Here is a 72,089-nt window from a genome sequence, read left to right on the forward strand (position 1 = left end):
ATTCTTTAATATGTCACTTAGTTTGATATCAACTATCTGTTGCTCAAGTATTCATTTTGGGGGTATAGTTTTCCTTTAAGTTTTTTTTATGGTCAAGGGTCCTACTGAAGCTGGAGTTGTAGGTGCTCTCTATATAGAGGTCAATGGAGATGCCATGGTTGCTCAGACAGCATTCTGTAACTTTCTCTGGCTACCAGAGAAATACAGTATCTTGGTTTATGTCTTACTCATCACACCAATGGAATCTTTCCTCCAAAGATAGAAGAAAACCAGGACTTTTTTTGTCTTTAACTACAAATAATATTGGGGTGGATCTAAAAATTCCTACCAGGGTACCTGTCTCTGGGTGTCTCTGTCTGTGGTGATCTATGAAATTATACCTACAAAATATTCAGATTTGATAATGTATAGCCCTCTCTGCATTATATATATATAAGAAGCAAAGCAGCGTTAAAGACATTGCTGTAGGCATATAGGAAGGTTTTATCATAAACCCTGTTAATTATAAAGGGGCCTGCAATACATCAACCCTTCTAGAATTAAAGGGCATGTAAAGGCAAAAAAATAAAATCCCATTTTTACTTTCTTTAATGAAAAAGAAACCTGTCTCCAATATACTTTAATTAAAAAATGTGTAATGTTTTTATAAGAAACCTGACTGTATGCAGTGAAATTCTCCCTTCATTTACTGCTGTGGATAGGAATTGTCAGACGGTCCCTAACTGCTGAGCAGGGAAACAATCATACTTATGAACAGCAGGGGGAGCCCCCGCCTTACTTTCCAGCCATGCAGAACTCAAGCAGCTTTGTTTATGACGATCCCTAAGCAGCCCAGACCACACTAAGCATGTGCGCAGTCTTGGTCTTGCAAAGATGTTTAACAAAGTTACAAGATGGTGACCCCTTTTGCCAACTTTGAAAGCATAAATTATTTGTTTGATTAGGCTTGTGGTGCAGTAAGTTCATGTTTATATTTAGTATACAAAATACAGCATTTCTAGCCTTATTCTATTTTAGACTTTACATGCCCTTTAAAAAAAGTTAAATGTCCTGTTGACTGAGATTTCCTTCATTGTGATCTAATAAGTTAAACAGTAAATTAGATCAGTAGTGAGAATCTGCAGCTGGTAAAGGCTTTAAATAATAGGTAATGCTTGTTTGAAATTGACTTTAATCGCATCTTTCATCTAACCATACAGTCTATGTCTTGTGCTATAAAACTGTGTGTAGTGTAGTTGTAACTATTTCCCAAGCAGTTTGTCTCTGGGGCAAAGTAGATCACGCGTTGTATTTTTTTTCAGCTGCAATGTCCTATATCTGCCTTAGGTGGAGCCTTTGCTCTTCTCTATTGACTGATGGTGTTCAGTAGGCAGAAGACACATAAGGGCTAATTTACTGTTGCAGGAGCTAACTTGCATATCACCAATTGCAAATATCAACCAATAACGTATTTAGTTTCAATTTCTTTCTTCTAGTAGACTGTTCAAAATGAACTGTTGATAAATTAATATTGGAAACTACACATGCGCAGTTTAGTTCCCATGTTCATAAATCAGCCCCTTATTCAGAAGTGTTGCATCAACAGATCAACAGACTAAGCTATTTTAGTGTGACAACAGCTTGAGCCCTGAAAACTGTGTTTACTTTATCTGGGTTCTGGTCCAGCTTAAACCATTTTAAAACAAAGCATTACATACTTTTATTTAGAAAAGTTACAGGTTATAACCACCAAGAAATTAAAAGAGCAGGGATAGCATAGTCCAGTTTAATGATAAAACAACATACAGAATGGTGCCATCTTTAGGAACTACACCCCCTACAATTTCAAGAATGGAAATCCAGGCTCCTCTTCTCTCTTTGTGCTATACAATATTACCTGCTTACCAATATTACTATTGCCTGCTTCAAAAACAGAGCTTAACCCATTTGTTTCCTAGGAGTCCTTCACAAGTATGCAGCCCTAATGACATCTCTGGAGAACTTATTAGTTATGCCTGACAGGAATCTCTAAGGATGATGGTCACTTAACACAGGACATCAAACTGTCGTTACAGCTGCAAAGCAAGAAAAATACATAGGGCAAAAGAACAAGATAACAAAAGGCTTATGCATATCCCAGACATTTCATTGAGCTGTGCAGAGATCCCACAAATCTTCACATGCAAAAGCAATGGCCAAATAGTGTAGTGGTGCACTCAGTGTTGTTTTGCTGATAAAATAGTAGTAATAACATTTATGTACTTTTATTCTAATTATTTGTTAGCTGGAAGTAGCCATCAGTTTCAGGTTACAAAATCTAAGTCCTGTCTTTTAATTGATACCATGATTAGTATATGCAACTGCATTACTTAATTTGGGGCATGCATCAATGCAAGCTGTGGCCACTAGGAAATATGCATAGTTCTATTAAGGTTTAGAAATCCATAGTAACCATTCAGCACTTCATATGTATGGGTCTACTGCAGTTAGAATTATAAAAGGTTACACTTGGTTGATGTGGAATGGAATACTTGAACCAGACTTTTCACCCATTACAAAATTATCCCTGTAGTTTGATTAGTATAGGTATGGGGCCTGTTACCTAGAATGCTTGGGGGCCAGTGTTTTCTAGTTCTTTCAGGAGTGATATTTCTTTAATTTGGATCTTCATACCTTAAGTCTACTAAACAAATAATTTAAATATTAAATAATCCCAATAGGCTGGTTTTGCTTCCAATAATGATTAATTATATCTTAGTTTGGACCAAGTACAAGCTACTGTTTTATTATTACAGAGAGAAAGGAAATCACTTTTTAAATAGAATAGAATGGAGTATATGGCCTTCCCATAATTAGGAGCTTTCTGGATAATACATTTCCAGATAACAGATCCCATACCTGTATTGCAAAGTATAGAGATAACAGAAGTGGGGTAGAAAATTGGCTTACAATAAGAAATTGCAAGGTGAACCACTCTAGTTAATTCACTTGATTTTCCACTATAGGTCACATAAACAATTCCACAAATAAAAAAATCCACAAAGAGTACTTTAAAGACTGATGGGCCATTTGGGAAGCATCATACTTTCACCATTAGTTAAATATATTTTCTATATTCATCACTCTCGCCCCAAAGACAGAGAAAAAACAGATATAATAACGTTTGCCCCCTTTCACTAGCTACTTCCTACCACAAGGAATATTTTAAACTTTCACCAACAAGGGCTATCTGGCTAAAATATTAAGAAGACACAGAGCTTTTATAACTTCGAATTGTTTCAGAACGATTAAAACAGTGCTCTGTCTGAGGATGAAAGCCTATTTCATACGGAATGCTGTGCTGGCCTGCTTTAACACAACATGCTTGAATTTACTGAGCCCTTTTGCCTGCCTTACAGAAAGGTTCCCTTCAGTATGTTTGTTTATCTTCATTGCTTGATGCTGTGATATTTGAGTTGATTCTTTTGAATTGGGACTAGGTGTTCTGGAGCAGTTTCATTAAATGTTAAACACATGATTAGAGCAGGGAATACATCTGAAAGTTATATTCCCATCAGATTATGCTTGAAGGATGTTACATTGGCCAGTTTAACTGGAAATTATACTATTGCACAAAGAACGGTGTGCTTTTTTTACACTGGCTATAGATCGAAGGTGATACTGATAACTTCAAAACAGTATTCTGTAAGGCTCTACATAAGAATAATACTGTGGCAGTACTCCAAAATGGTCAAAGTAAAGTGGTTTATTCATGCCACATACCGGGCAAAGTTTCAGGCTTAACCAGCCCTTTATCAAGCAGCTTGAGCTGGTGAAGCCCAATTTGTCACATGGTTTGTGGCACGAATAAACCACTTTACTTTCAAGATTTTGGAGTGCTGCTGGGGCATTTTTCAAGTTTTGCCCAGTCACCTATAGTTATGCTGTAAAGCGACTCATGTTATGTTTAAAAAATGATCACCTCTGCTAAGTTTGTCCTACTCTACCAGCCTTAAGGTGCTCTTTACCATTAGTATTCATGGCATCTAACTAATGTGTGTAAACCATGTCTTTATTTTTTATCTTAAGATATAGAGCAGCAATTGGAACCTTACATCATAAAAAGGTAAGTGGGGTTTACAAATGCAAACATGAGAATTAGAGGCGGAGGTTATAAATAGAGTATCCAAAAGAGAAATATCTTTCTCATAACCATTGTAGGGGGTTTCTATCAGTCAATAACAGTGCTCTGAATGATCTTGGGGTACTTTTTTGTCCAGATTAGAATATAATGCTGCAGTCACAAAGCGGCATGGCAGTCTTTTGTGTTGGATGCAAATTATTAGATTATTAATTCAATTAGATTAGGATGGGGAGGTAATATCATATTGTGTACACACATCACTTATCTGAAATGTAATAGGATCCACCATATTATCCTATATCTCATTTTAAAGAAATAAATATTTTTTTTCTGACACAAAAAGATGTTTAGATAAAAAGCAACAGAAGGCAGTGGCAGCAGATGCTAAGGATTATTATTAAATAAGGTTAAATATGTTTCAATTATTCCTCTTGGTATGATTTCACTTTAAATCTGGAAAGCCTTTGTCAGCAAGCTTTCAGCTCCCACATATACTGTCCTGCTATTTTGACTTTATTCAGTCCTATCGAACCTTTCTGTAAGCATTTCAACCCATTCCCGGAACATACATCTGACTGCAATCAAGCCATATAACCTCCCTTTACTTATCATGTGACTAAGAGCGCCATACAAAAGACCCTAAACCCAGTTTAGATAAGTAGTCCATTAAATAACATACAATGACAATCTGTGCAGGTCACCAGGGCATGTAAAAGCAGTTGTTGTCCTGTCTTTAAATCCTAGGAGATCTATAAAGTCAGTGCAATGGAAGCTAAATTTGTCATCAAAATACCAGAGCAGTAGTTCTTATTTTGCTCCAGTTAGTTTTTAGTTATTTTATAGAAGGTAGATCTGTGTTTGGTGTCTTCTTGTGAAGTCACACCAGTCATAAAATTCCAATGCTTCCAATTATACATGTTTAAAACAAATTTAATTTGGAAGTACAGAACGAGCTGGACTTTTTACAAATATCTATTCATGCTTCCTTTCAGTTTCCTTTTCCAACAGATGTAATCATACTACAAAGCCCATACAATGGGAATAAAACTCTCATGTGTAGGTCATTCTGGCATGCCAGGATCATATTCAGTACCTTGTTAGTGACAGGGTTAAATAATTAGGGATGGTAACATATACTTTGTCTCCTCAGGTGAGCACATTTGTGATGACTTTTCCCATGTCCTGTGTCGGAATGCTGTTGTACATACTGTAGTAAGGAGTTTCCTTCCCTGAAGACTAACTATATTCTCCACTGTTACAAGATAGTGGGCAACGCTTAACTTTCTCAGCTTCTCTTAATATCTCATCATCTCTAGAGTGATAATCTATTCATGTTCTTGAAAGTATTATACATTAAAATAAATCAATATGCCCTAGTTAAGATCTGTCTGACTCTGGGATAGGTTTGGGTGAAAACAGTTTGGGATGTAATATCTCAGCACTGATGGACTCCCATCTGGTACACATCACTGAAGTGGTTAGACGTGATATATGTGGGGCTACATATATTTCTTCTTATTACATTATGGAGGACACTTTAACTATAAAATCAAACAAAAAAAGCACACATTGGCCAAAGCAGATGCATTAGGAAAATGCCAGCTAACCAGTGTCTGGGACTCAAGGAGTGCTGAGGATCCACTGCACAGCTCCATCATGCCACTACTTTATTAGCTCCTGATAGAATTCAGAGCGCACAAATCTGGGCAGTGAATCCTTCTCCATCAGAGCAAAGATCTTCTTCTGGGCAAGATCAAAACTTGTAGATGATGGTTCAACCAAGTTCTTCATGGTAACAGCTTTGGTGAAATGGTCGATATTGACCTATTAAGAGAGAAAGCAAATAGAGATTTGATCAACTCTGCTCGTCTGTCTGTGCAAAGTAATTTTAATACATTTTATATTATACATATATTTATATAAAGAGAGAGTGAGAAAAGAGATATAAATGACTCAAAGTCAGAATAAAATTTGACCATAGCAATAGTGTGTTGCTAGTCGGATTCTGAACTCTCAGTCAGAACGCAGAATAAAGAAATTACAGGGTTATTATTTTTATTAATATAAGTGTTTACTACTGCCCCAGCTGTAAGATCCCAGGTTGAGAAATACTGAGTTATTTAAATGTTTACTTGCATTCTACAGTCTGTTTCTGCATCACAAATCTCATCCAAAGAAAATTTCTGTACCTAATATACCCTCTAGATCTATCCCAGTTTCAATTATGTTTATAATATGCTACTTTCAATGTTCATTGTCTAATATTTATTTAAAAATATGACTGACTAAAAGAAACATTATAAATGATTGCTATTGGATACTGAAAATAAAAAAGAGAAGAAATCCTTGGATAAACAAAGTGGTGCTGATCAATCTTCCCATGTTCCAATTGTATATGTTCATTTTTATTTATAACTGAATTAAATTCCTGATCAAAATTATAAAAAGTGAGAAACAAACATCTTACGCCCATTGCTCCGTTTACAATGTGACAACTGCAAGACATTGGATGTGCAGAATTTTGTCTCCGTTTTTAAACTATGACCTATTCATACCTGTGAGCTCTACATCTTGGCACTGATCTAACATGTCTGTCTGCCTTGGTTTTAAATTTCCTTCTGTTTCTTATTTTACTCAAGACAGCATATTCATCTTTATGTTCTAATCTAACCTCAGGGGAATATTGCAAACGAGTTCCCTTTGGTTAGTGGTGAAAAAAAATAGCCATAATCCATTTTATTACAAACACCCATTAGGGTGTCTCTGTACACTTTTCAGTCACATTTTTTGTGATGGTGTTAGTGATAACAATTCAGTCCTTATTTACTGTATATATAATACGTCCCATCATTGTTTTGTGCAATTTGTGGGACATGCGCCTTGTGCTTGAACTGAACACACTTGTCATTTACTCCCTCAGCATCAGGTAAGGTATTGTGCTAGACTCTTTATCCCACTGAATTCAGAGACATTTGTCTGTGCAATGTGGATGGTTTATTGGGAGAATATGTTGGCTTCCAAACATTGTCATATGGATATTCACTGCCCTACTTTTTCAAACAGGATTCTCAAGTCTCCTGAGTAGTTCATGATTGGGAGGTTCCCCATACATGTCCATAAAAAAACACATGTGCTTACTCCTCAGACTGAAAACCCGAAATTCTGCAGTTACTTGGATAATGGCAAACTTACTCTCATAATAAACCATTTCACTATATTGTATAATTATTGATGAATAAAACTACTGTAACCTAACAACTGTATTAAACAAGATTTATAAAATATGCGGCAAAATGCAATGAATAATAGTATGGTGATCCAAATTATGGAAAGACTTCTTATCTGGAAAACCCAAGTCTGCATACCTGTACTCCATATGAACACTGTACAAGGCACATAATTGTATGACTCTTTGAGGTTTTAGAAATGTTAGAATTTATGCATTCATTTAAAGGACTAGTTCTTCGAATAAGCAACTTTTAGTATAATGTAGATAGCAGTATTCTAACACAATCTGAAATTTTTATATTTTGAATGTTTTTAAATACTGTATTATGATTTTTTGTTAAGCAGTTTTCAGTCTTAGAATTCCAACTGCTATCTGGTAGGTAGGACTACATTTCCTTAGAAGAAGAAAATGTGAGGTTAAGTAATACCTTTTATTGGCTGAATAAGTAAAAACTGCAAGCTTTCAGGATGATAGTTTTGCATCTCTTCTTTAGGCTTAAAGATGTTACATTGTATAAAACTGTACTGGAAGACATTTATACATGCCAAGACAGAGTAGGGTGGGGGTTTAAAATTGTTAGAAAAGTGGGAATAGACAAGAAAAAAGTGAAAAGACAAGATAAGGGTCCACTAGGTGGGATAACAAATGGGTCTAGATCTTATCAAATCATCTACTTCACAAGTCCTAGAACTAAAGAGAAGATTTGGAATCAGGATGGAAGATGAATAGAAAAAGACCCAAAAGCAAGATAATCAATAAATAAAAAACTCCTTGCTGCAGCGGCAGGAACACTAAGGGGTGTAAAAGTACTCTGTTGCAGGCTGGAAATTGGAAGGTTATTATATCATCAAATATCATTTGTAGGAATTCACATTTTAAAAGAAATCTTATTAACAAATAATATCTATAGAAATAAGTCAAATCAACTGGACTTGCTGTGAAACGTCTTTCTTGAAGACGTTTCACCAGTCATCAAACTGGCTTTCTTATTTCAGAATGGCTTGTAAATAAGATACCTTGAAATGTTGCTCCAATCAGAATAATCTGTTTATCATAATCAGCAAGGCATGCATGAAGGAGAGATCCTAAAACAGCATTGGATGTGGCAGACAAGAGATGTCGCACCCCCACCTCTATTCAAACTTGGTTTTTCAGTTTTTACATATATGGCTTCTTTAACACCTCTTTTAAACCAATCGTTCTCCCGGTCTAGAATCTGGATTTGGCAGTCTTCAAACATGTTTTCTATTTTATTTTAGATGTAGGTATACGGCTGATTCCTGACCAAAGGATGTGGCTCTTCTGTGCTGCGCCATACGCTGGTGTAACTGTTGTTTGGTTTCTCCCACATACAAATCAGAACACTCCTCACTGCACTGCATACACAATGTTACTCTTCTTGTGCTTTGGGGTTGGATCTTTTGCTGCCTCAGTGTGTTGTGGGGTTTAAAGCAGACAGGGATGTGGTGTTTATTAAAAATCCTTCTAAGTTTTTCCGACACTCCAGCTACATATGACACTCCTGTTTTCCACCTTCACTGGTAGACAGCTATTATCTGCCACATACAATGCTGTTTTGGCACTGCTCCCTGGAAGGAGCAATGACACCTCAAAGCACCAATCTTGCTAATACAATCAGCACCTAACTTCATGCCATCGTTGCTGATTATGATAAACAGGTTATGCTGATTGGAGCAACATTCCAAGGTATTTATTCCGGAAAGATCTTATTTACAAGTTATTCTGAATTGAGAAAGCCAGTTGGATGACTGGTGAAATGTCTTCAAGGAAAAAAAACAGCAAGTCCAGTTGATTTCTACAGATATACCATGACCTGGATGAATAAGAATCTTCACAAACATTACCAAATAATATTATGCTGGACAACTTCAGTTATCATGTTAAAATAATCTACAATTTTATTGGGCAATCCCAATCAAGAGTTTTCTACAGTATGATTATTCTAATAGAGTTATTTTTTTCTACATTTATTTGTATTTACTGTGCCCCCACTTTCCGATTGGTAGTCATAACTCACATGCGATTTTTCTTCACATTCACCAGTACAGGTTAGCACTCACATTTAGATACTGTCTTTATCTCTGCTGGAAATGTGTGTCTGATGCCAGTTACCACTATGACAGGATGCCAACTAGACCTGACATGCTGCTTTCACAGTGCAACATGTCACTAGACTGAGCAGTAAATATTTACACAAGTGTCCAAACGCAGCTCGGGTCACTGTGCCTCTCCCTGGGAGACTCAACATCTGCATAATGTGGCACAGCCTGCTCCTCTGGGATAAAACATCTGTATCCTGCTGGAAGAATCAGCATGGGAAGTGAAGACCCAAGAAGGGGCTACGTGCAGTATCCAACTTCTAGCACTCTCTGCACTTGTACTACTACCCTGTAGTCATACCACTTTTCTGATGTAAATGGTGATGACAAGCCCTATTGTAGAAATAACTTTAATCTACTTTCCTGTGTTTAAAGGAAACTGCATTTCTACCTCATTTGGAAGCATGTCTAAAGCTGAGAAATGCAAGCAACTGTTATAATAAGATGTTATTCTTACATAGTAGGGACTGGCCTGTACATGCTACTGTTGGGAGCTTAAGGGAAGAAAACAACCAATGTGTGCTGAGATGGAGCTGGCTGAGGGCTAAATAATTATTTATTGTCTTCCAAATTCCAAATACAAACTGGAATTAAAAAATAAGTTTAATGCTGGACCTTTAACACTCTGAGTTTTAATATATTTCCACATATTTCCGCATCCACCTCAAGGGATTTCCAAATTCATCATTAACACTTAGGAATCTGCTGCACAAACTCTTGGAGTAAATACATGGGCTCAGAGAGCCAGTACAGCAAATTGATATTTGCTTTTGTTTTCTCTAAAGGAGATAAACTAAAAGTACAAGATCTTCATCACTAATTTGAACAAGGGAATCTACTCATAGTGACCAGTATCTGATTGGGTTGGTATGGGAGGACCTTCCACCTTTGAGGCATGGGCGAATTGTTGTCAGTCACTAACCACAACATTGTAGGACTCTTTTAAACGGGGTACAAAATCAATTCTTAAGTGACTAGTATCCAAATTCCTAACACACACTCACACACACACACACAGCCATATCTGCACAAGAATAGCCACTAGATGTACAAAATTCTTCTAGCCTCAAAATTTGTTGTTGTCCGCACAAGCACACAGCTTAGAGTGAACATTGGCTTTAAGCCCCACTTAAGAGGACCTGCTTTTCTTTCAGACTCCCCCTTAGCTCATCACAAAGTTACAGATACAAGAGAACACTGGCAGTTCTGCCATAGTTTCAAAGGATATCTAGGACAGCAAATATGTGTTTACCTGAAATGTCACATGATGTCTGATTGGGGCTTTTAATGGTGTTTATGAGAGTATATAGCCATTATCCCAAAACCTTAACCTAACTGACTTTCAGACAGGCCCCTCTGCTTCTGCTCCAGGACTCTTGGTGGTGGTCAGCCTCAGAATTTGGGAACCACTGAAATTGGGCTATAGCACAAGGGATCATTTTTGATCATTTGTTTGACAGCATGGAAGGCAAGGGTGAAATGCTCAATACTGCCTACATTCATTTCTGTGGCAATGAACAGCAATTGTCAGGCAATTGTTGGTTTGCCATGAAATGAGTATGACTGTTCAAGTGACATTCGCCTGACAAGCAATAGCACCAATTATATTTTAATTAGATTTTGTATCTGTACCCGGGTCAATACTTACACTACATAAAGAAACTCATCTTTGTTTGGAGGCACCACAACAGTTGTGTTACTATGAGGACTACAGAAGTGTGAATCATTTAATATCATGCCCTTCATTCCGACTTCAAGAAACATCCCTTACTTCCTAAGGCAAATCTGCTAATTATTAACAAAATTGAATTGCTAATAATTTTTGAGAAGCTTTGCTTTGCTTATTTTTTAACCTTAACCTCAACCTCAACCCCACAATTACTCCCAGAGGTCCTGCAATGATTAAGAAGGCTACGTAATGTGCTAGCTGGAAATATCAGACAATATAATTGCAGATCTTATGAATATGCATTAGTATTAAAATAAGTATTAAAATACACACTTTGCGGTAGAAGTATGGTAACATGGACAAAAATAACAGCAAAAAAAATCTCCTGACTATTTATCAAATGGTGATGTAGAATAGTAGAGTTATAAGCATTTGCTAGCGCATATATATATATATATATATATATATATATATATATATATATATATATATATATATATATATATATATATGTATATGTATATATATATATATATATATGTATATATATATATATATATATATGTATATATATATATATATATATATATATATGTATATATATATATATATATATATATATATATATATATATAGATATATATATAGATATATATATATATATATATATATATATGTATATATATATATATGTATATATATATATATATATATGTATATATATATATATATATATATATAGATATATATATAGATATAGATATATATATAGATATATATATATATATATACTAGAACAGGACAATACTGGATACAATATCAACCAGTAATATGGCATGTCATTCCCAATCAAGGAGACACCCTGTGTTATATTTTCGTTAAACATTACTCCTGACATTGTTGATACATAGTCCTATTATAGGATGTAAAGGCAACTTATAACTTTCCTGTGGGGACTAGTGCCATCTAATAGGTGATTATACTTACTCTTAACAAAAAATTTTAATCAGAGTACATGATGCATAGACATAAATTAGAGGCCCCTGCATTAGTGTAGCTGAAGATCAAAGGGGTTGGTACTGCTAATGGCTCTGTTTGAGGCCAATGTAGAAAAGCTACCTCCCCAAGACATGATAATGTTCTTGGAAACACATAAGCCTGAAAGGCAGAATGATATAACATGTTAAATTAACAGTGAACTGTAGGGCACTGGTGCTATAAAAGCCATTACGTATTTTTCCATTGCTTTATTACATTTAAACGCTAATCTAAATTAAGTGATGCAGTTTTCAATTTTATAACAATCCAAGCTTGTGCAGAGAGCTTTGACTTGGTCAGGCTTGCATATTTTTTGCCTGTGGAACTCCCAAAGCTTTGGTCTTAATCGAGCAGTAACTTACACACAGAGGGAAAGAAGTGCAATGACTTGCAAAAAGGTGGTTTGTATATAAATATATATAGATATAAATAGGGCATGATAATTTAGTATTAACAGCACATGTTGTGAAGCTGTTCCTTAGCAGAGCATATGTAGAAATATTCCACCGAAAATTATTTGGTTGATATTTGACTTTTTTATTGAGTGCAATACTTACTAGAGATCCACAAGGGATGTTTAGTAAGAGGAAAGTAAATGATGTATGTGCGAGTACAGTTCTTACAATAGCATTTTGTGTGGCCTAAGGAGAAGAACTCTTGATGGTGATACTAGTATACTAACCCAGGGGTGCCCAAAAGGTAGATCGGGATCTACCAGTAGACCTTTAGCTGGTGATCAGTAGATCTCAAGACAGTGTCAACAAACAGCTTGTCTATAACACCTTCCTGTTTCATGCTTTTCATTCAGATATTTATTATGTGAAGGTTACATAAGAAATAGTTGTTTGTTAAATATAGCAATATACAGTACAGTGTTTACAGTACTGTACAGTCTCTCAAAGAATATTAATTTTATGGAAGATTAAAGAGATGGTGGCGGAAACAATACAGAAAAAAGGGGCTTAATAATGTCAGGGAAATCATTATTTAAAGCTATAAATAACTTCTGATGCCACAGCTGTACAGTAAGATAGGGGATAATATACCTCCTGTACTTTATCTGGGGGTTAATGTAGCATTATATGGATATAAGAAGTTACAAAGCAATTAAGTAAACATATAAAACTGCTAACCTGTACATTTGATATTGTAAAATATAAGGACATTATGGGGCTGATTCATTAAGGGTCGAATATCGAGGGTTAATAAACCCTCGATATTCGACTAGGAATTGAAATCCTTCGACTTCGAATATCGAAGTCGAAGGATTTAGCGCAAATACTGCGATCGTACGATCGAAGGATTATTCATTCGATCGAACGATTAAATCCTTCGAAGGATTTTAATCCAACGATCGAAGGAATATCCTTCGATCAAAAAAACTTAGGAAAGCCTATGGGGACCTCCCCCATAGGCTAACATTAACTTCGGTAGCTTTTAGCTGCCGAACTAGGGGGTCGAAGTTTTTTTTAAAAAGACAGTACTTCGACTATCGAATGGTCGAATAGTCGAACGATTTTTAGTTCGAATCCTTTGATTCGAAGTCGTAGTCGTAGTCGAAGGTCGAAGTAGCCCATTCGATGGTCGAAGTAGCCCAAAAAATACTTTGAAATTCGAAGTTTTTTTACTTCGAATCCTTCACTCGAATTTAGTGAATCGGCCCCTATAAGTCACCAAGGAGTGTCATGATCATTTAAAAGAACAAGGTCTTCAGCTTTGTGATTTTGCACAGGTTTCAGTAAGTCATGTGGCAAAAATGACATCACTATGCACTGATTAGAGATGGTGACATCACCAAGCACTTATAAGGATATAATATTATTAGTTATTTAGTTAACATTATGTTTTGAATAAAAGCCTGAAAGGCAGCAGACATTTGCCTTATTTACTGTAGGTCAGGTCTCAGGACTTTGACTAAGATATATCAAATATCAAACTGGGTTTTATCAAACTGGCAGTTTGATATTTTGCCATCATTCCCCACTTTCATGACTGTCAGGAAAAGTTCTCTGCCTTTGAGCAGAAAAAAAGTTGTTAGAGTTCTTAAATCTAAAAAACCATTGTTACCAATTGACAAAGAATTACAATTAACCATAAACTGGCCGCTACTATTAGCACTTTGAAGTTACATAACCTGTTGGTCTGTTGCCTTATGCCTTCGTACATGCCCCAAAATGATGAGACGACCCCTTTATACTAAGTAAGGTCATCAGCAAAGCTAAATAAATTCAGATTAAACATCCTTTTAATATACAGTTATTATAGATTTTGGAACAGAATTCCTTAAAATTATGAGTGCTGCTACATTTATGACTTTGACACTGGTCACTGTAGTTCACCGTCTTTTAAATAACCTTTTTAGCTGTTATGAGTGATGTCAAACTAATAATAAAAATATAATTGCATAGCAGAACTAAATAAAATACTATGACATATAATATCATACAGACATACACTTAATTGAATGCCCTGTTGCTCTTTACATGGGGAGACTTGGTGGTAGGTTGACATTGCCCAGTCAGTGGCAGAGAGAGAGATATACATTAAAGTAATTATTATACCTCTCTGGGTGCCTCTGTTTGGATGAACTCTTCATAGATTTTTTTGGCCTTGGTTGTCATCTTGGATGGAGACTTGGCCTTTTTGTAATCCTCACAGGCCATCCAGAACTCAATGTTCTCCTCACTGAACTCTGACTTCAGGAAACTCTGGAAGACAGAGAGACCATCTGCAGAGGAAAGGAACATAATTCAATATGGCATGGTAATGGGTTACACGGAATCTCAATTCAACAAAGTTTTTTACAGTAAATCTTAAGATATCAAGTTTCATAAAATATCTTAAAATGGACTCTGTTTTTCTGTGTGACTTACTGGCTTCTCATCTATATTTACTGCAAACATTATATTGTCTTAAAAATAATAATGTATACATTTTGAATGTTTCTGTCACGACCGGCACCCAATACCAGAACAAGTGCCAAGAACCCTGGTCTCGGCTTGGCTTCACCAGTAGTGTGACCACCGTTGGGCTTCGGGAGGAGCCCTCAGCTTACTTGGGTGCCACCTGGACGTAATGAGGGGTGCAAGGCGAGATGTTCTGCCTGGCAAAGGGGCACAGCTGTTAGCAAAGTCTTTTGGGCCGAAGGTCACAGTACAAGAGGATTAGGCAGAAGGATGGTCAGACAGGCTGGGTCGAGGCAGGCGGATATCAGAATCGTCAGGCAGGCAAGGGTCAAACCGGGTTGTCAATCAAGGGGTTAAGCTGGAAGAGTTGTCGTAGACAGGCAAGGGTCAGGATACAGAGTAGTCAGGGAACAGGCTGGAGTCAAAACCAGATAATCGAGACAAACAGGTACAGGAACAGATGCACAAGGCTCAGGAACCACTGGCTGGGGATCAGAATGGGCCTTAAATACACTCAAAGTTTGCGCCAAAACGTGCGCCAATGCGCGCTGGCGCAATCATGCCAGCGCGCCTGTACCTTTAAGAGGCGCACAGGAGCAGCGGGCGACCCCACCGTGCAGGTAATTTTATTACAGTTTCCATCCAGACAACTCTAAAGAAAAGAAATCAAATGTTTGTAATGCCAATTTGACCCCAAACATAGGTGATGTTTAAATGATTCTGGTATTAGTTGATGAAGATATATTTGTTTAGGGGTTTTTTTCTATTAGAGGAATAATTGTTAGGTGCTGGCAATAGCACAATGCATCTTTCCAGCACCCAAGACACCAGAAATGTGCAGTCAGGGGAGGAAATGGAGGTCTTTGTTTGAATGGTTACCAACAGGAGTTTCCATTGGCCACTGCACATGGACAGACTGGAGTGCCTACTGACAGTGACAGCTATCATATTGAATAAACTGACATTAACATAATAACATTGGACAACTTATTGACAGAACCCAGGAGTGTCAAGAATCAAGTGTAGCCAATAGTGCAGATTAGCAAACCTGAACTAAAAAAGATTGACTATGAGATATACCATGTAAAATCCCATTTAATCGACATTGCCAAAGACTTAGAATGTGTAAACACATATCAGATTCTTGGTGAAAAGTTATTTTTATGGGAAACGATTCATTATAAATCAGGAAGTTTAGAGAGAAGAGCACAAGTGTTGGAGAATTCTCAGAAATAGACTCTGTGTGGTTTCCCGCACCACGCATGGTTCTCATATAATTTACATTTTCTGGTAAGAATATTTCCATTTTGTTTACTCATAATAGACATCTGTGTATGTTACAGTAAAGATGTTAAATGCAATTAATTTTACTTGGAAAGAAAGACAGTACACAAACCGCAGAATAATATTCTCATGTATTTTTGCTTGCAGAGACAGACGTGGCTTCACCATAGAAACACATGGCAACGGAAGAAATTTAAGTGGAGTAATGTAATAAGAGTTACAAAGTTTGCAAGAGAGTCAAAAGAACTATAATTCAATACAAAAGGAATGCACTTCCATGAAGACAAGATGTGATTTTTGATCTGACGCCTATTGACTTCAATGCGTTTTGCAAATTTTTTTACTGTTCTGCAAAATTATTCACAATTTCGCAAATCTTTGCTCATCACTAGAGTTGAGTTAGATATATTGCATTGTATGCATGGGCACATGCCAGTGTCATTTGTGGCCCTGTGTTGCACCCCAGAATTCTGCAATTTTTGTAATTGCAGTATATAGTATAGTGTCCACTATAGCAAATCCAGCCACATTATAGTCCATGAGCTGCTGTAGGAATATGCTACATACATCTCACTCTTAGAGCATGCTCAGTGCTGCCCTCTCCATTCACGGAATAAGATTGCATGTAGGGAATGTTCTCTCAATTAATGGACAAATACAAGGAACCTCTGCACTCATTATCAATATATTTAAAACATTGAGAAATTATGTGCATACAGCTATTAAAAATGCCTTACCCTTTAAACAAAACAGGGATTGTTTGTCCATATATTGCAATATATTTAAGCTGGCCAACTATGTCAAAGTCATCCCATATCTGGACAGTCCTACACTCAAATTGCATCTGATTCATTAAGAATTCTATTGCTTCATTATACATTTTACACAGGGATTAAGTTTTACTGTGTAAATACTGTGACTTTATTGCAACAGGCTGCTGGACACTGAGGCCTGACATGTTTTGGGCATGGCACCCTTAATCAACGGATCCTGAAACCTGCAGTGCCACCTGGTTTGTAATCAAAATAACTAAGCATAATGGCATTTTCCCTACAAGCAGAGAAAAGCCAACATAGTGGAGTGCATTGGTTTTTCTCTGCTTTTGGATAAAATGCAAGCAGAGAAGCTCAGTCACAGTCCCATGTGCCATTATACACATAATATAATACATGAGCCAGTCCCAGGCTGTGTTTGTAAGCTCTAATGAGCAGAGCCTTCTTAACATCTTGTATTGATCAGTTTATGTGTGTTTGGTGTGTACACCCTTCTATTGTACAGTGCTGCAGAAAATTGCAAATACTTTCTAAATGCATGTATTACTACTATTAATAATTAAAAACTACACACAGGGGCCCATTTACTTAGCTCGAGTGAAGGAATAGAGGAAAAAAAACTTCGAATTTCGAATGTTTTTTTTGGCTACTTCGACCATCGAATGGGCTACTTCGACCTTCAACTACAACTTTGAATCGAACGTTTCGAACTAAAAATCGTTCGACTATTCGAACATTCGATAGTCGAAGTACTGTCTCTTTAAAAAAAATCTACGACCCCCTAGTTCGCCACCTAAAAGCTACCGAAGTCAATGTTAGCTATCTTTTTTTGGTCGAACAAAAATCGTTCGATCGATGGATTAAAATCCTTTGAATTCGAAGTCGAAGGATTTAACTTCGACAGTCGAATATCGAGGGTTAATTAACCCTCGATATTCGACCTTAAGTAAATTTGCCCCACAATGTCATTTTTTTAGAATATAAAAAAGCACTAAACAGGAATGCCTAAAAGTGAACTTCATCAATGACTCACATATAAAAGCCGTTACTGTACACAATAATATTGTCTTTGTCATTGAATCAGTTTTATTATTTTGAATGGATGTTTTTCATTAGTGGGCTTCGCTAGAATACTCTTTTCTACAGGAGTGAATGGTATACATTATCCTACAAATGCACTCAAAGACAAGTTGTATAATTTCCATCTGCATCCCCAGCCATCATTGGCCCATGCAAAATACATTTCTGCCGGAAAGTGAATGAATAACTATTAAAAGGATACAAATGATAACCCTGTAGTGATACAAGTGAATACATAGTGTTATATAACCAAATCACGTGTATTTCCATACTGAAAAGCATTCTTTGTGCATTGATGTCAAACCGTAAGAAATAAGTGTTTTTCGGCAGCAGATATAAAGTGATTATTTAAACAGTCTGAGAAGCCATGAAGGCCACAATATTATTATAATTGCAGAACTGACAGGACAGATTATAATTAAGCAGGGGAAGATATGACAAAATATGACAATAGAAATTCAAACTTCAATTCTCTGCTGCCTAAGGGTATCTGTTCAGTACACGCTGGATGTTGTTCAAGCAATTAAGCCCAGTAACATAATTATTATATGTGGTAGCCTTGGGCAACTCAACAATAGATCATAAAGTACAACCGAAGGACTGAAAAAGGGGAGGTGGGCATTAAGCCAAATTTGAGGTGTTATGAAGAACTTAGTAGGTGTTTGCAGTTAATATATTTATGAGAAATGAGCCACATTGTGAATGGTTTCCATATAGCAGTTCATAATGTGGGTTGTTTATGTAAAACAGCAAAACTGACAGAACAATTGTCTTTGTTGTTAAAAAGTGTTCTATAACCGAAATTGTTTTCTATTACAAAGGGAAACTAAGGTTTTGCTCATCGTCTGTTTACCATCTTGGATTGTTGGATGCAAAGGACACCATTATACAACTTTCCTTTTTCTACCTTATTTGTGAAGAGAAGAGTTTCATTGACCACCTTAAATGGGTTGTTCACCTTTAAGTGAACTTTCAATATGTTATAGAATGGCTAATTCTAAGCAACTTCAATTGGTCTTCATTATTTATTTATTTTAATTATTTTCCTTCTTCTTCTGACTCTTTCCAACTTTCAAATACGGGTCACTGATCCCATCTAAGAAAACAAATGCACTGTAACGCTAAAAATGTTATTGCTACTTTTTATTGCTCATATTTCTATTTGGTCCCTCTTTTCATATTCCAGTCTCTTATGCAAATAAAGGCATGAATGCTAGGGTAATATGGGTAGTAAAGGTGGATACCCACCTCTGCTGTTGAATTTAATAGGAACAAATACAAGAGGTCCTCTGCACTCAACCATTATCAATATATTTAAGACAGAGACATTTTGTGCATACTGCTACTGAAAAATGCCTTACCCTTTAAACAAAACAGGGATTGTTTGTCCATATATTGCAATATATTTAAGCTGGCCAACTACGTCAAAGTCATCCCATATCTGGCCAGTCCTACGCTCAATTTTATCTGATTCATTAAGAATTCTATTGCTTCATTATACATTTTACAAAGGGACTAAGTTTTACCTGCAACTTACTTGCTGCTTTCAAAGTAAAACTCCCAAACTTGGCTGCCCTTTTATTAGACACCAGTGGGATCACCTGACTATAGCTTGGAAGAAATTTCTGTGTCTAAAATACTTTGCCTAGGAACAGCTAAAAGGTCGCCAGATGAGGTTGGCATGCAGATTTACAAGTACATTTCTTTATAAAATCCTTTTACTGTCCATATAGATTTCCATAAGTATTCAGCTCCTCTTCAGGAAAGCCAATTGCCTTACCAAAGACAAAATTGGCCTCTACCAATGGATTATTAAGAATAAAGGAATCACTTTGCACAGTGTAAATTTGAAGAAAGGCTTGAAAATTAATGAAACCAAATCACCCAGACATTGTCTAGAATTCTCTGCACAAACATGGACTTGTGAGCAAAGCCACATAGAGAGGCCAATAATAAACACTTTTACTGGAGTAAAAGTAATGTTAGAATAAAATAAGCCTACAGCTACAGTTTAACAGAAAGTATTACTGACCCCACAGTGATGTGGAAACGTTTTTGTGGTCAAGATGTGCCCAAGAAAAAAAGAAAGTTCTGATGTTCTTTAGTGCTGAACATAGTGCAGAAAAGTCAACCTATAAGCTTGCTTTGCATTAAAATCAACATATTTTTTAACATAAAAAATATGGGATATTTTAGTCACTCAGTAATTCCCCTGAATTCAATTACAGAGGTTTTAGAATCGCAACAAACAGTATAGCTCTATTGTTTATGAATTTGTTACCTGATAGAATTATGTGTAGCCTTACAAAGATTTATGCCATAGCAAACAATGGACTTTGCCTGCTTAAAGCAGATCAAAAAGTCAGAGGGGAAAAAGGGGGAATGGTTCGATACAAAGTAGGAATAAACTGGAAAAGCCTTTCGATGCAAATCAGTGTAAATTTATTGAAGCACTATGCTTCGAAATATGACCAAATTTGTTAACAATGCTCCAGAATGGATAGATAATTAATAGATTGTAAGCTCTACAGGAAGGGACCTCCTACCTATGGTGTTTTTGACCACTGCTACATAATCTATGTATATTTATACTTAGGTAAAATTGTATAGTGCTGTGTAACCCAATAGTGCTCTAGTTTCATATACAAGTCTCACAAATAATGACATTTCAGTTAAGAATTTATTTAGTAAAACACGAGAATTGATCACAGGTCTGAATACATTTACAAAGCACTATATAGAGACCACTGCTTTTGTTCCATGTGTCATATGTTTCACATCAGTGTGACAGTGAACTGTGTGAATAACAGCAGGCTAATACATACAACACGTCAGATGGTTATGGTGTTCCTTCCAACCTCTCTAGGAATTCAAACCCATACAGGGTCAACTCAAACCAAAGGACAAAAAGGTCTGCTTTTTCCAGTCAGTGTAATATTCCTGCTTGTGGGAAAAATAATCTCTTTGGGGTCAATGGCATAAAGCAGCATAACGCAGAGCTTGTGCAAAGGAACACAGGCAGGAAGCAGAAAGAAGCAGGGAGACATAAGACAGACAGTGGAATACTCACAGCTGTTCTGCAGCAGCCTTTCCAATGAATCACGCCATTGCACTGCTTCTTCTGCTGATGGCCTGAAAAAGGAATCAGGAGCATCAGTGAAACATGGTCCCAAGCTGAGTACTATAAACTGAGTACTATGTCCCACTCTTTATTTTCAGAATATAATCTATAATCAGTTTACTGCAGTGTATGAAAACAGACAGCTTGACATACAATTGGTGCAGGTGTTTTACCTGCATAAAATAAAATTCCCCATGCCAGGGGCAGACTTCTAGGGGGTTATTTACTAAACCTGAAATTTATCTGGTCGGGCTTTTTGGGGCAAAAACTGGATTTTTAGTGTAAAAATAACCTTGAATTTTTCAAGATTTATTACATCCCAATGCTGCAAAAAGCCAGAATCCGAAAAATCCACCATCTCAGACCTGTCAAGGTCCTGTATAAGTCAACAGGAGAGGCAACAATCTCAATTTGAAGTTATCATGGTTTGCACTGGGTTTAGCCTGAAAATCCGAAAAATTCTGGGTTTTTGACCAAACCCTAAAAAATCGGACGATTTGGGTTTTCGCTCAATTCTATCAGGGTTTTTCCTGATACAATTGATGCAAGTTTTTTAAATCAATAAGTAAGGTCAAATCAGGCATGGGAGTTTAGGCATTAATAACAACTTTGCTCAAAATTCATTACAAAATGTATCTCATGGTTTTTCATGTGAAAACTCCATTGAGGTCTATGGGGAAATATGGAGATGAATTAGGAGATGAATTAGGAGATATGTTTTTTCCCATCAAGTAGAATCTGGTAGACAATGGACGGTAAAATAAAATGCTTTATGAGATATTTCACAGTCACACAGTAATTACTTCTGAATTAAATTAGAGAGGTTTTAGAACCACAATATCCAATATGCTTCTATAATTTATCATGGCGATTAGATCTATTAAAGGAGTACAAACATTATTTATTCAAGGCACACAGAAAAGATCAGACACAAAGAAAGGACAGCCCTGAGCTTTATTTTTTGTCCTGAACTAGAGAGTGTTGATTGGAAAAGCCAAAGACACACAAAAACAAAAAATAAAACTGTTAACTGTCCACAAACAACTTAACTGATCCAATATATAATATGATTCTCATCTCTAAACTTGCTTTACCATCTGATTAAAACTTAAATGGAAATGAACATTACAATAAATGTACTAAAGGTAGGTGCTAATCTTAATAAAGGAGAGTAAAACAAAGTAATTAGTGTCCCTAGTTGTATCAAATAACTTATTTCTGTATCAACAATTAAGAATTTGGATAATCCACAATATACTGTACCTGTAGCTTATATAAAAGGCCTGACCTGGATCTGCTAAACCCAGAGAAATGAATAGAAAGAGAAGAGATCCCAAGAAAGAGAGATAAAGGGGCTGATAGTATAATAGATTATGAACACAGGACATACAATTATAAAGTAAAATTCACAATAAACACATAAATGCATAGCTGTTTATTGTTGCATCACTTTGATCTCCAAGACCTGTCAACTATCCAGATAACCTGAACATCCCTTGGTGCTAACCATATATAATTAATCATTCAGAAGTCTGTGAAGAGGAAGTTCTAGGCAGAGAAAATATTCAGGCAAGAACATCACACAAAAAATACATATGCAAAAATCATACTTGGAAGCTTTCGGTGGTTTTTCTGGCTTATCTGGGTATGGGATAATCAAATCGATGGCTGATTCAGGCTTCTGGAGGAGAGTCCCAAGTTTGGTCTTTATCTCCTTGGCTCTAAGGGCAAAACAAAAGTAGGTAACAATTCAGCAGAATTCATGAAAGGAACATGTATGTACCTAATGCAATCTACTTGCAAGCTATTATAGAATCAAAGTCATTTTCTGATCTGTGTCGCCATGCTGGTGAGGAGTGGCGAGTAAACCTTAAATGGCACAAATAGTGAACTTTAACTAGAAGCATGAGGCTTTCCAGCTTTTACTGAAATACAGTACATGTCCCAATATCCTGTGGTAGTGATGCTGGAAATTGTAGATCTGCAACAGAAGAATTAATTTAATCCTATTTTTTGGCCCTTCCCCAAACTCTGCTTTATCTCATATCCACCCTTCAATATTCATTCCATTTGTGACCCCTTCCTTTCCTATTCTTTCCTTTCCTTTCCAGAACTCTATTCATACCCTCTCTCCCTACCCAGCTTTCTTTAAAGACCTCCATTAAACTACATCTTTTTATTCCTTTATCTTGTCTGTTCAGCCCCATGTGTGCAATCCCATTCTTCGCCATACTTACCTCTTTTATTAAAAGTTGAGTATCCCTTCTAGCTATTCCCCACCACAAGCAAACCAACTGGGAGTAGATCTATTTAGTAAAAAATGGCTAAGCTTCAACATTGTCAACTGTACAAACATTATACTATACAAGTATTTCTAAAGACATATTTTTAATATTTTCCATAAAGATAAGATTTTGACAAAAGTCACATATGTGATCCTCAGCTATTATTGTTGCTCTGGTAGACCCTTATCTCTGTTTTTGATTTATATGAATAATGTTTACAAAATGAAGCTATTGTTGAGACATTGCTTGGGGTTTTAGTGACATGAAAGACTCTGAGTTTATTTCCTGCTTCTATTCGCCGAGGGTCTGAAAGGTTTTGCTTTGCCTTGAAGAACTAGAATTTTCTCAACTGTTGCTTTACTCATTTTCTGCTCTTCAAATGTTAGTACCTTTTACATATTTTAGTCAACCAAACTTTTTTCTTTGATATGTATATGGCTGTAATAATTTGAAAAACATAGTAAATATGAAAATACATATACAGTCAGAGATTTTCAAGTATGTCCCAGTCCAAGAGACAATAACCAAAACTAGACATTAGCTCATAACTTAATGACAACTAAGAGGAGAGGGCAATAACAGCTGGCAGCCTATTGGTCTGCTGTCTGATAGCAAAAACCAGATTGGTGGCTATGGGTTACTAGAGCTGAAAAAGCCTCGGGCCTGTTATTATTAATCGCCCATTATACATGTTGATTGACCTGTAATAAAGCTTTTCACCAACATGGGCTAAACAGATTTTTTTAGCACTACATTGGTTAAAATGCTTAATACAGTTACAATTATTGACATATAGAATGCATTTATTCTTTTAAGGTTTTTTTTTTAGTGGTGCATACTATTTTTATTATGCACAATTATGAGAAACATTAGAGAAATGGCAATGCATCTTACAAACACTTGTAATGTAGACATTCAATGACCGTGTTAACAGCCATGACAAGATGTATTAGAGAGTAGAAACCTGTATGACTGGTTCAGCCTGAAAAGGGGAAGGGGGGCAGCCACATAAGTAATACAGCAATAAAAAACTATTTCTTAGATTGCATACTATACTGTACATAGTAATGCCATTTTGTTTATACTAGGAAAAGTCTGTTATCACTGTCTCAAATAAATAATAACAATATTTTGTTTGCTGCTAGAGCACGTCATTATAAACAGGTACAAATATTTGTGTCTCTGTAAGGAAATATGTTAGTGAATATGATTCCTTTCAGGTTCCAGTTTGTAAGACAGGGTATTACCAGTAGGGTTCTCTGCATTCAGTATTGATTTCCTTAGCCAGATAAAATGTGATCTTAATCCCCATGTTTGCTCCTTGGGATATGGGAATCTGGATTGTAGTTATGTAGCAGCTGCAGGGCTGACATCTCTCCCTTACAGCAAACAACCAACAGAATTTATCACAACTCAGCTTCTATTGTGCTTATCCTTGTTCCATCCAAAGATCCACCGTGCGAGCCCCATAAAAAATTCATAACACAAAGCTAACAGATCACAATATGAAGTGAAACACTCATACAAAGAAAAGCAACAAAAGACAGAAAGTTTCCATAACTGGAGTGTTGTCTTCTCATCAAAGTGGCTGCTGCTATTTCCAGAAACACAGTTTATTTGTTCTAGGGTAACAGCTTTCAAGCAAGAATTTATCTGGACTGAAAGCAGAAAGATGTTTTGCTTAATTTATCAAGCATATAAGTCATATTTTCAGAATATTTCAGAGCAAAATCTAAACAGGTTCGCAAATGGAAAATTATCCTTCATATATGAGAATATGGGTTTCTAAGGATCAATGAAATTAATGTTTTTATGGTGAAAAGAGTAATTCATACCACAGTCAGAGGCTTGGACATAGTAGGGTCAGAAGGAGGTTAAGGGCTGCTTGTGGAATTTAATTTATTAAATACATACATCGAATAAATGTAATTGCAGCATTGTTCTGATGCATGGTTCTCCACTGAAGTGAGCCATTACCAAGGTGCCTACTTATTTCAGAATGTAATCCATATCAGTTGCTCGAATCTGCAAGTTTCCCTTCTAGGTCATATCTAAGCTCGACTGGATATCCTTATCCGCTGTTGGTATTAACTAGCTTTGGAAGCCCTTGTTTCACAATTCTGAGTAAATCTGAGTATTGGTTACATGGACCAGGGTTATCTCATCAGGGTAGAATGTACGGATCTGCTATAAACAGCCAGTAGGTCAGTACAAATAGTTCATTTGTTATATAACAGATTACAGTACAAAGCGAGAGATGATCTTAAGTTACAACTTAATACAGGATGGAAGCAGGTTTTCAAAAGTCTTTGAAATAAAGCCAATTACGTCCATGTTATTAAATAAGAATGGCCCAGAAACTATACAATAGATTAGCAGGGATTGTTATGAACAAGGCTTCCTTTATGGCAGTGCCACTTAGTCTGTGTACTGAAGAGGAGGAAGTATTCTGATCAAACACTTTCAGCCAGAAAACTTCCTTCACTTTACCAACATCTCCCAGGAGAATAACAGAAAGCAGGAAAATTAAACTGATGGGTTCCCAGAGTCATTTGGGAGTGGCAGTGCAAGGAAAAAAAGCAAAGAGAATGGACGTAAGCATACTTTTTCCCATTGTGTCACAACATAAGACAATCATATTGATACAATGGGCTTATTGTTACACTTTGTGATACAGTTACAACCCCGGAACTGGCACAAACTGATTAAACACAGCAGTCGGAATGTGGGGATGGTAGCCAGTGCCATGCCCATGTTCAGTTGATTTACAGTGTTTTTTAAACATTCCCCTTTAAAACCATTATTTTAAGATAAAAGAATGATTGTTATTCTCTAAATAGGAACATTTTGAGTGTATCTGCAACCACTTTCTTCAATAGAGAAGTACCCAAAGTGCCATTTGTGGCTTCTGAATATATATATATATATATATATATATATATATATATATATATATATATATATATATATATATATATATATATATATAAAGAAGACTTTACAGCAACGTAATTTTGCCACTTCGCCGATTTACTAATGGGTGCTAGGGTAAATTCGCTAGTGAAGTAGACCTACTTTAGCGCTACTTCGCACCCTTACACCAGGCGAAGTTGCGCTCTGGCGAAAGGGACATAACTACGCTAATTCATTAAGTTGCAGATTTTCGTGAACATTACCTCTATCGCCAGACTTTACTTCGCCACCTCGGAACAGGCGAAGTGCAATAGAGTAGATAGGGATTGATCCAAAAAAAGTTAACATTTTTTCCCAAAAAACCCTGGCGTCTTTTACTTTTTATAGGGTGATAGGCTGAAAAAGATAGATTTTTTTTTTTAGGGTACCTCCTTCCCCCCTACATTTGATAACATATGGCACCTAAACTATACTGTGGGCACATGTGTAGGGCATTAGAATACATTTATTAAGGTTCACTGGCATTGTGTAGTTTAATGTGTTTGCTGCTGCATATACGGCCATTGTATTTTATCTGCACGCTTTTGGCAAATTTGGCATCGCTAGCGTAACTTTGAACCGCTGATCGTAATATCGCTAGCGCAACTTCACAAACGATCGGTAACTTGTGCGCAACTTCAGATCCTTGTGAATTTGCGCAGCCCTGGCGAATCTACACCTGGCGAATCTACACCTGGCGAAGTGCGGCAAAGCCAACGGCAAGTCTTCTTTATGCTCTCCTTGGCAGAAGAGATCTCTTTCTTGCACCCAGCCACACAACAGAACCAATTCTTTACTGGATATGAACTCATCCTCTTAGGTTCTGTTTATACACAGGGTTTGGCTGCTTTGGCAGGGGTATGAAAGGGCCATGATGAACGCTTATGCATATAGTGAAGTGAAAAGTACACAACCATTCTTCTGTCACTATATCATAAGTTTTTATTGTAACTGTGCTTAAAGTAACATGAGATAATTGCACAAGCAGCAATAACAATTTAATCTGCCCATTAAATGATTACGGTTTAATTTTACCACAGGACCTCCGGTGTGGTAGACGTGGGCCTGCTCTGTGGCTATTATTGTCCTTTAGATGTTTATAGTACAGAGTATTATATAAATACAGGCTGATTTATCCTATTTTCATTATAGCAACAGAAAGTGAGAATGGTCCTGGAATGTTCTTAAAACTATTTGTCTGAAGTTCGGTGAACAAATTAACTGAGAATGTTGTATAAACAGAAAGGCTACAAGAAGGAATACTCATTTCACAAACAACAAAATAATTCAGTACAAAGGAGGTAGTCTGGCTTTAATGAAAATTAAAAAATGTACTCCATCCTGCAGCCCCCCAAAGTGTGTTTTTAATATTTGCATGCACAATATAAAAACTAAGGTAGATTTTGTCCTTTTGGCTATGGGCACATTTGTAATCCCCAGTGACCATTTATTTGCTTTTATTGTGTGAAGCTTGTGCTGGTAATTAGTGGGAATTAAGGCCAGATGAGGAGAGTATGACATATCCCAAAATAACCTAAAGATGTTTAGCAGAGTCAAACTTAAGCTCCACAATCTGAAGTCAGGCTGTGAAAGAGCAAGAAAACCATTAATGGTTAAGTAGATGAAATGAAACAGGGGGATCTGAGACAGACAAGATAAAAAAGAGGGGGAATAAATATGTAAGGACCGGGGCAAATAACAGAAATTGAAAGGACAATAAATGTTCTTCCGGTCTGAGGACATACAGTATACCTATAAACTGTAGCAGAATATTCAGATACTAGGAGATTTGATAGCTATAGCACTTGGGATAGAATGAGCATTAGCCATAAACTGTGAAAAGTGGGCCAGAGAGCAAGAGCTACAAACAAAAGCAAGAAATAGATTCAAATTAAAAGAAATAAAAAGCAGGATCAGTGAGGAAAGAAAGAACCAGGGCAATAAGCTGTAGTGGTGGGAAGGAATAGAGCAAGACCAGTGAGCTGCAGCATTGGGAGAGAAGAGCAGAAGTGGGGGAATAAGGCAGAAGATTGGAGTTAGAAGGAGCAAAAGCAACGAGTGATTAAAGGGCATGTAAAGTCTAAAATAGAATAAGGCTAGAAATGCTGTATTTTGTATACTAAATATAAACATGAACTTACTGCACCACAAGCCTAATCAAACAAATTATTTATGCTTTCAAAGTTGGCTACACGGGGTCACCATCTGGTAACTTTGTTAAACATCTTTGCAAGACCAAGACTGTGCACATGCTCAGTGTGGTCTGGGCTGCTTAGGGATCATCATAAACAAAGCTGCTTGAGTTCTGCATGGCTGGGAAGTAAGGCGGGGGCTCCCCCTGCTGTTCATAAGTATGATTGTTTCCCTGCTCAGCAGTTAGGGACCATCTGACAATTCCTATCCACAGCAGTAAATGAAGGGAGAATTTCACTGCATACAGTCAGGTTTCTTATAAAAATGGTACACATTTTTTAATAAAGTATATTGGAGATAGGTTTATTTTTCATTAAAGAAAGTAAAAATTGGATTTTATTTTTTTTGCCTTTACATGCCCTTTAACGGTGTAGGGTGAGTGAACTGTAGTAGTGTAATGATATAAAGGCAAGGAGCTTTGAATTGCAGAAAATAAAAAACAAAAACTGGCAGGAGCTGTAAACTGGAGCAGTGGGAAATAAAAGCAGTAAAAACAGAGCAAAGTAACAGTCAAGAGAAAGAGAGAGAGAGTGAGAAAGATGTAAATATGAGGTTTCTTTAAGTGCCAAATCACAATGCCAAGTCTGTGAGAACCTTAATGGGGTTATTATTCAAATTCCAGATTTTTCTGAATTTTTAAAATAAAAAAGTCCAACAAAAACTGATTATTCAAAAAGCAAAATTACATTTTTCTAACCAGCAAGCATACATTCCACTTAGCCTGGCATTATAGCATCATTCTTACCACCCTTTCAAACTTATGCCTAAAACATTTTTTACTGTAGGATGATTCATCCTAGTCAAGGTAGGTTGGGACAGAGAACGGGAGAAATGAGAATGGAGAGATTACAGAGGCAGAAGCACCCCAATATGGGACAGTGGGCAACAGGACAGTGATGTGGAGAAAGAAAAACATAGGAAATAGATACGGTCTGTTGGGTTTAATGAAGTCGTTTTCACATGGAAAGGAAACTACAGGATCGGTTACAGAGGGTGGTTGTTAATGGTACATTGTCTACTTGGAGTAAGGTTCTTAGTGGGGCCCCTCAGGTGTCTGTATTGGGTCCAGGCCCGGACTGGCAATCTGTGGGTTCTGGCAAATGCCAGAGGGGCTGCTATAAGGTGCCATAGAAAGTCAGGTTTTAGTGGGCTGGTGGTGGCTGTTTGGGCCCCTGTGTGGGCTGAGTGGGCCTCTGTGTACTTGAAATGTCAGGGCCTGTTTTAATTCTCAGTCCAGGCCTGATTGGGTCCACTTTTATTTGACTTTTTCAATAATGACTTAAGGGAGGTTATTGTAAGTAATGTATCAGTGTTTGCAGATGACACAAAATTATCCAGCCCAATTAATTCCATCCAGGATGTGACATCCTTGCAACAGGATCTTGACAAACTGCCAATCTGGGCAGCTAAGTGGCAAATGAGATTCAATGTTGATAAATGTAAAGTCATGCACCTGGGATGTAAAAATATCCAAGCCACTTATACCCTTAATGGGACTGCACTAGGCAACTAGAAATTAGGCTGGATATACAGTATACAGATTTATAACTTGATGGATGCATCTTTTTTCAACCTAATTTTCACGTAAGAAAATATGTAAATGAAGGTAGTTAAAAAGAAAACAGAGGGAACAGATGATGCTGTAAGGGAGACTGTAGAGACACAATTGACACAATTAAAAGGACTGAAAGCAGACACACTCTAGATCGGGGCTCATTTATAAACATTTGGCAAACTTGCACCTGGACAGTAACCCATGATGACCAATTAAATATTTGCTTTCATTATTCAACTTGCAGCTGGCAGAAAAAAAGTTGTTATGGGTTACTGCCCATGGGCAAATTTGCCCAGTGTTTATAAATGACACCCAGTACTATAGTACAAGGCAGTACATGGTGTTCAGTGAAATTTACTAGTACAAACCAGGCATGGGAAAGAGAAAGTGTGGGATGGGAAACTTTAGTGACACAAAGACAGTGTAAGGGAAGCACAACTAAATTCATTGGCCAAGCACCGTGTGGACAGCAAGGATGTCTTAGATTAGTACAAATGAACATCCACCAAAAAAGGAGAGATACTTGTTGCAAGTTTCTAACCAAATTAAATATTTTTACTGCCCTTTATTATAAAAATCCTGGTTAATTTTACTTTTAATTAACTTATAGTGAGACCCAATTTCTGTAAAATAATATACATGAAGCAGAATTCATGAGAATTTTGAGAATCTTTGTCACTTCCATTGGACCTGAAAAGCCGTTAGCTGATATTATTGCAGATGAGAGGACACTTAACTAATATGCAAACCTACTTCTCTGTCTCTGCCTGCCGGCTGTAAGCAATTATGTGCCAAAGCCAGCATGAAGTGTACCTGCAGCTGGCCTAATGTATTCCTGTTGACAGATGCACATCTTAACATTTGGACAGGATACAAGGCAATCTACTGTACACACTGTTAAAACCTTCAGGCACAAGATCCAGTGATAGTCCACAGGGAGAAGGGCCCCAGACTCACTACAAATCCTATCAAGATTTAACTTGTACAAAAATATGAACAAACTTTGTACTTACCCTGGCATGATCCATAGAAATTAAAGTTCTACAACCTCATCATGAAACACTTTTCATGGGGTCTTCATTATTAGTTTATGTTTCCAAAAATGCCCAATCATCTTGAGACCCCTTAGCTGTTTTTATTTTTTATATAGCACTAGCACTTTACAAAGAGTAGCATAAATCACATTTGGGGGGCTATTTATCAAAGGTTGAGTTGCATTTTCTCAATATATTCAAGGTTTTTCTAGGGTAATTTCACTAAAAAAAATCTTCAGCAATAAAAAAAACAAAATTTTCAAGATTTATTATTCCCCAAAGCTGCTAAAAGGCTGAATCTGAAAATACCCTTCAACCATTTGGATTTTCAGGTGTTGCATGGTGGTTTGCGCTAAAAAACTTAATAAATACGTGGTATTGAATGTTTTTTTAACCTATAAACTCGATAAATTGGGAGTATTCAAGATTTTTCCCTATTGCATTCAATTGAGTTTTAACATTAAACATTTGAGTTGTTAGTTCATTCGAGGTAGAAAATGATTAACAAACCTCACAAACTCAACCTCTCATAAATAACCCCTTGATGTTGATCTAAAACAAACCGTTCTCCAATAGCAAACTCTGTATTGGCTGTTGATGCAGTTCGGTCTTTTAGCCTTTGCACCAGATGGTATCAGCAAGGATACAGTAACAACTACATAATAACTGGCACCCATTATACCAACTGCCTACTTAGGACATTGTTATCCATAACAATCTAGCATTGCTGAAAAGCCATATTCTGGAACACGGGGCAAGAATTGATTTCTTTCCTTAAGTACAAGGAGGTGGTGTATTTTAAAGAAAACCTGAATATTATGCATCATTGCCTACAAGTTCCGTCCAGTTTTGCTTCTGAACCCATGTTTACAAAGAGTGGTACAGTCACATTCAAAATTTTCACTTGCTTTCCACAGGCGAGTCGACTCCTGTGTCTCTGGGCGAACAGTCATTTCAGTTGAAACAGAGGGCTGCATAAGGCGTTAATGGTGATGTAGTTGGTTAATTGTTAACATAAATTACCTTTACAGCCTCAGCAGCCTCATGCTGCGTGAATAACAAGAACCACAAGACACATTTTTTTCACTGCCCCTGGACATTTGAATGTCGCCAGATGTCAGTTTTATCTCTGTACTAAATATTGGTCAAAATATGCCTAGGATATTACAGCTCACACAATGTAAATGATCTCAGAGCTTTCTCAGCTTATGGAAACTATACATTTGTTTATGTGAATTTTTACATACTGGTGGATCATTTTAAATGGAGTTAGCATGAACTATAGTGGCAATGGCAGTCAGAAATTGAGTAAAAGAAAAAATGGAGAAAAAGTGTAATTTTCTTTGTGCCTCTGTATAAAAAGACATGTGTATTATAGGCAGTGTCGGACTGGGACACCAGGGGCCCACCCAAAATCCTTTGACTAGGGCCCCACCAATTATCTTAGACCAGGGGCCCACTGTTAGTACTATTATTCTTCCTCTCCTCATTCAAACGCTATTCTCCTTTTTAGCCTCTTTGTTCTCATAGAATTTGGAAATGGCCATTAAATAGGCCAAATGTTTAGCAGCATAAGCGCCCACTGACACCTTGGCCCACCGGGACTTTTCCTGGTATCCCGGTGGGCCAGTCCGACACTGATTATAGGGAACCCTATGATATAGAGGAAAGCATAATCACAACCATGCTGATATAGAGGATGATGCATCACTTAAATGAGACCACACTCCCTATTCTTCTTTAGAGAGTTCTTCATAATATATATACACTGTTAGCAGGCTAACACATCTAGACCAGCTGAGGCATTTACTAAAACTTGGGTATATCCACGAATTTAACTCATTTATCATAAATTCTTCTCGAAAAATGCGGTGCGAATCAACATTGAGACAAATTTGTGCGTCAATTCAAATCGTACAACTGATGCTCCAAAAAAAATCGTCTTTATTGAATTGAAACTCGTCGTTATCAGATTATCAGACAAGAGTGGATCACGATGTCGAGAAATCTTCAGGGACATCTGCCATTGACTTCTACATGACCTGGACAGGTTTCAGATGGAGATGGAGTATTTTCAGATTTTTTAGCAGCTTTGGAGAATAATAAATCTCTAAAAATTCTATTTTTTTCCCTCTAAAAATTTAAATTTTCCTCTTTACAAACTCGACCAAAAAAATTGGCCCCTAAAACTAAATTTTATTCACAACAAACATCAAATTTGCTGGGAGATTTGCTAGGCGGCAAACTGAAAATATGAAGCAACAACAGATGAGGACTCACAATATAAATGTCCCTGATGTATGCTTTTTTTCTCCTCAAACTGCAGCCCCAGTATGCTATATTGCTTTGATTTGAACTCATAAAAATATTTATTTCATCCCCACCACTGGCCAATATATAACATGAAAGAAACAGCTATACGGCAACAGATGGAACAGCAACTTATTTATATTTCATATGGGAGGGGTATATTTTGAAAGCAGAAGAGATTTTATTCTCAATTAGTCGAAATAAGGCATTTTATAACATGAATGTAGCATGACTAACTAAAGGAAATTTTTCAACGGATCATTACCAAAAGGGAAGGAATATTTAAAGCTTAGCTATTACTGTAAAAATGAACTCTGAGCTTATAATGTGAACACAATGCATTAGAACAAACTGGAGGCATAAAGCCAACGGACAATGCAACATCTGAGACAACAAAATGAATTTTTGCCAATCAAGTTACAGCTGGAGGCTGGCATAGCAAATTCAAAGTTAAGCGGAGATATGCAAAGCAATACCAAACAGAAGACTTCATGGTGCATAAAATATATTGCACATTAGCAAATAAAGCAAGCTTCAACAACATCCAGGGATTTTGTGGCTTTTAACCAGAAACGGAGGAAAGAAGGAATGCTGCCTTCCACTTGTTAAATGACGTATAGGTCTCATTTATTATAGGGACAAAGTGCAAATAGGGGTGATCTGTGCTTTCTGTGTACAATGCACCTCAGTCTCAGTGCTCTGAACACACTGCATACACTTGGCCATGATAAGCAAAAGAAGTAGCACCAGAGAATATAAATTGGTAAGTAAGCTTTTCTTCTTAGACATTAAAGGGGCCGTTCACCATTCATTTAACTTCAAGTATGATGCAGAGAGTGATATTCTGGGACAATTTGAAATTGTTTTTCATTTTTGATTATTTGTGGTTTTTCGGTTATTTATCTTTTTATTCAGCAGCTCCCCAGTTTCAACAACCTGGTTGCTAGGGCCCAAATTACCTTAGTAACCATGCACTGATCTGAATAAGAGACTTGAATAAGAATATGAGAGGGTCTGATAGAATGATTAGTAGTAGAAAGTAGTGATAACAATCATTGTGTAGCATTACAGAGGATTTGTTTTTTAGACTGTGGGGGGGGTCAGTGATCCCCATTTGAAAGCTGGAAAAAAGCAAATAATTAAAAACTATAAATAAATAAATAAATAATGAAAATTTAGAATTGTCCATTCTTTAACATCCTAAAAGTAAACCAACCCCTTTAATGCACTTGATCCTTCCATACCAGAAGAGCTAAAACAAACTGGGAAGGGGGAATAAATCAGATAAAAAAACCCAAATAATGAATCTGGAACTAGGCCTTGTGTCCTCAATGTGACTATGTAGCAATTGCCTGATACTGTGACTCACTGACGTTCCATTATTTCACACTCTGATTATTATGGATCCATTAAGGTAGTTTAGCACCAGAACTCTTTACAATACTGTTGCCTTGAACCTGGAACTCAACAGGATTCAGTGATTCAACAACAGTGGAACCCTCTCCTTTTTTATGCTTTTTATAGCATTAGAACTTTCCATAATGACAGATTAATAAGGTTGAACTGGGGATTCCTGGTATTTTCCCAACAGTTCACGTTATCCATCTTTTCATAACACTTTTCTGACAGCCAGAAAAGCATTTAATGAGTTAACGCCATCAACATTTTCCCCTTTTCCCAATGTGATTTGTCAGAAAATGTTAACCAGCCACAAGTCATCAAATCCTAGAGTTTCCTATGGGCTGTCAATATTCAGCCAATTTAACAACTAAAATTACACTACTGTTTTACACAACTTTAGACCCACTTTAATGCATTGTAATATCTGGCATGAGAAGGTGATGTAAAATGTGTTCCCATTAAATGCTGGTTTTAATGCAGCTATAGTCAAGCAAACACCTTTTTTTATTAAAAAAATACCATACAGTTAAAGTGGCAAAAAAACAATTTATACATATTTGCAAATAAGCCCATATATACCAATTTGTTAGATGGCTTTTGCCTTGTTGATTTATCAAAATGTGAGATTAGAAAACACCAAAGAAAAATTCACTCATTTTCTATTCATTCCTATGGAATCTTTAGAAGTGTATGTATTTATCAAATGGCGAACTCTTAATTTTGATAAATACAATTCTAAAAATTCTGAATAGAAAATAAGTGGGTTTTTTGTTGTAGACTCTAATGTCACATTTTGATAAATCTGCCCTTAGTACGAGAACCTTGAGTCAACAACTCTGAAATATTGTATTTCCTATGCAAAATAATATAAAATAATATATAATAATTTTATCTGAAAACGATATCATAGTAAATTAGTAAATAGGTGGTGAATGATTAAAATGAAGTGATAGATTAAGGGCAGAATCGGGGAGATTAGTTGACCGCGACAAATCTCCTCTTCTTCGGGGAGACTAATCTCCCCGAACTGCCTTCCCTGCCGGCTATGAATATTGCAGATGGGATGGCATTCGGAGCACTTAGTTTTTCCGAAGTCGCCCAAAGTTGGGCTCCAAATGCTATCCCGCTGACGATTTACATTCAAGCTGGCGGGAAGGCAGGGCAAAACAGTTCGGGGAGATTAGTCGCCCCAAAGAAGAGGAGATTTGTTGCTGGGCGACTCTCCCCGAATCTGCCAATGTGTCTCTGCCCTTAAGGAAAGTATTGAAGTAGCTGTTTGGCACAAAGTTTCAGAAGCAACTGTTACCATTTCTAAGGTTCGCATGAAGAGATAGAGATGGCTGTCCCATGAAACATTGGGGCAAATTCACTCAGATTCGAAGTTGCGCCAGGCGCAACTTCGCCGCACTTCGCCAGGCGTAGTTTCGCCAGCGCTCCGCAAATTCACTAAAATCCGAAGTTGCGCTCAGGGGTAGCATAAGGTTGCGAAGTTGCGCTACCGTTGATTCGCTATGTAAAGCAAAGTTACGCTAGCGAAGGCTAATTTGCATACGGCGCCAAATTCAAATTTCAATGGAGGAACACGTATCAGCACTACAAATGCCAAGAAAACCTTCAAATCATCAAATAAAAATTTTATTTTGCCCTACACATGTGCCCACTGTCTAGGTAAGTTGCCATGAGTCAGGAAATGTAGGGGGGAAGGAGGGGAGCCCCAAAAAATTTTTGGGACTTAGAAAAAATTTTGACTTTTTTTGAAACAATCCCTATCTACTCTATTGCGCTTCGCCAGGTCTGAGGTGGCGAAGGAAGTCTAGTGTAAAAGGTAGCGTTCAGTACACTGCCCAAGATAGTGAATTTGCGTAGTTACGTCGCTAGCGAAAATTCGCCTGGCGTAAGGGTGCGAAGTAACACTAGCGAAACTACGCCAGCGTTCGTTAGTGAATTTGCGCAGTAACGAAAATGCCAAACGCTAGCGAATTAACGCTAGTGTTCGGCGCTTCGGCGCTTAGTGAATTTGCCCCATTGAGGGAGTCATCTACTTTACTATTTAGAGCAAGTATACAACAAGAGTCTTTCTCTGAGACTAGGGTGCTTGTCTTGAATTTTGTAGTTCTGGGGTAAAAAGAAGCCATACCCTAAAGTAGTATTGTTCTGAATGCTGAGTGCATGGAGACTGTGTATAGAAAATACATACAAAACACTACAGCAACATCTCAAACGAATAAGTCAAGAAAAAGGCAAGCAAAGAATCTCTTTTAATAGCAAGTTGTAAAAAGGGAAAACAACTTCTTTATGTAAAACTTCAGAAAACACAATGAAAGACAAAACTCATATTTCTCACATTTCTCAATTAGGATATAACTCCATGAGGTGTTCTTAACTATTTATCCAGGAAAAATCTTATTTTTATTCATTTAGCAATCTGTCAGTTTTGTGATTTAGCCTTACAATGGGAGCACATAAGATTGCTTATTACATACTCCTAAGAACAGCCAATAGTGGCTGAATTTCTCTTTTCAATCACTTATTTTCCAAAGATGGACTGTAAGGATCACAGTTTGACAATGAGAACATGTAAATGAAGGAAACCATTTTCAGCAAGTCAATTGATTCTGCATTAAAATTCTGGTATAGCCACCTGTCTAACGACTTTGCTTCTGGTTTTTATCTTAGCCCAGTGATTATCAAAATTCCAAACAAACACCAAGTTTAAATGCTTCATAAGCATCGTCCAAGACTTCTGTTTAATCTCCTACAAGAAAATCATGATGGATGGATGAATTGGTTCTGATGTCCTGATCAGAATTTGCTCTCCTTATGCTGTTTGTTAAAGTGCAATGCATTTATATCTCACCAAGACCCATTAAGTCAGCACCAGTTTTATAGAGTAAATACACATTTCACAGACCATACGTTTGGGCGCTCTTGAAACCGTACATCAAAACATACCTCCTTCAACACTGTAGTTATTTGGACTTTAGACTGAAGACAGACATAAGTATATCAATCCTTCTAAAACACATTGCAAGTTCCTTTCCTACAGATGGGGCGTAAACCCTGTATTTTTTAATGTGACTTTAAATCAAAGGGTAACTAATGGACATAGGTTAAAAGATGATGGCAATTTTTGATTTTGATCATATTTGAATAAGTAAGTTGGGATTTGATTTTTATTTGGCTGATTTGATTTATTCAGTACTCACCTAAGTCTAAAGGGGTTATGTAATAAAAGGCACTAAGTTTGTTCAGGAGCATTAACCTATAGCGACCAATCAGTAGGTCGAAGTTTTTTGTATTGGATTTGGCCGTTTTCGGTCAAACGAAAATCATTCTATCGTACGATGAAATCCTTCGAATCGAACGATTTTCCTTCGACTTCTAAAGCAAATGTTGGCTATGGGTTCTAGGAGGTCCCCATAGGCTAAAATAGCAATTCGGCAGGTTTAAGATGGCGAAGTGTCGAAGTCAAACTTTTTTAAAGAGACAGTACTTCGATTTTCGAAGTTGAACTTTTTTACTTTGAATCAAAGTCGAATTTAGGCCTATTCAATGGTCGAAATACCGAAAAATTGTTTTAACTTTGAAAATTCACTTTGACCCTTAGTAAATCTGCCCCATAGTGAATAGTTTCTTTCACACTGTTTCTAACAATCAGTCAAGTGTTATAACAACTCCAGAAAAGTTCCGAAAAATATCTAGTTTCTCTGTAAAATGCACAACTAATGAAACATCTGGAAACAAAGTCAACTGTCACTTCATTCTGACACTGCTGGGCTACCCATCAGTACACATAATAGATTCCAAACTGCAAACTGGAAAACATGGCACAAACAAATATCTTATTACAGGTATGGGATCTGTTATCCGGAAACCCATTATTCAGGAGGTTCAGGATTAGGGCAAGGCCATCTCCCATAGACCCCATTTTACAGGGTCTCCATTCTACATGGGATCCATTATCCGGAAACCTCTTAACCAGAAAGATCCTAATTACGGTAAGGCCATTTCCAATAGACTCCATTTTATCCAAATAATCCAAATTTTTTTAAAAAAAAGATTTCCCTTTTCTCTGTAATAATAAAACAACATCTTGAACTTGAGCCAAACTGAGATATAATGAATCCTTATTGGAAGCAAAATCAGCCTGTTGGGTTTAGTTAAAGTTTACATGATTTTCTAGTAGATTTAAGGTATGAAGATCCAAATTACAGAAAGATCCGTATCCAGAAAACCCCAAGTCCAGGGCATTCTGGATAGCAGGTCCCATACCTGTAAAATAATTAAAATTCTTAAAAAAACACCCAGGTTCTGAGCATTCTGGATAGCAGGCCACATACCTGTATAATAATTAAAATTTCTAAAAATGCCCAGATTCCGAGCATTCTGCATAATAGGTCCCACACCTGTAATATTAATCGCTTATAACTTGCTGCTGTTAATATGCTGGGATTTTCATCCAAAAATATTCATTATATCCAAGAAATGCAAATTTTCCTTTTGCGTAAGGAGTGATCCAATGGTTTATTCACTAGCCTTGTCGAAACCTAGCTTCTGTCCTGTCTCCATATACAGAAGCAACAATAAGTTGTATAATAAAAAGACAAACATCTTGTAGACTATAATATTAACGGGGGTATGTAAAGAAAAGCTTTTGGCTTGGCAGAGTGGATTTCTTGCAGCTAATACTCTGGAAACACCATATCATTATAAAGTGGATTAGGAGGTATTTAGTGTGACAAGCCACTTTTACCACCCACATCTATTACTCAGAGTCCAACAAGCACATTATTAGATCAGTAACTAACAATATATTAGGTGAAGTGCCTAACACAAAGGGCTACAAACGTGGATATAGTGCGCTCTATAATAGCTATAGAAACATCTTCATCTGCTATACTCCTTCAATAGATAGTTATGTAAACATTCAGTATCATGATACAATGCAGACTCCTGACTCACATAAGCTGTAATTACTTAGTATTAATGCATAGAGCAATTATACTCAGTACTATTAAACAGTTTACCGCACACACTCCCATAGTATCTCACCTCTCCAGGCAGGTGTGGGGCAGGGCAGCTAATCCTTTGCACATCTTGGCTTTTTATTGGTTCTTAGGTTTCTTGAGAAGAAAGAAATATAAAATGTTTTTTCTCCCTCAGTTGACGCAGTCTGTGTCTTCTTATAGACAGTGCCTTGCCCTTTAGCGGAACTTGTTGGTAGCACTCTGATACAAGCTGTCTATGACCCTGAGCAGTCTGTGATTCCCTCAGTCTGAGGCCAGCTCCTCTTGTCACAAGTATATAGAGCTTTCATGCTGGAATGGAGCCAGCCCCTCGTCCAATGATATTCTTCCTTCCTCACAGGCTAGAGAAATAAACTCTGTGCTTTCCCTAAGGCAGTAGGGACGGAAGACGGAGCTAAGTTGGGGGATTCTCTGTGCCTGTGACAGCATCACTTTAAACACCCTTCCAGTGTATTTCTTTCTGAAGTTCAGTAAACTGCTCACAGTCTGAGTTCCCAGCAAGACCTGCTGACCCTGAATAAAGTTGCTGGACACGAGGAGGGTTATTTACTAAAATCCGAATTTTTCTCATTTTTGATATAAAAAAATTATGACCAACTCCAATACCCAATTTTACCTTATTTATTATCAATTAGTCGGTTCTAGTAAAAACTTGAAAAATCAAATCTTATGATTTTTCCAGAGTTTTTTTCCCAAATCGCTCGATTTTGTGGGCTTTTTCCCGAAAAGCCTAAATATTTCGGAGTTTGTACGAAAAGTCCAAACTGGTCGGATTTTTGGGCTCATTCCAGCACAGACCACAGGAACCTCAAAATAGGATAGGAACCTCTGCCATTGACTTATACACAAACTCGGGAGGTCTAAGATGGCGGATTTTTGGATTCGGGCTCTTTGCTGCATCGGGCTTTAATAAATCTCGAAAAATTTGAGTTTAAAAAACAGAAAATTTGAAAATTAGTTTTGCCCCAAAAAGCCCGACTGGAGTAAATAACCCCCTCCGTATATATATGATGAACATCCCTCCCCTAATATACTGTATAGTGGTTCTGTAACAAAACACACTTTTGTCACTGCACACAATCTTACATTATCTAATATGTTTTTTAATCAAATTAATTATATTTTTCTGAATACTACATAGCTATATTCAGAGCAATATTAACCAAAAATAACAGCAAAAAAAACCAGCAAATCCATTCTCTGCTGTTTTTTCCAATAAATAATTCTTCCGTTCAAGGTGAATGACTGTTCCATCATTAAAAGTAATTAAATACCCTGTTGTGCCTTTGTTACAGCATCTGCACTGCTGCCTCGTACATGGTGAGCAAGAATTATGGGCCAATTTTTTAGTGCCTTGACTCACTGTAAGGCCTATTGCATTGTAACTTAAAGGAGAAGGAAAGTCTATTTTCACTCGGAATGTATTTAATTACCTGAAACCAAGTTTTCAGTGAGCAACACGGAGGGATCCTCTTCCGGCTTCTTCTTTGTTCAAATTTCCCGGGCAGATGCATGCGCAGTAGAACGAAATAGCTGACTTTTTAGTTAAAGTTTGGCTTTTCACTCTACTGCGCATGTGCAGCTGCGAGAATAAAGAAGAAGCCAGGGTGGTGCAGTTTTCTGCTGATAGGAGCACCGGCCTGGGGTTTCAGGTAAGTAACTACAATCATATGGGGGTGCCTAACATTTGGCACCCCCCAAGTGGATGAAGACTTTCCTTCTCCTTTAAAAGAAAACTATACCATCGAACAATGTACAGTAGGTCTCTATAAAAAATATATAGCATAAAACAGCTCATATGTAAAACCCTGCTTCATCTAGATAAATAATATTCATAAAAATAAACCTTTTAGTAGAATGTGCAATTGGGTAATCCTAAATAGAAAATTGCCATTTTAAGAACTAAGGGACTCCCCTGGGACCATATGATTCACAGTGCACACAAACAAACCAAGCGCAGGAGTAGGCAGAGACGGGAGGATGGGAATCGGAGTGTGCGCTGGGCTGCTCTGAAGATTTTTTTGCAGGGAGCCCGGTGCACTCTAGTTACACCACTGGCCACAGAAATGCAGTCTGCTTCAGGTGTAATGAAATCTAGTCACCCATAGGTGCCCAAATCATCTCTTTTTCTGGAAAGCACCAGGTCCAAGGCATTTTGGATAACAGATCCATTACCTGTAATAATCACATCTTGCCTTTATTGCAGTTATAGAAATCAGTGTAAATGATTATACTGGTAGATAAACTTTCCACATGGAAAATATCCGGATACAAACGCACACCCTGGCCCTCCAAAGAGAACTAAACCCTAGTGCCCAGCGAAATAGGTATTGGCAACCTATCCAAATGTACTGCAAGAAGTTCACTGGCACACAGGTAATGCTGGCAGGGTGAAACACTTGCTTTACATTTATTTAATGCAGCATGCAACGTTTCGGGAGTGACCCTTGATAAAAAAAAAGATAAAAAAAAAGATTTAAAAAAAAAAGCCTTGCATTTGACTTGTTGATGTTTGACAATGTCAGCAGTAGATGATTTTGTAGGCACAGTATTTTGTAAGTTAGTGCACATCTGTCTGCCATGTAATAATTCAGCAGGAGATGATTGGGTTGTTGCATAGCACGTTGCTCTGTAGTTATGTAGGAACTCTGTTGTAAATACTTTTCAAGATTTCCCAGTAACATTTACTGTCTGTAGTGCTTCTTTCAGACTTCTGTTGAATCGCTCGATTTCTCCATTTGCTTGTGGGTAATACACTGAAGATTTCCTATGCACAATATTTCTCTCTCTCAGAAAGAATTCAAATGAGACACAATGTGGTCCGTTGTCTGATATTAACTCCTTTAGATTACCTTCTCTGCTGAAGACTGTAGACAGAAATGTTATTACTGTAGCTGATGCTATATGACAAACAAATGCAATTTTAGGCCATTTATTGTAATAGTCTATCAAGGTTATAGCAAATCTACAGTCTATAGGAGCACCTGTAAAAGGACCCACAATATCAATAGCAAGTTTTCCCCATGCTGAATCAGGGAATGGTACTGCCTGAAGTGGTGGTGTATGTGTGATAGGTGTTTTGTCATGATTCTGACAAGTAACACAAGAATGAATGGCAGCTACCACATCAGCATCCATTGCTGGCCACCAGTATAGTTCTCGTTGTCTTTGTTTTGTAAGAAAAATTCCTTGATGACTCTCATGTGCAAGTTGTATGAGCTTTTCTCGCAAGGTCTCTGGTACCAGTAAGCTCCACGGACAACATAACCATCTACTAAGGACAGTTCGTGTTTAATCCTGTAGTAAGGTTGAAGATCAGGACTGAGTTTCTTCTCAGCATTTGGCCATTTGCTTTGTAAGATGTCCCGTGGTTTTACTTGAATTGGACATGTGAGGCAAGCTTGCTTAATATCAGCAGCAGTAATTGTAGATGATAGTAAATCAGTCAGTGCTACAACTTCTATGTCCTCACCTAGTGTATCAGAAGCTGCAGGTAAAGGTAAACGTGACAGCAGTAACATTTTTCAAACCTTGTTTGTATTGCATTTTGTAGTTGAAATTCAGTAGCCTTGCTGACCATCTATCTATACGCATTCCAGCTCTTCCTAGTCCCTTTGTTGTAAGCACAAATATCCCCTTGGTCAGCAGCAATAATGTAATTTTCAAACATACAGATCCAAGCAGTAAAAGGTAAGGTAGGCTCACCAGGGTTTGGAAGAAAAGCTGCAGACTGCTGCAAAGGTAGAAGAGACATCCCATTCTTGTCGCCAATATGTTATTATGTTTTGGTAGCCGAGGATGAGTAGAGTATAACAGTGCTTTATTAGCAGGTTCATGCAGCCATTACACTTCAACTCTAATAATTTAAAACAGTCTAGAAAGTACTATGTACACAGTATAACTCTTGTGCACAGTGACACCTACAGGCCCTTTATATAAACACCACACATGTATATTAAGAACATCTATACCTGTGTAAGTTAAGTTAATACACAGTATAAAGCAGTAACCACAGTATAAAGCAGGAATAAACAACTTTAGGACTAGTGCAGAGTTACAGGTTTCAGTACCTTTACCATGTAATCTAGCAAAAGGGTACTACACCTAGCATATAAAGGATAATTTACAAACACTGATGCTAAATTGTACATTTGCAGTTGGCAACAATTCAGCACTAAAGGTGGCCATATATGGACTGATAAAAGCTGATGACAGACTGAATTGGCATCTTGTTGACATGTGGGCCAGAAATCATCTAGATATCGATTGGACAAGTTCAAAAATCCTGTTGAAGTGAGGGCCACATCAGCTTGTTGATGAGGTCCTCCCCCCTGTATCTATGTTGTGTGATTAGATCAGACCAATATCGACCAGCTCAAGGAGGGCATATTGGTATGAGATCTGCTCATTTGGTGACCACCCCAAGAAGTGGATCTTTTAGGGGGTTATCTACTAAACCACAAATTTATCTTATAATTAAATTAACAAAAGCTTGACCAAAATCTCATGCCTGATTTTGCCTCATTTATTAATAACTCAAGTAAATCGGACCAGGAAAAACACAATGATTTTTGTAAGTACTGTATGTTGATCAGTTCAGCTAAAAGACTGCTGAAAGGTAGCATCCACATATTTCCCGATTTATTACAATTCTAGCTGTGAAATTCCTGATGGATATTAGGCATTATTAAGACTATGTTGACATGTGTTGGAATCTATTATAACACAATTCTCTCCTATAAGGGACTTAATAAATCAGTACCAATCATTAGTTAAATAAAGCATAACCTTTTATTACCTTGTATTAAAGGAACAGTTCAGTGTAAAAATAAAAACTGGGTAAATAGATTGACTGTGCAAAATAAAAAATGTTTGTAATATAGTTAGTTCTACAAAGACTGGAGTGACTGGATGTCTAACATAACAGAACCCAACATCCTGCTTTTCAGACATCACCTCAGGATTCAATGACCTGTAAAAAAGCACTGATCAGCCATGATCATTGAACTCTACAGTGACTTCTAATATTCTTAGATTTTACAGTGAGGGTTGTGAGAAAGGATCAGATGGAGACACAGTGCAGCTTGTGTGACAGTACCAGGTGAACACAAAATTTACATTGCCATTACATTACTGAACTCCACTTTGCAAGCCCCTATAGTGATGAAACATTGTCATAAAAGTGTCCTACATCATCTAAGCTGTTAACTGGTTTATCGTCTTATTGGGTTATTAATTACACACAGTGCTCACCTAAAAGAATGAAAATTGCACAAAGAATATGTATTCCTGCATATAGTGATACAGTAGACTGTTTTTAGACTTACAACCAGGGTAAAATCTCCAATCAGAGATTTCATAGCAAAAAAGTATCTCACTTTACTACCAAGCTAGTCTGAAAAATGTTCTTAGCGGCATGATTAATATTGCAGCTCATTATGTGGATTTTACCATTAAATAAGGTTCATCATAAAAGAAAAATTACATCCCCGACTGAGCACATAAATGCACTACATCCTCTCACATATATCCTAGTAAATGTAAAGTGAACATGTCATGTGGGCAGACAGCCAGAAAGAGAATTGGGCTGGAAATCAACATACTTAGGAATTTTACACTCAAACAGACAGCCTTAGAAATATTAACATTTTCAGTTTCATTGCAATAATCTTTCTATTAGTATTGAACTCAGCAGTGTGCAAAAATGCATCAATAAAACCCAAAATCAGTGGGGTTTTATTATGCTTTGACAAGCAGCAAATGAAAAAGGATTTCAGGTAATGGCATAAATGGAAATAATCAGAACAAATCTACATTAACTATTCTATGTTCAAAGTCGGCTGCCAGTCAGGCCCTCTAAACTCCCATTCTGAGAATGAAAATGAATGTAGTATTGTGTAGGAATTAGAACAACATCCCTTTTTTCTCATTCCTTTTCTGAAATTAAAACACAGATTAATCATTTATTTCACGAAAAATAATTCCAAATTGTTTTTTGATATTTGAAATGACATTGTTAGGTGGTGTTTGCATATGTACTTATTTTGGGCTCAAAAGTAAACTGACCTTGATATAAAATACAATCAGGAAATGGAAAATGGTGAAAGCCTCATGTAAGAAATAATGCAAGGGGATGAAGAGATCATAAAGGAAATCAATTAGGAGATCTGTCGTTTATCAATATCAAAGGAACCATAATCCTGTGCTATGATATTTTGGCAATACCTACATAGGTATCAGTCATACATGTGTATCTCGTTTGAGCAAGTGACTTGTATTAATAAACACTGGACTTCAGGAGATTTAAATAAACAAATTGTTAACCCTAGTAGTCTCCCTAAATGTTATGGCAGGTGAGCCAGGATTCTTGGGCTTATGTTTGCCAGCATTAGCTGGAGCAGGGGTCAAGGCTGCTATAAAGAATTCCTGCATGACTTATTTATTTTAGGATTCTAATAAACAGACATTTCCTTTAGGACTACTAGGTTCAGGTTGCTTTTCTCACAACCAGGCAATGAAGTCATGATACTCTATGGCTTACAACCCACCCCCCAGCAATTTCTACTTCCTGCTTAAAATAGACTAGTGTAGACTTGTAAGATGACATTCTACTAAGTCTTCACCATGGCATATGGGTACAAATATGGAGGCTCTGTTTTGTGATTTTTGTTTTTTTACATGTTGTTCCCCATACATGTTAGTTAAAGTAATTTGGAGTAAATTAATTAAAGTAAGGGCAACAGATTTAACAGACTTTATTTTCTGCTTAAATTGTAAGTGCTTATACAATTTTACACGATGGGAGTTTATTTGTAGACTTTCCAAAGTCTTTTACTCTGCAAATAAACACACAAGGCTTGGCCCGCTTGCATTAAGTCCTGAGTGCCGGTCATTTTCTTCTTTTCCCTATTTGTAGACTTTGCCTGCTTGGGACCAACAGATAAAGGAGGCAGCAATCCAATGTGGAACATTTGTTGGAGTTTTCGGATAATTTGCATTTAACCCTTGAAGCATCAAACAATTGATTTTGACTTTTGGAGCATTTGGACTTTGTTATTTAAGTGCATTATTTGGTTTTACTGGTTTTACACACAACTAACTTTAACTAGTTACTGTCCCTTTCTCTCATCTACATCTTTAGTAATAGTGCCATGAAGGGTCATCTCAAGCTGACTCATGAGAAGGCTGGGGTCCATAAGAGGTTTTGTGGATTCTAATCTGCCATTTCATCATTTAAATTAGGACCATGCTTATTTAGTTTTAAAGCATGACACAATTCATTTACTTTCTATAAATGAAATCCAACTATATTCTGCTTTCATAACCTTACATGCAACAAATGAAATATTTATTTTCATGATTATGTTTTACTGAATGCTATTTTCTTTGTGTGGATACATAGGAAAGTTTGCCTGGGGTGTGCCACATACTAGGTTTTATACCATCAGCAGGGAGTTGCTCTTGAAGCAATGTGAGTTAAAGTGGATCTATATATTGAATACTCCCTCTCCTAGTGGATTGAACTATCACTTTTTTTTAAATAGGTCTTGGGACTTCTTCAGTGACCTCAGCCAGTGTAGAAAATGAGATCTTTTTGGTCTGGTCTGGTCTGGTGTTTTAATACTGTTTTAATTCTGTATATTGAATATTGCTTTTACAGAGTTCACAAAAAAAAGACACACGTCCATCAAGTTCAACTTTTAGTTTTTTTTTTATCTGCTTAACTGCCAGTTGATCCAGAGGAAGGCAAAAAACCCATCTGAAGCCTCTCCAATTTGCCTCAGATGGGGAAAAATTCCTTCCTGACTCTAAAATGGCAATCGGACTAGTCCCTGGATCAACTTGTACGGTGAACTATCTCCCATAACCCTGTATTCCCTCACTTGCTAAAAAGCTATCCAACCCCTTCTTAAAGCTATCTAATGTATCAGACAGTACAACTGATTCAGGGAGAGAATTCCACATCTTCACAGCTCTCACTGTAAAAAACCCCTTCCGAATATTTAGGCGGAACCTCTTTTCTTCTAATCGGAATGGGTGACCTTGTGTCAGATGGAAAGATCTACTGGTAAATAAAGCATTAGAGAGATTATTATACGAGATCCCCTTATATATTTATACATAGTTATCATATCTCCCCTTAAGCTCCTCTTCTCCAGCGTCAACATCCCCAGTTTGGCCAGTCTTTCCTCATAGCTAAGATTTTCCATACCTTTTACCAGCTTAGTTGCCCTTCTCTGTACCCTCTCTAATACAATAATGTCCTGTTTGAGTGATGGAGACCAAAACTGTAAGGCATATTCTATATGGGGCCTTACCAGTGCTCTATACAGTGGAAGAATGACCCCCTCCTCCCTTGACTCTATGCCCCTGAGGGATTGATATGATGGATTTGACTGTTTCTATATGGACACATGGCACTGTCACTTTAAAGGAATTGTTCAGTATAAAAATAAAAACTGGTTAAAAAAATAAATAAAACAATTTCAATATAGTTAGTTAGCCAAAAATGTAATGTATAAAGGCTGGAGTGATTGGATGTATAATATAATAGCCAGAACACTACTTTGCAGAGTTGGAGAGCTGAAAAGCAAGTTGTGTTCTGTTATATTAGACATCCAGTCACTCCAACCTTTATAGATTACATTTTTGGATAACTAACTATATTAGAAACATTTTTTAATTTGCGCAGCCTACTTTTTATTTTTACACTGAACTGTTCCTTTAAAAAGAAAAGTGTCACTTTTACGATTTTTATGATGCACAGTCACTTTAAGGAATATAGTAAAGGTGCACTAATTGGCTTTTATGGATTAATAGAAACATACTCTTTTCTTATTGAAGAAAAATATTATTCTCAATATTGCTGATGCACACCTTTGTATGGCGCTTTGTAAAAGTCGATTTGACGGCTAACCCAGTTTGTAATATTGCCTGAATATGCTCCTATGTACAATAATATGGTATTGACAGCCAAGATTCTTTGCTCCAGCATGCTTGTGTTGCTAGGATACAGCTCTTCCGTTTATGCGCATTTCTAGGGAGAGTGAGCTGCTTCATTTTTTAACATTTTATGCTTTCTGATTTGTTAAGCTAAAAGGACTAACCTTTTAAGAAATGAAAATCTTGGGTGCAAGTATTATTGGACAACATGCAGTGGTCACCAAACTACATACATTTTATGCACGAGATATGGTTAGCCAGCCAAAAAGGGCCAACGTTAACAGGATACAGCACCCAGGACCAAAGGGCACCTCAAACTATAGAAAGAATATCCTGTAACTCAAATATTTTTATAAAAATTCAAAATTTAGGCAATCAATATAATACATATTAAGCTGCATCAAGTTAGTTTTTTAAGAACCACCTCATGTTACAAAAAAGTACAAGATTTATTAAGAAAGCCACATTAAAGGCAAAATATACATACAGTCTCATGGTATGGTACGCCTAAAAGCTGACAAACTTTTTCTCACTTAAGAAAGCCCACTAGCGGAAAATATCTGAACTAAAAGGTTTTTTTCCCCCTTAATGATTGCTCAAGCCAAAAGGTTATTTGTGGATGAGTCATTTAGACTTTCCAATTTCACACTGAATCCTAACAAGAGGATTATCAGGAAATATCACATTCTCAGGTACTGAGATGTATTTCTTTTAGATTAAAGTCATATTGGTATATTTGAATTACATTGTAAAATGGATATAAAACAGGGGGAGATAGAAGCTTATTGAGTTAAAAACTCACTGCAAGCTCATCCACAGTTACTAGCTCCAAAATGGGAACATGTTGGTATGTATGATTAACTACTTATGGTTTAATAATCATATTGTAACCGTTTGAGGTCACAGGGTCGTCGTCTCCTGGGGTAGATGGGTGCACAGCAGGTATTGGAGTCCACGCAAAAGAACACAAAATGGGCTGGTAATGTGCAACTGGTCGCAACCAGTTTTATTTGTCTGGTTGGCAGGAAGACATGAAGCAAAACAAACAAAAATGAAAATAAAACCTTGCCTGTCCGGCACTAACTAAACAATTAGCTCCTAACTAACTAGGTGAGGATCTAACATCCAGCACCTAACAGAAAACAGTATTTGTGGCACAGCACATACTCACATGAATCTGTCTCTCTAACAGGCCTGCACTGCCTGCTCTTTTTTCCCAGGATTGAGAGAGAGAGAGACACACAATCCCTTCCCTACTTAAGGAGAGAAAACACCTGTTCCTCTCTCAGGTGTTGGGCAAACCCGGACCGTCCAGCTGGAATCGGATCCAGCCCAACACTCAACACTCTCGTAAACAGGGTCCTTTTTCCGCCTATTACAGCTAGCCACAGACCCGTGAAAAAATTTACATTTACCTGGCTGCTTAAAAACAGTATGACAGAAACCTGGATGATACATACACCCCTTCAACCAATTTCCCAGCATTTCTGTTACATATCCTCCCCTCCTGTTTCGACCTTGGGGTCGCAACACAGTTTGCTAACTGACAGTATACTTGGGACAAGGCATCAGCTTTTCCTAGCTGGGCACCTGGCCTATGTTCCACTGTAAAACTATAATCTTGCAGTGCGAGGAACCATCTAGTGACCCTTCTATTCTTCTCTCTGTTTTCACACATCCATTTTAGAGGTGCATGGTCAGTAACCAATTTAAATTGTCGCCCAAGCAGATAATATCTGAGAGACTCTAATGCCCACTTAATGGTGAGACACTCTTTCTCTACAATAGCATAATTTCTCTCATGACTGTTAAGTTTTTTACTTAAGTAGATTATGAGGTGTTCCATCTCGCACTTGTGAAAGCACTGCTCCTACTCCTACATCAGATGGATCCGTCTGTACAATGAATGGTTTCTTAAAGTCAGGAGTTACTAATACTGGCTGTTCACATAGGGCTTTCTTTAAAGACTGAAATGCTTTTTCAGCTTCTGCCGTCCATTTAATCATAACGGACTCTTTTCACTTAGTGAGGTCAGTCAGAGGGGCAGCAAGGGTGGCAAAATTTGCTATAAAACGTCTATAGTACCCTGTGATTCCTAAAAAAGCCCTAACTTGCTTTTTGTTTACTGGGTGGGGCCAATCTTGTATGGCTCCTAGTTTGCATATTTGGGGTTTTATTAAACCACGCCCAATGGTGTAGCCTAGATACTTGGCTTCCTCCAGTCCGATGGAACATTTTTTTGGATTGGCAGTAAGTCCTGCATCTCTAATAGAATTCAAGACTGCTTGGACTCTAGGAAGATGAGTCTCCCAGCTTGTACTTTGTATAACCACATCATCCAAATAAGCTGCTGCATATTGGTTGTGGGGTCTTAAAATTTTATCCATCATCCTTTGAAACGTTGCGGGGGCACCGTGTAAACCAAAAGGCAACACCTTATATTGAAATAAACCCTCTGGGGTAGAAAATGCTGTCTTTTCTTTTGCCCTCTCTGTAAGTGGTACTTGCCAGTAACCTTTCGTTAGGTCAAGGGTTGTTAAATACCTAGCTGTACCCAGTCTGTCAATCAATTCATCGACACGAGGCACTGGATAAGCATCAAACTTCGACACAGTATTGAGCTTTCGGAAATAGTTACAGAAGCGCAAACTACCATATGGCTTGGGAATGAGTACTATAGGACTTGACCATTCAGTTTGAGATTCTTCGATAACCCCTAACTTAAGCATATGTTTGACTTCTTTTGCAATAGCCTCCCGTCTTGCCTCTGGAACCCTATAAGGTCTCAGTTTAACCCGCACACCAGGCTCTGTTACTATGTCGTGTTTGATAACTGAGGTGCGCCCTGGAGTCTCTGAAAAAACACCCCGGTCCCTAACAAGAAAATCCCGTACTTCGTTCTTTTGGGTGACTGATAACGTCTCAGCTACCCTGACTTCGGGTATTAAGGCTATATTTTGGGTTACCATATGCTGCCACGAAGAGGGTTCTGCAGCGAGGGACTCCCTCTCTTTCCAAGGCTTAATAAGGTTTACGTGATAAATTTGTTCGAGCTTTCTTTTACCTAGCTGCCGAATTTTATAATTTACATCACTTACTCTTTGAATTACTTCGTAGGGTCCTTGCCATTTAGCTAGGAACTTACTTTCCACTGTTGGGACTAGTACTAGGACTCTGTCACCAGGTACAAAAGTACGCAGTTTGGCACTACGGTTATAAGCTCTTTGTTGTGCCCCTTGGGCTTGAAGCATGTGCTCCTTTACAATTGGCATCACTGTCGCAATCCGATCTTGCATCTCTGAGATATGCTCAATGACACTTTTATAGGGTGTGACCTGCCCTTCCCAGGTTTCCTTAGCTATATCGAGAAGACCTCGCGGGTGTCGCCCATACAATAGTTCAAAAGGCGAGTAACCAGTCGATGACTGTGGAACCTCTCATTGCAAACATAAGGTATGGGAGCAGGTAGTCCCAATTCCTCCCATCTTTGTCTATCACTTTCCGCAACATACCTTTTAAAGTTTTATTAAACCTCTCAACTAGTCCGTCTGTCTGTGGGTGGTAAACAGAAGTACGCAACTGTGTGACTTTGAAAAACCTGCACAACTCTTTAGTGACTCTAGACATGAATGGGGTACCTTGGTCCATAAGGATTTCTTTTGGAAGGCCGACCCGACTAAAGACCTGAACCAACTCTTTTGCAATATTTTTAGCTGAGGTATTGCGTAGGGTTATAGCTTCCGGATAGCGGGTGGCATAATCTAGAATAACCAATATGTGCTGATTACCCCGGGCAGACTTTACTAACGCCCCCACCAGGTCCATGGCAATTCTTTCAAATGGCACCTCAATGATGGGTAGGGGAACAAGTGGACTATGGTAATGTGGCCTGGGAGATGAGATTTGACATTCTGGGCAAGAATTGCAATATTCTTTAATTTCAGCATAGAGACCGGGCCAAAAAAACCTTTTCAGAATTCTTTCAGTAGTCTTTTCAACTCCTAAGTGTCCCCCCATTATGTGTCCATGAGCCAGGTCTAGTACCATTCTCCTATAGGGTTTGGGGACAACTAGCTGTTCCACAATCTCCTCCCCCTTCTTTGACACCTGATACAGCATATCCCCAATTAACGCCATGTAAAGAAAAAATAGCCTAAGATTAGGCTCAACAGGTTTTCCATCTATAACTTGTACATTTTCTCTTGCTCTGGCTAGGGTAGGGTCCTTCATTTGTTCACTGCCAAAGTTATCTTTTTGGACCTCTAACTCAGGCATTTCTAAAGTATCCTCTGACCCAGTCTCTGTTTCATCTACATTCCCCAACAACACAGAGAAAGGGAAGGGTGGAACATCTTCCGGGAGCTCATCATTAATCCTAGCAAGAGAACTATCAAAGGGCTCAGGACCGACATTAGTATTACTGGGAGCATTGCAAGCCTGACAGGGTCCCTGTTTTCCCACAGTTCCCAGAAATGTGGAAAATCCCTCCCAACTACTGCATCATGCAGTAAGCTAGGTACCAAACCCACAGGATAAGTCAAAAAACCAACAGGGGTATCAAATTTTACTTTCGCTGTAGGGTAGTCCCGTGTGTCCCCATGAATACAAATTACCCCTATCATATTGCCCTGACTTTTTTGGGGTTGAACCAGGTCCGACTTTACTAAAGTGACCAAACTGCCTGAGTCTAACAAAGCGGTTATTTGCTTGTCTTCCGCAGACAGGAAGCACATTTGTTTTTCAGTTTGAGTTTGAGGCACAGCAGCACAAACTGCTTGTGCAAACATAGACTGTCGCCTGTTTCCAACTAAGCCACATTGCATGGGTTCATCTCTCCCTGGACAATTTGCAGCTATGTGACCCAACATTTGACAATGAAAACACCTTATAGTCTCTTGGTTCAGTCTGTTATTAGGCAGGGACCTTCCTGGCAATGCTTGCCAGTCTCTAGATCCAGTACTTACAGTCTCTCCCGCTTTATATGTCCCTTGATACTTTCCAGCCCCCCTTTCCCCCGGAACAGTCTTACCGGGTGCAGGTGCAATTCTGGCCTTCTGGGCTATGGGACGCTGGCAAGGTACTGGACTTATCAGCTCCTCTGCTGCAGTATACCTCTCCACAATCTCAATGAGTTGGTCAGCCATTTTGGGATCCGCATGACTCACCCACTTCCGCAGAATAACAGGGAGAGCTTTTAGGTAACGATCCATCACTACCCGTTCCAAAATTTGGGGTCCAGTAAGGATCTCAGGCTGCAACCACTTCTTAGTTAGGAGTATAAGATCATGGATTTGGGAGCGTGGAGGCTTTTCCACCTGGTAGGTCCAGCGGTGCACGCGTTGGGCCCGGACGGAAAGGGTCACCCCCAACCGGGCGAGGATTTCAAAATATGCTTTTTGTGGCTCTCCAGACAGAAACGGGGCCACTAGTCCTGCCCATTGTTCCTTTGGCCATCTCTCTCTCTCAGCAGTTCTTTCAAAGGCAATCAAGTATGCCTCCACATCGTCGTTTGGGGTAAATTTTTGCAGAAAGTAACTTGCTCGCACAGAGGTCACCCCAGAAGCAGCTACCGTAGGTTGGTCAAAACGCCTCGTTGCCAACTGTTGCACAACTTCAGTTAATGCTTTTCGGTCTGCATTGGTGGCCTCTGTCAACGCAGTCAGCTGTGCAGATAGCAACCGGTTTGCTTCCTGCTGTTGTCTGATTGCCTCCTGTTGGTTTCGGATTGCCTCCTGCTGGACAGTTGTACCCTGCTGCTAACTGGCATTTGTTTGTTGCTGAGTAGCATTTGCCACCACCAGTTGCTTTATAATCCTCCATTGAATTGGGAACAGTCTTTCACACAAGTGAAAAATAGGGTCTGGCCCTTTAAATTTTCCAGCGTAGACTCTCTGCTGTGAAATTTTTGTGCCAAAGCATCCTCCACCGTTTGAGGTCACAGGGTCGTCGTCTCCTGGGGTAGACGGGTGCACAGCAGTATTGGAATCCACGCAATAATGTGGTAATGTGCAACTGGTCGCAACCAGTTTTTTTTGTCTGGTTGGCAGGAAGACACGAAGCAAAACGAGGCAAAGAGCACTTACTCACATGAATCTGTCTCTCTAACAGGCCTGCACTGCCTGCTCTTTTTTCCCAGGATTGAGAGAGAGAGACACACACAATCCCTTCCCTACTTAAGGAGAGAAAACACCTGTTCCTCTCTCAGGTGTTGGGCAAACCCGGACCGTCCAGCTGGAATCGGATCCAGCCCAACACTCAACACTCTCGTAAACCGGGTCCTTTTTCCTCCTATTACAGCTAGCCACAGACCCGTGAAAAAATGTACATTTACCTGGTTGCTTAAAAACAGTATGACAGAAACCTGGATGATACATACACCCCTTCAACCAATTTCCCAGCATTTCTGTTACAATTTGTACCCATAGGTTTTCTTCTTCCATTGGAAGACAATACCATAACCTGGATGCATTTAAAGTAAATAAACCCTTCCTATGTAAATCCTGAAAGCTTTTATCTTCTAGTCTAAATTTGCCCCATTCTAGAGAAAAGTTGTAGTGCAGTGTGTGGTGCATTCTTCAATGGTTTAGGTGTAAGCTTCTCTTTGAAATCCAACATCTGATCAGGAGCCCCTTTTGTCATAGCTTGTTTAAAGCTGAATTAAAACTTTTTTGTATCAATCATCAGCTTCAGTATGTAATTATTTTGCATGTTATTGCAGTCTACGTGCATGGCTTCACATCACATGAAAATGCAACTGTTATTTTTCTTCCCACTTGACCTAAGTCTCCAAGCCTTTTTTGTCCATCTACAATGTCATTAACAAACCAATTTTAAATGACTTGCCTTAGTAGGGATCTCTTTGGTAATTTACTTATAAACAATGTTCTTTTGTGACTACTTGAGTAAAATTCTTAATGGACCATACATTGTGTAGGGGGTTATTATTCTACTGAAACAGGAAATGGACTTTCCCAAACTGTTGTCACAAAGTAGGAAGCATGGAGTTGTCAAGAATATGTATAATGTAGTGGTACCTGGATTAGAGATAAACGGGGTGGTTTAAATAGCTAATCCTAAAAATTAAAGGTGTCAATTGTAGAGCTACTAAGACAACTCTGGAAACATATTAACTATAACACTCAGCATTCTTATAGTAGCCATCAGTTGTAACTGGATTCTGGAGTAAGTCAAGAATAAGATTCACCTACAGAACTACAAATTATTGGTACACTGGGCCTTCCTTTATGATTAAGATTTGAAATGTCCTTGTTATAGAAAAATTAAACAAATAAATCCAAAAGCATAATGCAATAGGGTTGACAGGGTAAAAATTAGGCCAATTTGAGTTCAGTAGAACGAAGAAATCACTGGCACAACTTGGGTTACTTCTAGCAGGGAAAACCCTTGCTCATTTATTGTGGATGCAACGTTTCGGCGTAACCCCTTTGTCAAGCATACGACAAAGGGGTTACGCCCCGAAACATTGCATCCACAATAAATGAGCAAGGGTTTTCCCTGCTAGAAGTAACCCAAGTTGTGCCAGTGATTTCTTGCCTTTTACGTTGAATTTGAGGTTGCCAACGCCTCCTTTACTGAGCACCTGGGACTCGTACAGATCGGGAAGGCCAGGGTGTGCGAGGGTAATTTCTTCTCTATTCAGTAGAACCAAACCTAATCTCACAAAGTCATGTGACTTTAAAGCTCTGGACAATTGAACGTTCTTTTGTCTACACATTAAGTAATTTTTATATTTTTCTCAATGCAAATTAAGCTACTTTTTGTTTCAGTATTTGGCTGAATGAAAAAATGTTCCCTTCCTATAACAGATAGAACTAATGAACAGTAAATGTATATATACAGCTGTTATTGGTTGGGTTTTATAGAAAATGTATGGCAAATATTAGAAATCGTTATCCATACATCATACTTGTTAATGACAATATTTGTCAAGTGAATTAGTGTAAAGTGGAAAATGGGCTACTCCATCATGTTTGTATGTAGGAGTGATCAGAGTGTTATGCTTTACATCAAGATGCTGATCATTATCAGTGCATTGTGACCTTAGTTCATGACCTTGACAAAGCAAATTAGTAGGAGCTTTTGGTATTCTCTGTTGGAATTAACAACTCTCCCAAATGTTTTTCTTTCATTAGAGATGCCTGCAGAAAATATTAGATCAGAAATAAAATAGAAAACTGCAGTTAATGTGTTTGACCAATATTTAAATCACAGTAAAACTTTGAATTTGAACACTGATAAATGAGCCTTGTACTGTGGTAAGACCAAAGATCCACTGCAGGGTTGGTGATTACCCAAGTTGGGAACCTGTAGAAAATATGTATGTCTCATATGGGAAACATGTGTACCTGTGATGTAGCATACTTCTCTGCTAACACTGACCTCGCTGCCTCATTTTTAGAGTCTCTATAACGGGTACTGTAATAAAAGTTTTAAGTAGGTCAAGTAACCAATAGCACCCAGTCAGCAGAAAGTATTTACTGGGCATCTGTTTCCCAGCAAATGCCGGATTTCTATTGGTTATTAGACTTGGAGCAAACTTTTATATGTTTTGCATGTTTATCATGTATCCAGGTTCACATGGTTTCCAGAGTACAGAGTAGTTTTTAAGGAATATATATATATATATATATTCACCAAAGAAGCCGCACTACACAGGACTTATTGCAAAATGGTGCATTTATTAGAAAATCTAACGTTTCGGCTGTAACACCAGCCTTTGTCAAAGATTACAAAGGCTGGTGTTACAGCCGAAACGTTAGATTTTCTAATAAATGCACCTTTTTGCAATAAGTCCTGTGTAGTGCGGCTTCTTTGGTGAAGATTGTATGCGGCTTTTTGCGAGGCATGCACCCAGGCGACCTGATGACCTGTTTATCGTGAGTGCTGGGATTTTGGGGAAGTATATATATATATATATATATATATATATATATATATATATATATTATATATCAAAAGATTGTTTAATATATATATATATATATATATATATATATATATATTTACTGTAGATGAGATTTATGGTAGAATATGTGTTTACTAAATCATGTCTTTTATGTTCTGCATATGATGCAAGTGCAAGTGTGAAGCATTTTGCCATTATAAAGACTGATCTGATGGTAGTGCCCTAAGCTAAGAGGAACAGGCTATGAGGCATCTTATTTACAGCTGCCATTTTTGATGTAAAGAGTTGGCTCTGTTTCCTTTCTCTCATGTAATTGTAATTGCAGCTGGCGGAATTCAAAGGGGCCCTGTGAACTGCACGTTCTGTTTTCTGTTCAAACGGAACAAAATGAATGACAAAAACAAAACAGATCTGCTGAGCCTGAGAGATCACTATCAGACAGACAGAATGACAATGTCTGAGATGGAGAATAAGAGCAGAAATGACTAGGGGGCTGTTAAAGATAGACTCTTAGTTATGTGATATTTACACGTTACACCTCTTTATTATTACCTTTATGAATAAATTACTATTACCTTCACAAAAATGTGTTTAAGGTCAACGTTCCAGGCAGTGTTTTATTATTTTGGTTATCTTTCGGGGAAACACTTGCTACAATTTCTTCTTGCCACAGTCAGTGGGAATATCACTGCTTTTCAGAAAATATAAACCACTTATAATTATCATGTAAAAATACTGGAAAAAAAGTGATAAGAAAAGATGTATTGGAAAAATACTCAGCCCAATAAATGCAACACAGCAGTTTTGGACTAGTGTGTATGTGGAGATATTTGGATAAACCAATGTACCAATTTGCAGAATTAAAAAAAATTAAAATAAAGGAGAGGAAATTTGAAGAAATTACAATGAGTAAGAATAAAAAGGGGTGCAATGTAAATATGCATTTTTGCTCAGCCACAAATACAGAGGAGCTAAACAATCCAGAAAAAGAGAGTAGTGGCCCTTTGCATAGGTTGGTGAAATCAGGGAAATCTGGTATCAATGGCTTAAAACTGAACATATTTGAGCCTATACAATACTGTTGGCACTCAATGAAGAAACATTAAACAAGGGAATAATATTAAAGAACCAATGTATTTGGAGAGCTCTAAGTTGATATTAACAATATTAACATTAGCAAAGGGAATGCAGTTATAGTATATGCTTCAAAAAGATGGTTGTGTAGTGGGGAAATGATTTAGCTTTAGCTGATAAACTATAGTTTAATACTGTTATATTAAAAAAATGCTTGATCAGTCCTTGCTGGATGTCTGCTTGGTAACGTTAATTAATCAATCATTGCTGTATCAAAAATCACAAATTGTCCTAATGTCTCAATTGTACCTTAACCTTTACTTTATAAACTCTAATTTGTAGGGCCCTCTAATCCTATTGTACTCTGTAACCTTTGTTTGTTATCCACCATGTATTCCCTGTTGTTATAACTAAGGTGAAGCACTACATACCTTGTCGGCGCTATATAAATAAATGATAATGATTTGATAATGTAAGCGATTTAATAGTGAATACTGTAAATACATGGTGCTGCAAAGATAAAACTCCCTCCTGTAGATTAGTGGGGTATGCAAAGTTCACTTTCAGACACAATCACCATGTGTTTTACCCACAATGCAGTGTTTTTCTCATAATTCTTGCCTCATTGCAGTGATCAAGAGTAGTTTCATCTGATTGTGAATGAAGAATAAAAAATTACACAGTTGTATGTTTGCATGGTGAATCAAATGCACATTTTCTAAATTTGGTTGGTGTCACTTCTGGTGACATGTGCGGCAGATTCTTTAGCTGCAAATCTGCTGCATCTATTGACGTTGACTGACCAAAACTAATAATTGATTGGATATTGCTTCAAAGTATCTTACAACAGTTTTGTTCTTTCTCATTGGATCCTCAGCTTGCTGCACGTGGCCAATGCATGCCGATCTCTCTTACTCATGTTTTCTACTCACCTTTTTTTTCTCATCTTTGGAACATCTAATTGGGACTGAAAGTAGCAGATCATAGCAGATCCTAAACAAGTCTATTAGCATAAAGTCCAGAGCACGTCTACACAGAGTGACTTGGCATCTGGCATCTTTCAACAAACTGCAAAGGAACAGAATACAGGGCAAGAACATTTGATGAGTCTCCTGGTTATTCATTGGCCAGGCAGGGGTACCATGCAACTGTTTCTGTCGAGCAAATGTCTTCAAAAAGTATCCTTCACAAATTAGATATAATGAATATATGGATGATATACAATTATAGATGAGATACAATTACTGATGGAATATTGTTGTTTAGCTGCACAGTATGTATTTGCACTGTGCACTTACTCGAGCTTCTTGGAATTGCAAACATTTTTGCAGAATCCTTTATTAAACCATGTCTAATTTTGTTTTGACAATATAATTTTATAATTACTTAATTTTACAAATAAATCTTCTAAACATTTTGTATGCTTTGTATACTGTAAGACGTAAGTGTATACATTATAATATATATGCCAGTGTATTAAACGTATTTCTGGAAAATATGAAGAAAACAAGAAACACCAAGAAGCAGATTTGTCAAACATCATTAACTTTTTGAGTGATGCCGATGCAAACAGCTCATAAAATACTTCAGAAACCTTTTGGATCTTACAATATATTTTCTCTCTTAAGAAAATAATTGTCAGATTCATTTCTCCCCCAGTGTTTGCAGGGGTTGTAAGGTGTAGGAGTGGTCAGAGCTGTTGCTGAATCCTTGATAAGCACTACCAATCCACAGGGCAGAATGGAGTATTTTCTGATTAAGTGGCACAGGCATAACCTTTTATAAATCTGTGAATAGGCTAAAAAAAATGTAATAAATGGCAAAAAAAAGACTGAACTGCTGGAAATACTTCTGTATTCCCTTGTTTGATAAAAAAAAAAAGTTGTTACGCCAGATTTCTTGTTATATACAGTACAGTTTTTAATAAGAAGAAATTTACATGTAAAAGTTTGTGAACCATTTTGAATTATCAATATTTCTGCAATTGCCTAAAATATGATTTGTTTTTGTGCTAAAACTAGATAATGAGAAACTGCATGAGAAAATGCATCAAAACATAATGTTTATTTATTGATTAAAATGATCCTGTGAAATTCGCAAAACAGCGAAAAATTTGCAAAAAACTGTGTCCGTTTTTGGATGCCGACGCACACTCGTCGTCGTCCAAAAACAGATGCCGGTGTCCATTTCTTTTGACGTTGGTGAATTTTCACGAATTTATTCGCCGGGGGGCGAAAACGTGTGAATTCGCCGCAAGTTGGCTCCTGGCGAATAAATTTGCCCATCACTATTCAGTAACTGATGTGCCCCCTCTTGGCCAGCGATAACTGCAACTTAACATTCAGATTTGATGAATAGTAGCCCCATTCCTTCTTACAGAACAGCTTCAACTCAGGGATGTCGGTGGGATTCCTTGCATGAACTGCCCACCTTAGGTCCTTCCACATTTGACTAGAACATTTAAAAAATCCACTGTTTTAACCATCAACGTGTGTGTTTATGGTTGTTTTCTTGCTGCATAAACCATTTTCTTGTAACCTCAGCTCACTGTGACATTTATCTACAGATTTTGTTTTGCAGCTAGCTGGATACAGTATAGGGGCAGATTTATCAAGAGTCGAAGTGAATTAGAGGGAATTTTAGAAGTAATTTTTTGGATACTTCGACCATCGAACAGGATACTACGACTTCGATTCGAAGTAAAATAGTTTGAATATTCGACCATTCAATAATCAAAGTACTGTCTCTTTAAAAAAACTTCGCCATTTTAAACCTGCCGAAGTGCTATGTTAGCCTATGGGGACCTTCTAGAGCAGTTTTCTACGTTTTTTGAAGTCGAATGAAAATCGTTCGATCGATGGATGAAATACTTCGAATTGCTCGATTGGAAGGATTTCATCGTTCGACGCAAAACGGTCAAATTTGGTGAAAAAAACTTCGACTTCGATATTCGAAGTTGAAGTACAGCCATTCTATGGTCGAATTTCAAAGTATTTATCACTTCGAAATTCGACCCTTGATAAATTTGCCCCTATGTATGTTATCTTTTATTTGTAATAAATATTAATATTGTAATATCAATCAATAATTGTAATAGCAATAGTTTTTGTTAATTTTTGCAAGTCATGCAAACAGATGTCATATTTGGTAAATAAAATTATCAAATGCAATTGGAAGCAACTGTAGCTGTATCCTAGCAATATCGAAATTATTATTGAACAATTATACAATTCCAAACATAAAATATTCCTATTTTATTCCTCTGCTTTTCTATGTGAATTCTGTGTTATCATATCAATAGTCTCTTTTTTTTAGTGCTTATTTATAACTGGTTCCCTTTAGCAAAACATATGACTGGAAAACATTTCAGAACATTCATTCTCAGCAAGGCACATCACCATTAAATCTTTCACCATATCAATAATTTGCTTAATCCAAATGGGATTTGCTTGGGCATCATGGACCCAAACCAAGCATTTTCAAATCACACATAATGTCAAGTCACAAGAACTACATTTTGAGACTGGCAATAAAGTAAGGTAATGTTTGGTTGGCGAGACATCCAAAAGTAATTTGAGTACATTTGAAAACAAAAATATCTCTAAGATAAACATACAAATGATTCCTAATCCACCAATCCTTTTATAGCTGGTTTGTAAAAGACACAATTTGAAAAGTAGGGTGCATTAAGAGCTAATACTCCACACTTCAGTGTAAAAAACTTAAAAACACCAGTTTATCAAAGACAATTTAAACCAGGCAATGATTATAGCCCTAGTTATGAGATAAATGTGTATTATACATAGCTACCTCTTAACCATGGTTACAGTAATTAAGTGCATGCTATGTAGTGATTAATAAAACTCAGTACAGTCTGAATTATTTTGCTGCAAATTAAGAGCTATAATACAATATGTATTCATACTTTGGTTGCTAGGTACAAATCACTCAAAAAGCCCTTTTTGAGTATTAAACCACCTTGTGAGCAGAACTAGACTTAGCACTTTTATAGTAGACAAAATTAAATGCATCTCATGGATAATCCCTCTCTGCCATCACTTGTGGTCAGGCAATTATTGTTAGAAAACAAATTAATATTTGAGAGATATTTGCCTTCACAGGCACTGCACTACCATGTAGCCTCTAAAGTATAGGCTAATTAGCCATGTAAATTTTATATATCGCTGTTATATACAGAGAAATCTTTTTCAGCAAGGCCTTAATTTGCAGGAAAAATGAGATTGCCCTTACACTAGCTATAGCTGCACATACTATGATTTAAAAGGTAGGCATCTGTTGCCTGATGCGAAAATCAGGTAGTTTAAGTTTCGTTCATATTTATCAGTATGCTTACATCAATATTGGTCAAACCCATAAGCTACATGTGTAATAATTGATCATAGTACATGCATACTGCAGACTATAATAGTGTCTAAACTGCCACAATTTACTCCTGCCATTCTGATTTGAATACGAGCACAACAAAAAGGCAATTTTTATAGCTCTAGTTGTAATTATATGTATCAAAACCTGTACAAAATACATAACATACAAAAATGTTACAAAGTACATGTACATATGTTGTATGCAACCAAACAAATTATTAATCAGGCAGTACGTGTATTAAATAGGTGTTCAGCGCTGAGATGGATCATCCAAATATTCTTGCTCTGAACCTGGCACCTACTGGCTTCCATCCAAAGTGATTGCAGAAGGAAATAGTTTTCTTGTTTTCTGTTCTAGGATTAATATAGATCTTTAATTTCTTTGGACTGGCAGTAAAAAACATTCTTCAATAATAATCTGTTGGCATTGGTACCAATAAAGCTCTAGTGGGCTGATACAGCTTGTACAAAACAGGGCTGTCTTTGTTTACAATGGAACTAGGGAAAAACTAGGAAGACAAGGACATTATAATGCCCATTTACAAAACAAATGTGCAAGGCGCAAAATGTATCCTATAGATATCAGTGAAAAATGTCCTTACATCTTTTCCATTGAGCCACCATTTCATGATGGTCTGTGTGCTCCCTCCAAGAGATCACCTGACCAGACATAATACAGCTCTAACTGTAACAGAAAGTGTGTGAGTAAAAGACAGAACTTTGTCCATTAATTGGCTCATGTGACCTAACATGTATGTGTGCCATTGGCCTGTATGTGTGCAGCGTAAATTGCATGATCCCATTTTAGTACTTAAAGTTTAATTTTGTGTGGGGGTATACTAGTTTTTCTTTAAGCATACAAGATAGTGTTTGCATTTTTTTCATAAACTCTAAGCGGCAATTAGCGTTGTCTGAGCGAATTTTCAATATCTGTTCAGGCTAGAAAATCCAACTGGGCGAAAACCCTGAGGACTCTTCACAGGTCCCACATACATGCTTTGAAGTGATGCTCACCAAGTGGGATTTTCCAGCCAGTTAAAAGCCATACACATACCATAAGCTTAAGGGAAATAACGTGGAACTAAGGGGCAAACTTACTCATGGTCGAATATCGAGGGTTAATTAACCCTCGATATTCGACTGTCGAAGTTAAATCCTTCGACTTCGAATATCGAAGGATTTACCGCAATTCGTTAGATCGAATGATCGAACAACTAAATCCTTCGAAACGTTCGATTCGAAGGATTTCAATCCACCGATCAAACGATTTTTCTTCGACCAAAAAAAGATTGCAAAGCCTATGGGGACCTTCCCCATAGGCTAACATTGACTTCGGTAGGTTTTAGGTGGCGAACTAGGGGGTCAAAGTTTTTTTTAAAGAGACAGTACTTTGAATGGTCGAATAGTCGAACGATTTTTAGTTCGAATCGTTCGATTCAAAGTCGTAGTCGAAGGTCGAAGTAGCCAAAAAAAACATTTGAAGGTTTTTTTTATTCTATTCCTTCACTCGAGCTAAGTAAATGGGCCCCTAAATGTTTTTTTATTGTATGTGGAGGGAATGTATGCTTCAGCTTCCCCGTTTTCACTAATTTAATAAGTGTTGGTGATGCACTCTTAACAGTTTATAATGAAAATAGGTGTTGCTCACTGCAGTGAGTCTTTTTATTTATGAGTGCAATTTTAATGATTTACTTTGCATTACCTCGTCAAGGCATTTGTTAATTCCAGAGCTCCATTGAGTCTGTTTCCCCTGTACTTTGCACCTTGCATGCCATTAATCAGAGCAGGGCATATGTCTTACTCACAAGATGTAAGAAGCGTGTACACAAGTATATTGGTTAATAGTGTTTAAAATGCAAACTGAAACAACATGGTCAACATAGTCGTTTCTATAACTTCATAACAGAATGGAAAATTTTGCAATGCGAAGTTCAGATTTGGATTATATAATATATATACAATAACATATTGCAATGCTATAGAGAATCCTGTTGTTCATTTAAATTAAAGAAAGGACCCTTCCCTGTGAAAAGCAAGACTTTCATATTTTATTGCATGTGTAATTATTCTGGACATCTGGAAGCAAATTTCTAGTTTATAACTGACTATAACTGACTGGTTTTCATTTGGTTATTTTGGGTCACTATTAAACACATCCATCCGCCTACTGCCTTCCAGATTCCAGTTAATGCTAGATTGTTTTTAGATATATAAGAATTAATGGGATGTGTTCCTATAATATGTCCTATGAGTAAATGTATGCATTGTTTTCAGTTTTCTACAGCCAAACCTATTCACTGTACTTTTTCTTTCATTGTCATTATCTGTTTAGCAGGCACATGTGGGCTCTACTGTACAACTCCAAAGACAATAGCAAAAGCCTCATTCTGCCAGAAAAGAACTACCAACCTGTGGTACTGTCAATCAGGTCCAGACTGGAGTGCGTGAATGGCGGAAGATGAGCTGACAGATATCGGCAAAATACTTGGATATCGTTCGGCTCGTCGATCAGCAAAGTGCGAAAATTTTGACCTGGCACCTTTGAAGGCCATTGTTTACTGCTGAATCATCAGATACTGGTAGATTTCTATTGGTCTACCTGTATATCTGACAATTCAGCTTTAAATTTCTGTAATGAAAATGAACAGCCAATGTTTGCAGGAAAGATTATTGTTATGCCTATGGCCACCTTAACTATTGTATCATCTCAGCAATTATTTTTTTCAGTTCCTTTATGTTTGTCCTCTCCCTCTTTGTCAAGGATATTTATTTTCCTCCGAAAACTTGCTTTTATAGAGTTTTCACTGTGAAAAAGCAACTTTTTTGGATTATCGGACCAAAACCCCTGAATTTTTCAGATTATCCAGAGCAGATTGTGTTGTCAAGAACAACTTCAGGGCAGTGATAGAAAATCAGTGGGCAGGGATACCTCTGTTAAATCATTTATGGTGTGAGTCCAAAGACATATCAGACAAGGTGAAAGCCCACCCTTTAATTTCAACCACACTTAGGATCTGGTACGGCAATAGAACAAGGTTGAAGTTGACTAAAAGGCCCTATATATTACAACCCTTAATAAATAACATTTCTTTTATACCTAGCATGGAGAGGGGTGCATTTGGGAATTGGCGGATATTTGAGGGGAGAACAACTAGAATTAGCGACTTCCTGGAAAACAATAAATTGATCCCATTAAATGATATTCATAAGAAATGGGGAAAACATGTTAGAGATGTATGGAACTACCGCCTATTGCAAAATTATACCTATAAATATAAAGAGGATGATTGGGATAGAGAATTGACCAAATGGGAAATATCACTGGATAGTAAAGAGGTCCCTAATAAAGTAGTATCAAATACATACAAACTCTTAATATCAAACATCTCTTTGGGCAAAGATACAGCTGTTAGGGAATGGGAAAAAGACTTGGGTATTGACATCCCCCCTGAGATGTGGAATAAGATCGTGTTGCAAGCCCATAAATCATCTAGAGCTGTAAGAGTGAGGGAAATGAACTTCAAAATAGTAACTAGATGGCACCTTACTCCAAGTAGGCTGAATAGGATGTTTCCCACACTCACAGATGTATGTTGGAGATGTGGTAAGGAGAGGGGGACACACACACATATTTGGTGCAAGTGCAAAGAATTGCAGGACTATTGGGGTAAAATCCTTAAAGTAATAAAAGAAATAACTAACTCCAATTTGTCGCTGGATAACGCCCCTTTGATTCTGCTAAGCTTTGATATGGATAAGAAGGGACTATTAAGGGACCCACTTACCTTACACCTGCTGGATGCGGCTAGTTCAATAATCCCAAGACATTGGAAGCAGAAGGACCCATTAAGCAGCATGGAATGGCAGCAGGAAGTAGAACACACTAGAAAAATGGAAGAAATAACACATATTATTCACAATAAGAGTAACATATACTGGGATATCTGGGGTCCATGGGTTAGGTATTTAAATAATCCGAGTTAAAGGGGATGTCAATTAGAATAGGAATATAGGGAGACTCCTCAGTAGTAAAGACAGGAACGCACCGGGGAGGGGATAAGGGAGGCAGCCGAAACAATAAAGGTAGTAACCGGTCCCAGCAACCCTAAAGGTTGGAGATACGGTCGGAGGGCGAGGTAGTGGATGCCAGATGTACCCAGCTGTGAGATAGCCATGGGCCCTATATACCCCTATATTTCCTTTATACTCTTACTCGATTCTATTCTATTTTTTTTTTTTTTTTCCTCTCTCTTCTTCTTCTTTTATTTGTTTATCTATTTATGTTTGTGGCATTGTAATGTATTTGAAAAAACTTGTTAAAATAAATAATAAAAAAAAAAAAAGAACAACTTCAGGGACATCTGCCATTGACTTATGAATAGATTAGCCACAATAGTGCAAGCTATAAGGGCAGGACTAGATGATGCCTTTTGACCTGACACGTCGCAATGTGACTAAACGCATGCGAGCAAACTGAGCATGCTCATGCCGTGCCCTGGAGCTTTAACCTGAAGGCAGAAAGTCTGATATAGAAGCCCATGTGTACACAATAGAAGGAAATAAATGTAGTGTTTCTTTTAACAGAGGACTCAGAGCAGCACTAGTTTGAGAGTTTACTGGTGTATTTATATAGACCTTTATGATAAAGCTTACTTAATTTTAACCTTTCCTTCTCCTTTAAGCTGTAGCATTGCTAAAAACACAACTGCAAGAGAAATAAAAAGTAAAGATAAGCTGAAAAACAAGAATAACAGAACTTAGTGAATCAGCATCTGGCAATGTCAGACCAAAAAATTAGCAATGCAAGAGCTAGGAGTTAAAACTTTTTCCCAGGTTGGTTTATAACTAAAAGTAGCTTTCCTTCTTTTTTAAGGATAATGAGGTGCCAAAAATTATAAACTGCTCTCCTTTTACTCTCCATGCACCTGGAATCTGATTACTCACTTAAATGGTTATTGATTATTACCAGGTTTATTGTCCTTTTGAAGGGAATAGAGATATTGGTGGCATTTAAAATGCGCCATCTTTACTACATTATCTATAATGCATAGAAAGAGCTTCACTTGAACCAGTCAATCTTATTTATCAGGATTATATTGTGCAGCTCTAGGTACTCGTAAAGAAGGCTCCGATTTTTTCAGAAACTAACATTATTACTTTGATGAGAGACCAGCATATTACAATACATCTTAGGGGAAATTGCAGAACTGATAGTCAGAACCCATCTTCCAGAACTTCCCAAGGATGCCAGATTTGCATTATTCTAAGGCATTTGCACTTTTTGGAAGGAAATACTAATCCTTTGGTGCATCAAAAAAAATGTCTTACACTATTAATAGCATAAATGTGATAATACCAAAGTATATTGCAGACTAGTGTTTCAAGCAATACATACTCTTATAGAAACCTTAAAAACCTTTTTTCCCCGAATTCCACAGAGAAAGAATTGCTATGCACTGGAAGAATTTTACTGAGTGATGCTATGAGAGAGCTGAGAAAATGTTAAAAAGCAGTGCCTGTTGTACGAGATCTTTGAATGAAAACAAGCAGTAGCATGATCTTGGTAAGGTAAAGAAATCATGAAAAACGTGTAGGTTGTGCCAAGAATGCTGTAATCACTCCAGAGAATTTACTGGTATGTATATACATCGAGGAACAATATTATGCCAAACTGTGAGTTAAAATTCTGTGTTCTATAAAGGTATACAGGTTGCAGCTGAAAATTTGTACATTCAGAGAAGAGCAGGTGGAGTCAAACACTGGTAAACTCATGTTCACATTACTCTGAAACTAAGTCTTAGGCATTTGTTTATAAAATGCCATGGCTTCCTTTGCAGTCTATCCTAGTGGAAAAGTAAGGAGCGGCTGACGGAATTATTTAGGGAAAATATGATCAAATCAGATAATTCCACTTCCTTTCCTATTTGCACAGCTGGTTCATTTGTTACACTGGCCACAGCAACATGTATTTTTTAATTTCCTTGCAATTAAACAGCCTGTCTGACTTGCAAATCCTCGTGGGAAGAGCTGGGAGCTCATCTATTTATACTCCCCTGCTAGCCTCAACTTTGCTTGTGTATAAAGGTGCCAAAATATTTCATATGGATCCCATTCATGCAGCTTCTATGGTTCCCACTTATGAGTAGCCCGTCAACATTTTTGTGCCTTGACTTTTTACCCTGTCCAGAAGAACAGGTTTGCATTTTTGCTGAATATTGTTATATTGCTTGGTTGTATACAGATGGGTATCTCTGGGGGCCCAGGCCCCAAGCGAGAAAAATATCTGGCCCCTTTTGCACAAAATCATGAATCCCAGTGGAAGCAAAAATGCTCCCCCCAAACAAATTAGCATAAATATGCTACTGGTTGTATATTCAACTCTGAGACTAAAATATACTCTTCAAAATACTAATGTACATTTAAAGTAACATATATGTCATGTTGATAATTTTTCACTGATAGAACTGCTTTTGTTAAAAAACCTGACTGTCCTTTCTCAGCCTGCCAGTAAACGTTTCTAATGCTAACAGACTACTGCTGCACAAATATGGCAGTCCCCTCATAGAGGAACCTGGGGCATCATATAGGTCGAGGTCCCCAACTTTTTTGCCTATGGGCCACATTGAAATGTAAAAAAAGCTGAAGACCAACATAAGCATGCTAAAAGTTCCCACTAAGGCTTGCCTTCATGGTAGAATTAAAAAATAAGCACCTGCCACTGGGAGCAACATTCAAGGCGTTGGAGAGGAAATATGTTGCGCACAAGCCACTGGTTGGGGATAACTGAGAGAGGTAATGTAAAAGCATCAGGCAGACATTTTTAAGGAAAAATTATAAATAGCATGCAAAGACAATGTTATGATAGATGTAAAAAAGGTTTAATCTCTGGTGTTAGTATCTCTATAAGCAGTAATAGATTTAAACAGTGGACTATACCAGAAGACTTTTTTAGATCCTTCTCTTTTTGATTTGTTTCCTTACAACCTTACCAGTACTGAAGCAATCAGAATATCCATCTTTAAAGTGATTAGTAAATAATGCAGCCTTACATTTAGAAAATGGACACAAATTGCTTTACGACACAAATGCAGGTTTGTCCATATATGATCCAAAACAACAAGTTTATCAGCTCTTGTTGGTCACTAGTTGATAAACTATTTTACAGTGCACTTACTGAAGCAAAACTGTTCCGTGGCCCCTTAACGGTTTTGCTTATCTGCCTGGAATGCACAGAGAAGCTTTAGAAGTGGTGGAGTTTATGCTTGAGGATTTATAGCACAGAGCATAACACTTATTCTTAAAATTGCTTGAAATTCAAATTTTTTTCGTTTGAAAATTCACCTCCACCTTTGATAAATCGGCCCCTGTGTGTAGAGAGCAGCACGGAGGGGGGGGTGCAAGTGTTTAGGAAGTGTTTCGGAATTGATAAATGGCAGCCATGCCCGAGACGCTCAACTGTTGAATCAGCTAGAGTGGACAAAAGTGAGCTGGGAGTGGTTGTTTTCCTCTTAATCCCTTTAAAGGAAAACTATACCCTCAAAATTAATACTTAAGCAACAGATAGTTTATATCAAATTGAATGAACATATTAAAGAATCTTACCAAACTGGAATATATATTTACATAAATATTGCCCTTTTACATCTCAGGCCTTGAACCACCATTTCGTGACTCTATCTGTGCTGCCTCAGAGATCACCTGACCAGAAATACTACAACACTAACTGTAACAGGAAGAAGTGAGGAAGCAAAAGGCAGAACTCTGTCTGTTAATTGGCTCATGTGACTGTACATGTGGTTTGTATGTGAGCACAGTGAATCGTACGATCTCAAGGGGCGGCCCTTATTTTTTAAAATGGCAATTTTCTATTTATGATTACCCAATGGCACATACTACTAAAAAAAAATTATTATGATAATGGTTCATTTACATGAAGCAGGGTTTTACACATGAGCTGTTTTACTCAGTATCTTTTAATAGAGACCTACATTGTTTGGGGGGTATAGTCTCCCTTTAAGAATCTTACCAAACTGGCACATACATATAAGTAAATATTGGCCTTTTACATATTTTTTCAGCCGCCATTTTGTGATGTTCAAAACAAAAGTTCTAACTGAAAGAGGAAGAAGTGTGGGAGCAAATAACAGCTCTCTCATTCATTGGCTGATGTAACCTAGCATGTATGTGGGCCCTTGGTTTGTGTGTGAACACACTGCCTCATACATGCCAACATGTACAGCATTTTAAAATGCCATTTTTTTAAAATATGGGATTATCAAATGACACATACTATTTAGAAACAAACATAACGTTCATATGGCTTATTTATTTGAAACATTGTTTTACATGTGGTTTGTTTTATCTAATATAAACCTGCAATGTTTAGGGGTATAGATGCCATTTTAAACTGCCTTGTCCACATACATGTAATAAGCAGAAATACAAGGTCATTGTTTGCTCTGCTTACATAATACAAAGGTATAATTAATGCAAATGCTAAACTCACAGCATAACCATCAACAAGAAGACGATACTCTGCAATAGGAAAACTGGAAGGAAATTTGTAGATGAATAATCAATTTTATACACCATAGCACCACCTCCAGCATAACTGTCTGCATGCTTATGTATGTATGTGCTTATTAGCATTACAGAGCATAGACCTTTACATTTTCCTTATGA

At 37.4% G+C, this 72,089-nt stretch overlaps 1 protein-coding gene across 1 annotated transcript; it reads right to left on the reverse strand.

Moving 5' to 3' along the window:
• Positions 1 to 1,674: 1,674 nt before the first annotated feature.
• On the reverse strand, positions 1,675 to 40,338 carry rgs5.L (regulator of G-protein signaling 5 L homeolog). The gene is made up of 5 exons (XM_041590564.1): positions 40,105 to 40,338; positions 22,933 to 23,043; positions 21,272 to 21,333; positions 14,720 to 14,886; positions 1,675 to 5,926 (listed from the first exon to the last, which is right to left on the reverse strand). Exons 1-5 carry the CDS (start codon positions 40,146 to 40,148, stop codon positions 5,765 to 5,767), a joined length of 546 nt encoding a protein of 181 aa, XP_041446498.1. The 5' UTR covers positions 40,149 to 40,338; the 3' UTR covers positions 1,675 to 5,764.
• Between the last annotated feature and the right edge of the window lie 31,751 nt (positions 40,339 to 72,089).

The sequence above is a fragment of the Xenopus laevis genome, chromosome 4L (genome assembly GCF_017654675.1).
Source record: "Xenopus laevis strain J_2021 chromosome 4L, Xenopus_laevis_v10.1, whole genome shotgun sequence".
NCBI classification, from domain to species: Eukaryota; Metazoa; Chordata; class Amphibia; order Anura; family Pipidae; genus Xenopus; species Xenopus laevis.

What these genes read in the sequence shown, in the direction of transcription:
- rgs5.L (XM_041590564.1), bottom strand. Translation starts at nt 40,148, where the DNA reads ATGTGCAAAGGATTAGCTGCCCTGCCCCACACCTGCCTGGAGAG. An exon ending in CCCCACACCTGCCTGGAGAG is followed by an intron (nt 23,044 to 40,104) that starts GTGAGATACTAT and finishes TTTTGCCCTTAG; the next exon opens with AGCCAAGGAGATAAAGACCA. An exon ending in AAACCACCGAAAGCTTCCAA is followed by an intron (nt 21,334 to 22,932) that starts GTATGATTTTTG and finishes TTCCTTTTTCAG; the next exon opens with GCCATCAGCAGAAGAAGCAG.